Below are 70,039 nucleotides of genomic sequence, written 5' to 3' on the forward strand. Positions count from 1 at the left end.
CCTGAGGAAGCATTTAAAAAGTCTGGTGGGGACTATAGGAAAGCCTGGCACTTAGGAAAACCACAAGAAAGGGATTCAGAACTAAAAAAAGGAAGATGAATAGGACGGAGGTGTGGAGAGTGTTAGAGAGAGATCCGAAGGTGAGCTGCGGCCCAAAGAGCCCTGCAACTGTGCTGGAAAAAGGTGTGTAGGTGTGCAGCAGATAAGGACTCTGGGGAGAACACTGAAGAAAGGAAGAGGGAACTTTGGAATCAGAAGGCTGAAGGAGGAGAGTTCCAAGAGGGTAGAAAGAGACAATTGGGATGCAAGGTGGCTCACACTTATAATCCCAGCACTTCGAAAGGCCAAGGCAGGTGGATGGTTTGAGCTCAGGAGTTCACGACCAGTGTGAGTGACATGGTGAAATCTCGTGTCTCTACCAAAAATACAAAAATTAGCCGGGCGTGGTGGCGCCGCCTGTGGTCCCTGCTACTTGGGAGGCTGAGGCGGAGGATAGCTTGAGCCTGGAAGGTCGAGGCTGCAGTGACAGAGTGAGACCTCGTCTCCAAAGGAAAAAAAAAAAAAAGAAAGGAAAGAAAGATACAATGGAAGATATGCTAATAAGGGAGGGAGGAGAAAACACAGCTGGAGGGGTTGCTGGAAACTGGGAAATCAGGCAGGCCTGGGGCTTAGAAAAGCCTGGAGAAGCCCTGGGAGCTGGTTAGGGGCCACCACTCTCATCTTTCCCATGGTGTGCCAGGGCTGTGGGTCCCCCTGAAAAGAGAGGCAGAACAAACAGTTGGGTCGGACAGCCTCTACCTCCTTACCCTCCAGAAAGGGCCTGAGATGAGGGATGGGCCCTCCAACCGGATTAGTGGGGGTTGCACTCCTTCCTACGAGGACTTGACCAGATAAAGGGGGAAACAAGCTACTGTCAGAGGCTCTGATTGCGACAGCATAAAAAAGGCACTACTTCATCTAGGTGAGAAATTTGACAAAAGTACCTCTCCATGGAGTAAGCTGCAGCTCTCCCTGTATAGGAGCCCTCAAATACATCTTAGTCACTACTCCTTCACGTTAGGAGTTAAGACCAGCTTTCTAGGAAAACCATGTTGCATCTTCCAACAGTAATTACTTCCGAAACAGTAATTTTACCACACGACTCAAGGGGAAAACTTTTTTTTTAAATTTATTTATAAAGGAGATGGGGGTCTCGTTATGTTGACCAGGCTGGTCTTGAACTCCTGACCTCAAGTGATCTGCCCGCCTCGGCCTCCCAAAGTGCTGAAATTAGAGGCATGAGCCACCGCGCCAGGCCAAGGGGAGAACACTTTTTTTTTTTTTTTTTCCTGAGACGGAATCTCACTCTGTCGCCCAGGCTGGAGTGCAGTGGCGAGATCTCGGCTCACTGCAAACTCCACCTCCAGGGTTCAAGCGATTCTCGTGGTTCAACCTCCGGAGTAGCTGGGATTACAAGCGTGCGCCACCGCGCCCGGCTAATTTTTGTATTTTTAGTAGAGACAGGGTTTCACCATGTTGGCCTGGGTGGTCTCGAACGCCTGACCTCAGGTGATCTGCCCGCCTCGGCCTCCCAAAGTGCTGGGATTACAGGCGTTAGCCACCGCGCCCGGCCAGAAAACACTTTTTAACACGAAATCGAATACGGATAAACGTGGTGTCATTTGAAAACTCAAATACATTTTACAAAACAAAAGTTGGGGTGGCTCATTGAGACAGGGCCGCCGGCTGTGCCCAAGTTCGGGTTTGCTCCTCCTTGCCACGGGGGTAGGTTCTGCAGCACCTAGGTGGAAAGGCCGCGGCTTTTACGGCGGGGTAGGCGAGGGTCGCCCGAGTCGTCGCAGGCTCCGACTGGGTCTGGAGGGTCGGCTGCTTCGGTCTGCCCTGGAGAGGTTTTCAGCTTCGGCGCGAGGCACTTGGGCAGGACCCCCGGGCTGCGCCCTCCTCCGCCCGCGCCCCGTGGGGCTGGAAGTGGGAATGTGCCCACCCTGGCTGGGACCGGGGGCCGCACAGCAGTTGGGGGTGGGTAGGAGTGAGGGGGCAGGGACACCGCCGCTCGGAGCCCGGGACCCCGCGGCATCCAGTGCATCTGTGTCGGTCCCAGTGGGAGACCTCCCACCCCGAAAAGAGACCGAAGTGGCGGGAGGAGCCCGCACCCGCCTCCCCACGTCGGGGGCTTCTCTAGCGCAAGGTGACGGGCGTGGACGCGGCTGCGGGTCCGGGGGCGGAGGGCTGGGGTCCGGGCTCCCGCGCCGGGGCGAAGGGGCAGCCGCAGCGCAGAGGCCCGCCCTGCCTTCCTCTCCCGTCCACGCCCAGCCTCCCGGCCCTTGGGCTGCTCGCGGCCTTTCTTTCCCGGCTGGGCTCGGGCTCAGCTCGACTGGGCTCGGCGGGCGGCGGCGGCGGCGGGCGGAGGAGGGAGGGCGAGGGCGAGGGCGAGGGCGAGGGCGAGGGCGGGCGCGGGCCGGCGGGCGGGCGGAAGAGGGAGGAGAGGCGCGGGGAGCCAGGCCTCGGGGCCTCGGAGCAGCCACCCGAGCAGACGGAGCACACAGAGCAGCGGCCCCGGCCCCGCCAGCGCTGCCGCCGAGTGAGTCGGGGCCCTTGCCCGGCGCCGGGGCCCCCGCCAGGCGCCCGAGCTCTGCGCGGGGGTGGGAAGGGGCTGCGGAAAAGTTCGGAGCCTCGGGGGCCGCTTTGTCGCGGGGCCGCGGAGGGGCCGGGCTGGGAAGGCCGCGGGGCCGGGGCGGGGTGGGGGCGGTGCTGGCGGGGGGCGCTGCGGGCGCTCATGGCGGCGGCCGGGGAAGGCGGGCGCAGCGCCTCAAGGGAGCGGCCGGGTCCGGCGGGCCTGGCGCCGCGGTGTCCGCGGCACCACCGCCCTGAGCCGCAGAAGCTCTCCCGGGCAACAGGTAGGGCGGAAGGTGGGGACGCGGGGGCTGCGGGCGACGGGGCCGAGCCGCGGGCGCCCCTTTGTTGGGGAGTGGAGGAGCTTGGTGACCATTGGCGCGAGAGCCTCCACCCTGGCAGCGGCCCGCGGGGTTGCCCTGGCCTGCACGCGTCCTGTGGCTCGGGTGGTGGGAGAGGGGAGGACCCTGCCCGGTTTTCTTCCTACCGGCCCACCGTGCTCATCTCGCAGGCGAGGTCAGAGCTTCCATGTGCTTAGCGAGAAACAGGAAGGAGCGGCCCGGAGCGCCTGCCCCGGCCCGGTAGGGCTAAGGCATACCGTTATGAGGTGTGGATGGCTGGCAAGGGAGCTCCTGGTGGAACTGGCTTTCAGGGCCGTAGCTTGTTAATCACTAGAGGCCCGTGGCAAGTGGGTTGACTGCAGGTGTAGAGCACTCATCTTTAGCCTGCAGTTGGAGTCTCTCCCTCCCTAAGCCTAGCTCCTGGCATCAAAACCTGGTTTCAGTCACCTGAGTTGCCAGGCCCAGGTTCAGGGGGTTCTGAGGATCGTGGCGAATGCAGTGAGCCCCTGTTCCTGGAGAACTGAGTCCGAGCAGGCCTCCAGCAGGCAGTCACCCCCATATCTGTGATGGGGCAGGGGTGGGTGGCGGTTGCTGCCGCATACCGGAGTCGGGGTGACCGCACCTGGGTGTGAGTGGCTGCACATGTAAAGGGGCTCCTAAGGGTAAGGACTTGCCTGCAGCCCTGTCCCGGAGGACCTGGCCCTGACCGTACCGTGATTTGCACAGTCTGTTCCAGCGAGAGATCCTTTTCTCCCCTGGTCCCCCACTCCCCTCACTGGGGCCTCTGGCCAGATTTTACCCTGGGAGGAAGGGCCTTTTTCCCCTGTCACTGGCCACAGGCTGGCTGATCCCTCACTGTGTCCTTCAACACCGCCCCAGCTGTCTCTCACGGCCTCTCCCTGCCCCTGGGGCCGTAGTCTCATGCAGTGTTTGGGTCTGTGGAGGCCTTTGGTGGGACTTTCCAGACAAGCTGTAGGCCAGATGAGGCTGAGGACTACTGTTCTGACTGCCTCTCACCCACCTCTTTTTTACAATCTGGCTTATTTTGAGGTGCATCCTGCAGCCTGGAGGGATAACACACCTCTCCTTGGCTCCATCCATGGCTTGTAGACTTCTAGTTCATGACCTGCTGCTGTTGCCTGAAAGTTTTTAACAAGGAAGACTATTCAGGACTTCTTCAGTGGAAGCAGGGAGCGGGTGGGACCTTTGTCACTCCTCCCTTGTCAACAACTCCTTTCTATTTGCCTCAGTTATTCCTCCAAACTATGAGAGCCAGTCAGACTGACCACCTGGAGTCTGAGAGAATTCCTTCCTCTCAGGCCCAAACTTCTGCCCTCTCAGCCCTTTGGATCTACAAACTCCCATGGGGACCCTCTGCTCCTTTCTTCCACCTAGAGGGGTCTTGTGGGGGTGTCAGAGTTGGGGCAAAGGTTGGGGCTGGACAGAGTCCTGCTCAAGTTCCTGCTAATCCAATGCCAGTTAAATCCTTGCTCTTCTGGCCCCTTTCCAGCCTGTGCCTCAGAAAGTGGCACCTGTGCCTCCAAGGCAGGTGTGTGTGAGAGAGAGCGTAGACAGATACCATGTCTCTTCACGTGTATGGGGGAGTGAAGTCTGGGTGGAAAAGTGTTTGTAGATGTGATTTTCTCCACAAGAAGTCAAGTAACTGCCCTGAAGGCCCAGGGGGCCTGGAAAAACAGGGTTGTCTCCTTACCCTGTGTACACTTCACCTTTTCTTGCCCCAGCCTCTTGTTTATGGGGTCTTGCTTGGATCCGTGTGCTGGTGCTAAGAGGCCTCCCCAGTACTGCCACAGGGACCCAACTCTTTGGTTCTGTGGGGATGTGTAAGTGAGGCCGGCCAGGCCCCAGCTGTCCTCCCCTCCCCTCATGTTGAGTCAGAGGTCCTGACCCTGCTGAATCTGGGGCCTCCCTGCTGGGGAGATGGGGGTAGTGCCTCTCTGCCAATGGAGGTGCAGGACCACCAGGGAGGGCTGTGGTCATGGGAAGCCTGCAACCTCGATGTAAAAGCCCCCATTAATCTGCATTTCCCAAGTCTTCCACTCTCCCTGCTTGGAGTGGAAGAGGACAGGCGCGCTATCTCATCTTGGGGATGAGGAAGTTGCACTGCCCAGGTGTCTGTCCTTGACCATGCTCTAGTGCCTACTTTGCCTGCCCCCCACCCCCTGCTTTGCAGGCATGAGGCATTCCTGGGCCCCAGGAGTCCAGCAGGGGCTCCACCCTCCCTCTGCGACTCCAGCCGCCTGACTGGAGAAACATCCCTGCCAGTTTTCACAGACCTGGCTGGGGATGGGATCTGAAGTCTAGGACTTCCGGGGCAACATGGTACCTTTGGCTTTACATTTCCCTGGAGAAGTTGGGCTCCAAGAGACAGCAGTCAGGTGACTGGGTCAGGCTGATTTCTCGCTTCCAATCAGGCTGAGCAAAAAAGTGGGAAGAGGGGGCCATGTGCACACATCAAGGTGTTCCGCATTGTCCCTTCTCTGTGCATTTTCTACCCTTGTCCCTTCTTTATTCAATTTTCTACAACTTTTTTCTAGGAAAAAAGTGTGTGTTTGTGTGGGGAAAGTTCCACTGTGGATAATTACATTTAATTTTGTTCAGTTCAGAAGGCTTCCTTCCATCTGTTTAATTAAATATTTATTCTGGCTGAGGTGGAGGGGGCAGGGGCAGTGTCTGGAATGTGTGTGTGATTTAGGGGAGGAGGGGAGAAGGTGGAGCTGAAGCTCCTTTACTGGCAGTGCTGACCTCTGATTTCATCCGAGAGAGCAGTGACCAGGAGTGGGGACAAGGGGGTAAAGTCCTTGAGCTGGAATACTGACCCGTGACGGGCTGAGGGATTTCGCAAGGGCTTCTGTGATGGGTGGGGGTGGAGCGGGAGCTGTCAGAGCAGCAGCAGGACCAGCCCAGCCCAGCTGTGGTCTCAGGCCCTGTCTTCAGTCATTGGCACCAACTAGTCTCCAGGTCACTGTGGATAACAATCTCACCACTCTCTTTTCTTCCTGTCTTTGCTTTCACTTTCTGGGCCAGCCTAAATCCCACCGCCTCATCTCCTTCCCAGGAGGAGAACAAGGGGTGGGGAGCCTGGAGAAGACTGTCATGGTCATCCTGCTGCGGCTTCTTGCTGAGTCCTAGGATTGCCAGGTGTTGTGCTGGACCCAGCATCCCTGGCTCTTCTGGACCATCTTGCCGTTCCTCTCAGCTCCAAGCAGCTGCTCTTCCCTCATGAGCCACACACAGACTGTTCCCTCCCTCCTCTGGGTATCCAAGTGGTCACTCCCACCATGTTGTTCCTCTTTCAGTTGGGGGAGGAGGTTTACATAGTGGCTCTTTCCTAGACTGAGAGGGTATGGGTCTTCCCCTGCAGACTAGGATTCTGTTTTCTGGATGAGCATTTATACGAAATAGCTCTGACCAGGCACGGTGGCTCATGCCTGTAATCCCAGCACTTTGGGAGGCCAAGGCCGGCAGGTTGCTTGAGCCCAGGAGTTCAAGACCAGTCTGGGCAACATGGCAAAACCCTGTTTCTACCAAAAAAAAAAAAATTTTCAAAAATTAGTCAGATGTGCGTGCTACTCAGTAGTGCATGCTACTCATAGCCCCAGCCACTCGGGAGGCTGAGGCAGGAGGGGAGGATGGCTTGAACCTGGGAGGTGGAAGTTGCAGTGAGCTGTGATTGTACCACTGCACTCCAGCTTGGGTGACAAAGGAAGACCCTGTCTCAAAAGAAAATAAAAGAATAGCTCTTAATTCCGTTAGATGTATTGGTGGGCTCTCTTGGTTCCCTGCCCCACAATCCCTGACTCTTTGCAGCCCTACCTTCACTTTTCTTTCTGAAGAGTTATACATAGGGTCCTTCTGCCTTATGTGCAGGGACTAGATGGCTTGGCATGGAGTGTCATCCTTGTGTGCAGTAGTTCGATGTCCAGTGATTGTGGAGCTCAGCATCATTTGGGGACATAATTTTGCTTTACCTTGGCTTTTTTTTTTTTTTTTTTTTTTGGACGGAGTCTCACTCTGTTACCAAGGCTGGAGTGCAGTGGCAAGAGCACGGCTCACTGCAACCTTCACCTCCCAGGCTCAAGTGATCCTCCCACCTCAGCCTCCTGAGTAGCTGGGATTACAGGCATGTGCCACCACACCCAGCTAATTTTTGTATTTTTCGTAGAGATGGGGTTTCACCGTGTTGCCCAGGCTGGTCTCAAACTCCTGAGCTCAAGTGATCAGCCTGCCTGGGTCTCCCAAAGTGCTGGGATTACAGGCGTGAGCCACTGCCCAGCCTACCGTGTCTCTTAATTTTTCTTTAGGGACCTGCTACTCAGATGGGTTGTAGGTTGTAGGGAAGAGGAAGAAGGGTTTGCCTCAGCCCTGCAATGTTTTGGGGCACCCCCCGGAAGCTTTCAGCTGAGTTGGCTTGGAGGCTCGAGGAAGTGGCCAGAGTGTGGGGGGATAAGGGAGGGACTTTACTCAGATTGTTGGCTACAGCTTCTAGGGCCAGGTCCTGCCTGTCTTCCAGGTTAAGACAGCAAAATGACAAGACCCCCAAGGTTCTTCCCCCACCCCCCGAAATCAGAGGTTGTAAGGACCCCAAGTTTCTTAATTCCAGGGAATCACGTCTGCAGGTTGCTGTAGACAATAAATGCTTTTTTTTTTTTTTTTTGAGACGGCGTCTCGCTCTGTCACCTAGGCTGGAGTGCAATGGCGCGATTTCGGCTCACTGCAACCTCTGCCTCCTGGGTTCAAGCATTCTCCTGCCTCAGCCTCCCAAGTAGCTGGGACTATAGGCGCCTGCCACCACACTCAGCTAGTTTTTTGTATTTTTAGTAGAGATGGGGTTTCGCCATGTTGGCCAGACTGGTCTCAAACTCCTGACCTCGTGATCTGCCAGCCTCAGCCTCCCAAAGTGCTGGGACCACAGGCGTGAGCCACCACGCCTGGCCTAACAGTAAATGTTAAAACTGGAAAGCCACCATATTACAGATGAGGAAACTGATTTGCCCAAGGCTACATAGCCAGGATAGGGATCTAGAGTTCGACTCTCTGCCCCCTTCTCCTTTTGATACATCCTGAAAACTTTCATTCATCTGTCTCTTCCTCCATAGCTACTCCCTCTTGATGCCCTCCCCTTTGCCCCTCACTCAGGATGCTCCAGACCTTGTATGATTACTTCTGGTGGGAACGTCTGTGGCTGCCTGTGAACTTGACCTGGGCCGATCTAGAAGACCGAGATGGACGTGTCTACGCCAAAGCCTCAGATCTCTATATCACGCTGCCCCTGGCCTTGCTCTTCCTCATCGTCCGATACTTCTTTGAGCTGTAAGCATGCCAACCTACCCTCATGCCTTCCCCTGTTGCCAGTTGCAGTTTCTTGGACTTCAAGTTTGTTCCTTGCTGTTTAATTAGCCCTAGACCCTGATGTTCTGGCTGCTCAGGTTCCTGCCCACTGTGCACCCCCTCCCCTGAAGGCACCATTGTCTTCCTGAAGGCTCAGCACCCCCAGGCCCTTTCCATCAATGGTTATTTGTTCTCACTCTCCACCCGCCACCCGCCTGGCCACTAGTGAACACACAGGCAGCTTTGTCAGCTGTGGGCAGCCCTGGAGGCTAGAGAAAAGGGGGTTGCCAGGAAGCTGGGGAAACTGAGGCCAGGGTAAAGTTGCCTTAGCTTGCAGCCCTTTCCCTTCCCAGCAAGCTAGATACCTTACTCATATCCCTTCCCCAGGTACGTGGCTACACCACTGGCTGCCCTCTTGAACATAAAGGAGAAAACTCGGCTGCGGGCACCTCCCAACGCCACCTTGGAACATTTCTACCTGACCAGTGGCAAGCAGCCCAAGCAGGTATGAGCCGCATGCTGCTCTGGCTCTGGGAATCACTGAGTTTGGTGGTGGGGGGACAGGGTTTGAATGTTAGCTCTGGCAGGTGAAGAGATGGGGAAGCAGTGGTGCTGACTGAGGTTGTTACTGGGAAAGGGTGGGGGTGCTGCTGAGTTCTGAAGGTAAACATAACAATGGGCTTCTTCACTGTGCCCAGGTGGAGGTAGAGCTTTTGTCCCGGCAGAGTGGGCTCTCTGGCCGCCAGGTAGAGCGTTGGTTCCGCCGCCGCCGCAACCAGGACCGGCCCAGTCTCCTCAAGAAGTTCCGAGAAGCCAGGTGGGGGAGGCTGGGGCAGGAGAAGCTGGGTGACAAGGAATATCCTGCTGTGTCTTGCTGGGAGGGATAGGCGGTGGCTATACGCAGGGAGATGTGAGAAGGTGAATTCAGTTATTAATGGTATCTTGTGAGGATAACTGCAGGTATTTGGGGGCTGTTGGGGGACTGTGCTATCCTCTGACCTAGCCATTTCTGCTTCCTCTGCCAGCTGGAGATTCACATTTTACCTGATTGCCTTCATTGCCGGCATGGCCGTCATTGTGGATGTGAGTGGGGATTACTGGGAGGTGGGAGTAGGTTCTCTGGCAAGGTCAGGTGAGGCCATGGAATTTGGGTTCCTCCTCTTTTAACTTCTCACCATCTCTCTGCAGAAACCCTGGTTCTATGACATGAAGAAAGTTTGGGAAGGATATCCCATACAGGTATGAGTCCTGCTTCCTCATGTGGGGGTGGACTAAGACACACCCTAGTGAAGAGACAGTTTGTGGAATCCATGGCAGAGGGATTAGAGTGATGGAATGAAGAACCTCAGGGGCTAGAGGGTTTGTGGAGTGGGGACACCCTTGGGGCTGGTTGCTCTTACCTCTCTCTCCTCTCCCAGAGCACTATCCCTTCTCAGTATTGGTACTACATGATTGAACTTTCCTTCTACTGGTCCCTGCTCTTCAGCATTGCCTCTGATGTCAAGCGAAAGGTGGGTGAAGGGGTTGTGCAATTAAGCCTCAGAGCCAAAATGAGGCCCTGGGATGAACACCCTCTCCTTTGACTTCTGGGTACTCTGAATGGAGCCGTTGGTATATGGGGAACTAAATGCAAGGGGGAAGAAGGCATAGTGAGAGCTGGGGAATAAAAAAAGGCCCTGGGGCCTGCATCATCTCTGCAGGATTTCAAGGAACAGATCATCCACCATGTGGCCACCATCATCCTCATCAGCTTTTCCTGGTTTGCCAATTACATCCGAGCTGGGACTCTAATCATGGCTCTGCATGACTCTTCCGATTACCTGCTGGAGGTCAGGCTTCCTCAAACCTAGAGACCCCGGTGCAGGTTCTTCTGTCCCTTTGGCTTTCTTTGGGAGGGAGGTGTGGGGTGGGAATTTGGAGGGTGACATTCCTGGGACCAAGGAGGAGGGCACAGAGTCAGTGCTCTTAAGTGGGGTGTACATATGAATGTACTCGAGGGAGTCAGGAGCCCATGATGATGGATAGGGGCTCTCTATGCAGTCAGCCAAGATGTTTAACTATGCGGGATGGAAGAACACCTGCAACAACATCTTCATCGTCTTCGCCATTGTTTTCATCATCACCCGACTGGTCATCCTGCCCTTCTGGTGAGTAGGCAGCCAGGTTACACTCCTGTTCTGAAGAAATCAGGAGCCTTGCCCTTCTTCCCCTCCTGTATCTCCCCAGTGTCTTACCTGCTCTTGTCCACGTTCTCTCTCTCCTTGAATCCTCAGGATCCTGCATTGCACCCTGGTGTACCCACTGGAGCTCTATCCTGCCTTCTTTGGCTATTACTTCTTCAATTCCATGATGGGAGTTCTACAGCTGCTGCATATCTTCTGGGCCTACCTCATTTTGCGCATGGCCCACAAGTTCATAACTGGAAAGGTGAAGCCCTGTCCCCATTGTGTAGGCCTTACTACTCTCTGCAACTTCCTGAACTCCCATCTTGCCAGCAACTCTCTAAAAAACTATTGTGGAGCCCTGGGTATAACAGGAACAAGCCCTCAGAGAGAAGCAGTACTTAGGGGTTTGAGGATCTCATGTAATAACCCTTCTTGTCCGTTTTCCACAGCTGGTAGAAGATGAACGCAGTGACCGGGAAGAAACAGAGAGCTCAGAGGGGGAAGAGGCTGCAGCTGGGGGAGGAGCAAAGAGCCGGCCCCTAGCCAATGGCCACCCCATCCTCAATAACAACCATCGTAAGAATGACTGAACCATTATTCCAGCTGCCTCCCAGATTAATGCATAAAGCCAAGGAACTACCCCCCTCCCCGCACTATAGGGTCACTTTAAGCTCTGGGGAAAAAGGAGAAAGCGAGAGGAGAGTTCTCTGCATCCTCCTTCCTTGCTTGTCACCCAGTTGCCTTTAAACCAAATTCTAACCAGCCTATCCCCAGGTAGGGGGACGTTGGTTATATTCTGTTAGAGGGGGATGGTCGTATTTTCTTCCCTATCCTCCAAGTCATCCTTTCTACTGCTTTTGAGGCCCTCCCTCAGCTCTCTGTGGGTAGGGGTTACAATTCACATTCCTTATTCTGAGAATTTGGCCCTAGCTGTTTGCCTTTGACTTCCTGACCTCCAGAGCCAGGGTTGTGCCTTATTGTCCCATCTGTGGGCCTCATTCTGCCAAAGCTGGACCAAGGCTCACCTTTCTAAGCTCCCTAACTTGGGCCAGAAACCAAAGCTGAGCTGACTTTTAACTTTTTCCCTCTATGACACAAATGAATTGAGGGTAGGAGGGTGCACATAACCCTTACCCTACCTCTGCCAAAAAGTGGGGGCTGTACTGGGGACTGCTCAGATGATCTTTCTTAGTGCTACTTCTTTCAGCTGTCCCTATAGCCACAGGTCTAAGATCTGACTGCCTCCTCCTTTCTCTGGCCTCTTCCCCTTCCCTCTTCTCTTCAGCTAGGCTAGCTGGTTTGGAGTAGAATGGCAACTAATTCTAATTTTTATTTATTAAATATTTGGGGTTTTGGTTTTAAAGCCAGAATTATGGCTAGCACCTAGCATTTCAGCAGAGGGACCATTTTAGACCAAAATGTACTGTTAATGGGTTTTTTTTAAAATTAAAAGATTAAATAAATATTAAATAAAACATGGCAATAAGTGTCAGACTATTAGGAATGGAGAAGGGGGATCAACTAAATAAACGAAGAGAGTCTTTCTTATGCCTTCCTTGCAGTTATGTAATATTTTCTTTTTTAAATTTCACATGCATGTAATTTCAGCACTTTGGGGGGCCAAGGAGGGTGGACCACTAGAGGTCAGGAGTTTGAGACCAGCCTGGCCAACATGGCGAAACCTCATCTCTACTAAAACTACAAACATTTAGCTGGGCGTGGTGGCAGGCGCCTGTAATCCCAGCTACTTAGGAGGCTGAGGCAGGAGAATCACTTGAACCCGGGAGGCAGAGGCTGTAGTGAGTCGAGATTGCGCCATTGCACTCCAGCCTCGGTGACAGAGCGAGAACTCTATCTAAAAAAATTCACATGCAAGAAGCAAAGATAGACAAGGTAGAAGATTAATGACAGCAGCCCACAGGGGAGGATGGGGATAATACCTCACTGAAAGATCCAGAATTGGGAGTATCGGGCTGAGAGAGAGAAACGAAATCACAATCTTAGTTTTATCATATTGTTAAAGGACTTTCAAGAAATAATACAAACTGGAGATAGATAGTAGATACACAGGCTCCATTCTAAGAACAAAGTCTGTTAGAAGCAGGAACACTTGGACAAATACGGGATGGGAGGGATGTCAGGCCTAGGTTAGAGTGGTGATCTCTCCCCACCCTTTAGGGCCTTTGGAGGTGGAGAAGGGATCCTGCCTGCTAGCACCACATTGGAAGGGATCATCTGGTCCAGAACCCCCATTTCTATCTACTAGGAGCTGGGGGGAGTAGCCCAGAGACTTCGGGTCAGGGTTCAACAATCAGGAAGACCCAGTTCCTGAGGAAACGACAGTTCAAGAAGGGTTGGGAAGAAGGCTGTCCTCTAAAGAAGACGGCCTCTGCATTCAATGGCCCCACAGCAACAGAGCAGCTCCTTGCCTTCCACACTGCCCACCTCGTAGTTGTAGTCCCAAGTAAGTTCTGTCCCGGCCCGGATTCTTCTGAAGAGGAAGAAAAGATGGTGTGTGGCGAAGACAGCAGATAACCCAGGCACTTGGGGTTACTGAATATGTAGGTGGAGTTGGATCATGAATAGAAGAGGGGCCCTTAGAACTTCAGTGGTCCTTGCCCCTCCCCAGTCATCCCCTTTCCTGACTCCTTACTTGCTGGCAAAGAAGGCCACCCAGGGGAAGCGAAGATCATGGGTATCCACGAAGACATTCTGGACAAACAGGTTGGGGCTGCAACTGTGCTGTAGGTTTAAGGACAGGATCAAATAAGAACCAGGGAAACCGAACCTGGCTTTGCAGGCAGAGAGAGTTGGAAGAAAAATGATGCCATCTGACCCTCCCCATTATAACAGATGCTTTGAAAGAAAGCTACCTCTTTAAGATCCTTTGAGATCAAGAGTTTATAACAAGAAAAGGTGGGCTTATAGAGTATGTTAAATCTGAGGACCATGGGATAATCCAGCATCTAGAGGTGGGGAGAGGGGTCTCACGTTGAGGTAGCGGCCCAGGTTGCCTTCAAGCTTGGCATCGATGATGTAGCAAGACTCCTCGCCATCGTAAAATTGGCGTGTGTTCTTACGAACAGGTGCGCTCTCCCCCTTGTCCACAGAGGCCATGTTGGTTGATTTAATTGCAATCCCATGGGTTGACTTAAGAGCAAAGCCTCGGGTTGATTTTACTGCCACTTGACGCTTCATTGGACCTGGACAGGAGGGAGAATGGGGTCAGGACCCATCCCGACTCATGAATGGACATTCTACCCCTATTTCTCTCCCAACATTGCAGCTGAGAAACACCAATAAGCTGGAACTCAAAGATCCTAAGTAGTAGTTTTTTTTTTCAAGCATAATTAGATCTGCTAGACAAAGAAGCTGAGGGGAAAGAGTAGCAAACTGGAAATGAGAGAGGATGTGTCAAACAATAGTTTAGCTCGGAGTCAGAAAGCCCTCCCAGAGATGCTCCAATTCTTAGGATCTGAATTTTTACCCGCTACTTCTTTAGCTTCCTTAAAAAATGCTCTATCCCATGTTTCCTACTATTTCTTCCCACCATTCCCAAAATTTTTCCAGGCTACCAGTCATGTTCTTCTTGTCCTCAAAGTCATCCCCTTCAGAGCCAGAGGAGATGGTCTGGATATCATCACTGTCAACCGCTGTAGCCGAAGTCTGACCAGCAGTGGGCTTTCGGCTGGTCCCACTTTCCCCCTCACTTTCTGTGCTGCTGGACAGTGTCAGGACATCCTGGGGAAGCAGGAGGGTAAGAAGTAAGAGAAGTAAATGGGAAGAGCTCCTTTAAGTCCTTGCTGTTACCCATGGTTTAGCAGGAAGGGGCGGTAGCAAGAGGAAGATTAGATGCTGGATGAAAGAAAATAAGACAGGAAGTCAAGGCTAAAGAAGTAGAAGACCTAACAGTAATTATAGTGAAGGACTTGATGAGGTGACAATGGCCCATTTTCCTTTATTAGACTCTGAATAAGCTTGAGGTGACTTACATCAGGGTTGGACTGAGCAGAAGCCATGAGTCTCCGGCTTTGATGCATACTAGTCTTACTAGGTGGGCGGCGAAGTCCTTCAGGCTTCACAGGAGAAGGATTGTAACCGTAATTTCGAGAGCTTTCAGTAACTCTAATGGGAGGGGAAGGAATGAGGCCAACAGGTTACTGGCTGTTTCTTAGGCTTCTAGCCTAGGTTTGAAAGAATGCAGATTTGGAGTCAGGTCAAAAAGACAGGCACTGGGCCGGACACGGTAGCTCATGGCTGTAATCCCAGCACTTTGGGAGCATCACTTGAGCCCAGGAGTTCAAGGCCAGTCTGGGAAACATGGTGAAACCCCGTGTCTACAAAAAATAGAAAAACTAGCCAGGCATGGTGGTGCACACCTGTAGTCCCAGCTACTAGGGAGGCTGAGGTGGGAGACTCTCTTGAGCCTGGGACGGGGAAGTTGCAATGAGCTGAGATTACGCCACTGCACTCCAGCCTGGGTGACAAAGCAAGACTGTCTCAAAACAAAACAAAAAAGGCACTTACACTGACAGCTTGTTTCGGTCCTCAGGGTCCTGGAAAAGAACAAGTGAAGGGTTAAATGCTTTCACAGCCTAAGGTAACAAGTCCAATAATCAGACTTCAAATGACCTCCAAAGATAACATCAGCCAGTGACAGGTACACATTCTAAAATGGGGTGGGTAAACCACTCTGCAACTTGACAGAAATCCTCACTACACTCCCTGGCTGGAGCCTTTAAGCCTTCTCAGTGATGGGGCTTAATGCTCACGGGAAAACACCACGAGCAGGATTACATCAACCAGGGACAATTTCACCATCTGTAACGTGGAAAGCATCATCATCATCAAAGAGATACTTAAAATCAATTCTTGTTTCTCTACTTTAGTAGAAGGAAACAATGATGTGAATAACTTGAAACAGCATTTAACATTAAAAAATCACTTATAAATCTTTCATTTTGGAATTAATCAGATACTTGTCCACCCTCTACCACCAGGCGCGTAGATTTTAAAATAATTTTTTTTTTTTTTTTTTGAGACAGAGTCTTGTTCTGTTGCCCAGGCTGGAGTGCAGTGGTGCAATCTCGGCTCACTGCACCTCCACCCTCCAGGTTCAAGCGATTCTCCTGCCTCAGCCTCCCAAGCAGCTGGAAATACAGGCATGCGCCACCACACCTGGCTAATTTTTGTATTTTTCAGTAGAGACGGGGTTTCACCATGTTGGCCAGGATGGTCTCCAACTCCTGAACTTCAAGTTATCCACCTGCCTCGGCCTCCCAAAGTGTTGGGATTACAGGCGTTAGCCACTATGCCCGGCCAATAATTTGGTTCTTTAAACAAACACTAGGAATGTGCTAGTTAGGGGGAGAGAGAACGAGGTGGCCACAGAAACATCCATCAAGTAGAATAATCTAAATGCAAAGACTCATGGTGAGACTGCATTAAGTTTGTTACTGCACCGAAGTTAAAGCCATAGCTCTCAGAGTGTTCTGCCACTGCTTACCTCTTTCTTGGACTGTTTGATGTCTCCCTCATCCTTGATGCCTAGTCCTGAGGTGGAGGCCTTCTCAGCCTCCATTCGGCTTCCCCCAGCCCGGCCCTCCCCACCTTCATTAGTCTTGAAGGATGAATGGCTATCAGAGTCAGCAAAACCACCTTCACTGACACTATTGCAGCTCAACCATGAGGCCACCTTGTTCTTGGGTGTCTCTTCGGAGGAAGGTGGATTGCAGCCACCTACAGGGATTGAGGGAGGAACAGGAATATGTGGGGGTCCAAGATCTGGGGGGTGGGAGTCTTTGGAAGTTGTCTCAGAGAGTCCATTCTCTTTCTGGCCCCGGGTCTGCCTCCGGGTAGCATAGCTCCGCCACACTGAACTGGTGCTGAAGTCCTCATCCTTACAGAAGTTATCATCTGAGCTATCATCATTGGACTCTTCAGGGTCCTCTGTACCGCTGTTGCCATCTTCCTGGTCCTTCAAGTCTACACCACTGCTGTCAGAGGAACAGGGGGCATCACTCTCATATCCTTCTTTGAAGTTCTCCACGCTCTCGATATGGTCCAGATTTGCAAAGTACTCATCACCCATTTCCAGACCCTCCTTGTCTGCAAAGTCATCTGTCAGGATTTTACCTGAGAAGGAAGAGAATTAAAGGCCTTCTAGGGTTATGGATACCTATTAGTTTTTTTTTTTTTTTTTTTTTTTTCAGATGGAGTCTTGCTCTGTCACCCAGGCTGGAGTGCAGTGGCACGATCTTAGCTCACTGCAACCTCTGCCCCCCGGGTTCAAGTGATTCTCCTGCCTTAGCTTCCTGAGTAGATGGGACTACAGGTGCACGCCACCACGTCTGGCTAATTTTTTTTGTATTCTAAGTAGAGACGGGGTTTCACCATGTTGGCCAGGTTGGTCTTGAACTCCTGACCTCAGGTGATCTGCCCGCCTCAACCTCCCACAGTGTTGGGATTACAGGTGTTAGCCACCGCACCTGGCCACGGAGACCTATTAGAAAGAATAAGGGTCATTCCATCAATACCCACTCTACCAGCATATAGAGTCAAAAAGCCTCCATTCTGGTCTCTCATTTCTGTTTTTGTTTTTGAGACAGAGTTTCGGTTTTGTCACCTAGGCTGGAGTGCAGTGGCATGATCTCAGCTCACTGCAACCTCTGCCTCAAGGGTTCAAGCGATTCTCCTGCCTCAGCCTCCCAAGTAGCTGGGATTACAGGCATCCACCACCACACCTGGCTAATTTTTGTATTTTTAGTAGAGACGGGGTTTCAACCATGTTGGCCAGGCTGGTCTCCAACTCCTGACCTCAGGTGATCCACCTACTTCCTCCTCCCAAAGTTTTGGGATTACAGGCATGAGCCACCATGCCCGGCCCAGTGTTTCTCTTTGATAATACCTCCCTTTGTATCTTAACTATGAAAGTATGGAGAACTTACTGTCATTTTAAATCTTGCCCTGTCTTTCCATTTCTTCTACTTTATTGAAACAGAGTACTGGGCTATGCTAAAAGATCTCTGGGTGGAGTGACGTGGGAGAAAATGATACACTGGACTCTATAATCATGTCTGTCCTCTGAAACATCACCATGTCCAAAATTTCTTTTTTTTTTGAGACGGAGTCTCGCTCTGTGGCCCAGGCTGGAGTGCAGTGGCGCAATCTTGGCTCACTGCAAGCTCCGCCTCCTGGGTTCACACCATTCTCCCGCCTCAGCCTCCCGAGTAGCTGGGACTACAGGTGCCCGCCACCACGCCCGGCTAATTTTTTTTATTTTTAGTAGAGACGGGGTTTCACCGTTTTAGCCCGGATGGTCTCGATCTCCTGACCTCGTGATCCGCCCGCCTCGGCCTCCCAAAGTGCTGGGATTACAGTCGTGAGCCACCGCGCCCGGCCACCATGTCCAAAATTTCATCCCTTTTCATTCTCTTATTTGTGAAACACTTGTGTCCCTCTCCGGTTTAGCTAGACAGGTACATCACTCATCACATTCTTTGTAGAAGTCCTTGGCCTCCTCTTACTCCAGTTCACATGTCAAGCACTTTCTTCTTATGTTCAATTTGTCTCTGGTTCAATTCCCTACCATGTCCCAATCTCAGGAAACGACCCTTATATTTTATCACCAACCTGCATAAATACAGACAAAAGAGCCTTTGGCAATGTCATCCAAGCAGCGGATACCCCAGCCCTTGTTCTGTGTCTTGAATAGCTGTAGCCGAACTTGTAGTCCATGTTGCACCAACCGGTTTGTGCACATGTTTGGGTCACATTTGCAGCGTTTGTTACACTCATATACCCTGGGAGGAGGTTAGAATAAAATCAATCACGGTATGATCACTAGAGCACAAAAAAGTCCATAAAACTATTATAATTCTTAAGCTATCATCATTTATAATGTGTTGTGGATAAAGATTAAAAATTAGGTAATGATCTAAGTGAGTGGATCTATTGAACTATCTATGCTCTTTGATTCATTTGGAAATATAACCCAAGGAAAAAATTTAGAGGGTGGAGAAAGATTTATAAAGATGTCTATAGCAAGACAGCTCATAAAAGTGAATGCTAGAGTGCCTAACACCTGGAGAAAAGCTAAGCAAACTATAATGGGAATACAGATTACAGAGCCATTAAAATAAGCACTATATGGACTGTCAATTCGTAAAAGTAGATGCACAAAATAAAGACATGAGAAATTCCAGGTGAGGTTTCTTACTAACAGCAGCAAAAAAAAAAATAATAATAATAATAAAAAAATAAATGTGAGAAAAACAGAGGCCAACATAACACATACGAAAGGGAACAGAGATAGGAGGAACTGTGACTAATGTTCATGGTAAAGTTGATTTTCCTTCTTTCATTCAGTAAACATTTATTAAACACCAAGAGCTCTACTAAACACTGGAAACATAACAATGAAAAAGGTTGTGCTGGGTGCGGTGGCTCATGCCTGTAATCCCAGCACTTTGGGAGGCCAAGGTGGGTGGATCACGAGGTAGGGAGATTGAGACCATCCTGGCTAACACAGTAAAACCCCGTCTCTAATAAAAATTAAAAAGTTAGCCGGGTGTGGTGGCATGCGTCTGTAGTCCCAGCTACTTGGCAGGCTGAGGTAGGAGAATTCCTTGAACCCAGGAGGTGGAGGTTGCAGTGAGCCAAAATCGCACCACTGCACTCCAATCTGGGTGACAGGGTGAGACTCTGTCTAAAAAAAAAAAAAAAAAAAAAGAAAAGAAAAGAAAAAGAAAAAAGGTCATAATTTCTACCCTCAGGGAGCTTTTTTTTTTTTTTTGAGACAGAGTTTTGCTCTCATTGCCCAGGCTGGAGTGCAATGGCGCAATCTCAGCTCACAACCTCCACCTCCTGTGTTCAAGTGATTCTCCTGCCTCAGCCTCCCAAGTAGCTGAGATTACAGGCATGCGCCACCATGCCTTGCTAATTTTGTATTTTTAGTAGAGATGGAGTTTCTCCACGTTGATCAGGCTGGTCTCAAATTCCCGACCTCATGTGATTCGCCTGCCTTGGCAAACCAAAGTGCTGGGATTACAGGTGTGAGCCACTGTGCCCGGCCCAGGGGAGCTCATATTCTATCTAATTTAAGAATTTGGGCCAGGCGCAGTGGCTCATGCCTGTAATCCCAGCTACTTAGGAGGCTGAGGTGAGAAGATCACTTGAGCCCAGGAGTTCGAGGTTGCAGTGAGCTATGATCACACCACTGCGCTCCAGCCTGAATGACAAAGCAAGTCCACCCCATCTCTGAAAAAGAAAAAAATTTTAATTATTTTTAAACAACCATTAAAGGCAATCAGAGGGATCTAGCACATACCAACATTAAAGGAAGATAACACAGTTATACTAAGAAAACTAATTGTTTCAGGTAACAATGTTTTTGCTCTATTTGCTTTGCCCAGTGTTAGAATTTTACTTATTTTCTTGGTATGTAAAATCAATGGGAGAAATTTACTTTTGGAAATATATCAACGGCTCAGTTAGTTAGTTCATGATTTTAGTCATATCCTCTCTCCAGATAAAGATGGTAAGAGCAGCTTCTAGTTACTAAGCATATACTTTTGTGTTTGGCATTGTGTGAATGCCTTATATATACATTTTCATATTCTATCCTTAAAGCTGCCCTAATACAGGTGGTGTTTTTCCTTTTTGAGACACAGTCTCACTTGGTCGCCCAACCTCCACTTCCTGGGTTCAAGCGATTCTCCTGCCTCAGCCTCCCGAGTAGCTGGGATTATAGGTGCATGCCGTCATACCCAGCTAATTTTTGTATTGGAGACAGGGTTTTACCATGTTGGCCAGGCTCATCTTGAACTCCTGACCTCAGGTGATCCACCTGCTTTGGCCTCCCTTTTTTTTTTTTTTTTTTGAGTCATGGTCTTGCCCTGTCACCCAGACTATAGTGCAGCGGCACAAACACAGCTCACTGCAGCCTTGACCTCCTGGGCTCAAGTGATCCTCCTGCCTCAGTCTCCTAAGTAGCTGGGACCACAGCTGCATGCCACCATGCCCAGCTAATTTTTAAAACTTTTTTTGTAGAGACAAGGTCTCATCACATTGCCCAGGCAAGTCTGGAACTACTGAACCCAAGCCATCCTCCCACCATGGCCTCCCAAAGTGCTGGGATTACAGGTGTGAGCCACCATGTCTAGCTTTGTTATTTCTGATGTCGATAATCCCAGCACTTTGGGAGCAAGACTCCATAGCAAAAAAAAAGAGATTATTTCCCTGGTGGTCTAGTGGGTAGGGGAAAATAAAAGATTATTGAAATGTAATATACACAGAGGAAAGTACACATAAGTCTACAGATCAATGAATTTTACAAACTTAGCATACCACGTAACCTGCACCAGATCAAGAAACAACTTCGTTAGGTCCCTTAAAACCCCACTGGGGACATGGGGGTGTTTATGTTAATATCCTCTGTTTACAGCTGATCAAAAAAGATCAGCTCAGCAGGGGCAGGGCTGGAATTTGAACTCAGGTGTCATCATTACCACACGAAACCTTTACAGTAGCTATACTGAGTATCATTCATTCATTCCACAAAATTTAAGTGGTTACTTTTTTTTTTTTTGAGGCGGAGTCTCCCTCTGTCGCCTAGGCCGGAGTGCAGCGGTGGGATCTTGGCTCACGGCAACCTCCACCTCGCGGGTTCAAGCGATTCTCCTGCCTCAGCCTCTGGAGTAGCTGGGATTACAGGCGCCTGCCACTGCACATGGCTAATTTTTGTATCTTTAGTAGAGACGGGGTTTCAACATCTTGGCCAGGCTGATCTCGAATTCCTGACCTTGTAATAATCCACCTGCCTCGGCCTCCCAAAGTGCTGGGATTACAGGCGTGAGCCACCGCGCCTGGCTTTTTTTTTTTTTTTTTGGTGAGACGAAGTCTCGTTCTGTTGCCCAGGCTGGAGTGCAATGGTGCAATCTTGGCTCACTGCAACCTGTGCCTCCCGAGTTCAACCAATTCTCCCATCTCAGCCTCCTGAGTAGCTGGCACTACAGGCATGCGCCACCAGGCCTGGCTAATTTTTTATACTTTATTAGTAGAGACAGGGTTTCACCATGTTGGCTAGGCTGGTCTCGAACTCCTGACCTCAAGTGATCTGCCTGCCTTGGCCTCCCAAAGTGCTGGGATTACAGGCATCAGCCACTGCACCTGGCCTAAGTGATTACTATGTGCCAGGCATTGGGTAAACTGGTGATACAATGGTTAGCAAGACAGACAAAAAGAGATAAGATCCTTGCCCTCATGAAGGAGCTTATAATGCAAAAGAAGAAAAACAAGTCAACAAAAGTTGTCATAAATGCTATAAAGAACACAAACATGGTGCTCAATGAGAGAATTAAGGGAGTAAAATGACCTAGTTTTAAAGTGGTCAGGGAAGGTCTCTCTGAGGAAGTGACTTTACAGCTGAAAGCTCAAGGTTAAAGAAGATAGCCACACAAAGAAAAGTGGAAGGATGCCAAGAAGAAGGCACAGCATGTGCAAGTCTCCAGAGGCAGGCTGGAAAACACTGGTTGAACTGGATCCAGGAACTGAAAAACATCAGTGTGGTTGGAATGACTTTGGAGGGAGATAGGAAAGGGCCAGATATATAACCTAAGGTTAAGAGTCAGAATAAAATCCAAACAGCAGAGGGACTATATTATAGAGTTAAGCAGGGGAGTGATATATTATTTGTGATTATTTGAAAATATTTTTATGAAACATTTCAAACATGTAAAAAAGATATCATGAACACTCATGTACCACCCAGCATTATCAAATCTAAACACTATTGTTAGATTCAAAATTCTGTTAATAATTAAAACATACATGATGCAGCAATGCAACTAAACAACTGTCTATTCCTTTGTTTAGTTTTTCAATGTAATCAGTACAAATTCATCCTATGATCTCCCCAGTAGTCTCGATCTCCTCTGAATGTATTCAGGCACCTCAGGTTTTCTGTTAAACCAATTTTCCTGAAGAAGTCGCTCCTACAGCATCTGACCTGCTCTTGCAGTGGCTCTTCTCTATGCCTAGTACACAGCTGTCAGCCTGGAAGCCTCTTTCACTGCACTGTCACCTGTCTTCCACTTTCCTGCCTTTCCCTCTCATTTTTGCAAATATTTCCAGAAACTTTCTGAGAAGGGGAATGATGAAAAACTCTGAGTTACTGCATGTCTAAAAAAATGTCTTTAGCCTACCGTAACACCAAATTGATAGTTTGCCCGAGTTTAAAATTCCAAGTTGGAAATAATTTTCCCTTAGAATTCTGAACAGATTATTCAATTGCTATCTAGCTTCTAGTGTTACTTTCAGGGAAGGCTGAAGTCATTTCAAGTCTATTTTTTAATGTGTTCTATTTCTCTTCTCTAGAAGCTTTTAGGATTTTTTTTTTTCCCTTAGTGTTCTGATATTTTATGATAATGTCTCTTAATGGGAACCTACCTTTATCCTTCATTATGCTGGGACCTAATTGGCCCTTTCAATTCAGAAACAAAGATCCTTCAATTATGGGACACTTTCTGAATTATTTCACTGATGCTTTTCTCCTCCCTGTTCTGTTAATTATGTATCTTGATCACTAGGTTTATTAGTTCACGTGTTTATATATACCAGTTTACAATGCTATACCCCACTCTCTTGTTGTCCTCCTCTTGTTTTAGAGATAAGAGTCACGCTCTGTCACCCCAGGCTAGAGTGTAGTCGCGTGATCATAGCTCACTGCAGCCTTGAACTACTGGGCTCAAGTGATCTTTCTGCCTCTGCCTCTCAAGTAGCTGGGACTACACGCATGCACCCACTACGCCCAGCTAATTTTTAAAAAATAATTTAGGTCGGGTGTGGTGGCTCACACCTGTAATCCCAGCACTTTGGGAGGCTGAGGCAGGCGGATCATGAGGTCAGGAGATCGAGACCATCCTGGCTAACACAGTGAAACCCTGTCTCTACTAAAAATACAAAAAGGTAGCCAGGCGTGGTGGTGGGCGCCTGTAGTCCCAGCTTCTCAGGAGGCTGAGGCAGGAGAATGGCGTGAACCCGGGAGGCGGAGCTTGCAGTGAGCTGAGATCACGCCACTGCACTCCAGCCTGGGGGAGAGAGCAAGACTCCGTCTCAAAAAAAAAAAAAATTTTTTTTTAAATTTCTAAATTATTTATTTTTTTGAGACAGTCTTGTTGTGTTGTCCAGGCTGGAGTGCAGTGGTGCAATCTTGGCTTACTGTAACCTCTGCCTCCCAGGTTCAAGTGATTCTCTTGCCTCAGCCTCCCAAATAGCTGAGATTGCAGGCGTGCACAATCACGCCTGGCTAATTTTTGTATTTTTAGTACAGATGGGGTTTCACCATGTTGGCCAGGCTGGTTTTGAACTCCTGGCCTCAGGTGATCCACCCACCTTGGCCTCCCAAAGTGTTGGGATTATAGGCGTGAGCCACCGCGCCCGGCCAACAATTTTTTTTTTTTTTTTTGAGATGGAATTTTGCTCTTCTTACCCAGGCTGGAGTGCAATGGTGTGGTCTTGGCTCACTGCAACCTCCGCCTCCTGGGTTCAAGTGATTCTCCTGTCTCAGCCTCCCAAGTAGCTGGGATTACAGGTGCTCGCCACCATCCCTGGCTAGTTTTTGTATTTTTAGTAGAGATGGGGTTTCACCATATTGGCCAGGCTGGTCTTGAACTCCTGACCTCAAGCAATCTGCCCGCCTCGGCCTCGCAAAGTGCTGGGATTACAGGCGTGAGCCACCACGCCCAGTCCCAACAATTTTTTTTTTAGACACAGGGTCTTACTATGTTGCCCAGTCTGGTCTCAAACTCCAGGCCTCAAGTAATCTTTCGGCCTCACCCTCCTCAGTAGCTGTCCTCAACCTCATGCTGGTTCCACCTCCTCTGCTCAACCTTTAAATGTTGGGGCACCCAGGGCTTACCCCTAAGCCGCCTTCTCTATTATCAACATTGTCTCCAGGTGAACTCATTCAGGCTTTAAATATTCCTATGCTGATGATTCCTAAATTTTTATATCCCACTCTCTCCAGAAATCCCAGTGTCTTCTTGACATTTCTACTTGGATTGCCTGACAGGCATTTCAAACTTTTTTTTGTTTGTTTTGTTTTGTTTTTGAGACTGAATTTCGCTCTTGTTGCCCAGGCTGGAGTGCAATGGCGCGATCTTGGCTCACCACAACCTCCACCTCCCAGATTTAAGCGATTCTCCTGCCTCAGCCTCCCGAGTAGCTGAGATTACAGGAATGCGCCACCATGCCCGGTTAATTTTTTTTTTGTATTTTTAGTAGAGACGGGGTTTCTCCATGTTGGTCAGGCTGGTCTCGAACTCCCGACTTCAGGTGATCCGCCCGCCTCGGCCTCCCAAAGTGCTGGGATTACAGGCGTGAGCCACCGCGCCTGGCGGCATTTCAAACTTAACATGGCCAAAACAAAAACTGAATTTCACTCAAACCTACTACTCCTTTGGTCTTCCATGTCAGTAAAAAGCACCAACAACCACTTAGATGCTCAAGCCAAAAATTCAGGAATTGTCCTTGATTCTACTCTTTCCCGCCACTCCACAATCTATCCAATTCTGTAGCTCTACCTATTAATGCATCCCAAATCTGTCCTTCTTACCTCTACTGTCACCTCCATTCTATTGCAAGTCATAGCTGCAACCATGTCTCTCTCTGCTATACTCCTATAATGATCTCCTAATTGGTCTTCCAAAATCTACTTTTGTCATCCTAAGACCTATGATCTACAAAGAAGCCAGAGTAATCTGAAAAAGGCAGGTCACATCACTTGGCTGCTTAAAATCCTCTAAGAACACCATGAATTTGATTCTTTCTTTCTTTTTTTTTTTTTTTTTAAGGCAGAGTCTCACTCTTGTCACCCAGGGTGAAGTGCAGTGGCACTATCTTGGCTCACTGCAACCTCCCCCTCCTGGGTTCAGGCGATTCTCCTGCCTCAGCCTCCCCAGTAGCTGGAACTGCAGGCGCCTGCCACCACCTCCGGCTAATTTTTGTATTTTTAGTAGAGACAGGGTTTCACCATGTTGGCCAGGCTGGTCTCAAACTCCTAACCTCAGGTGATCCACCCACCTCGGCCTCCGAAAGTGCTGGGATTACAGGTGTGAGCCACTGCGCTAGCCTGATTCTAACTTTTTTCATTCTGGTTTACAAAGCCCTATGTAATCAGGTCCCTGCCTACTTCTCCTCTCTGAACACATTTCACTTACAAGTGTAAATCACAATCTGTTAAGACATTCATTTAGCTATGAAATTAAGATAATCTTTTTTTTGCAACAGAAAATTGCCAGATACTATTCAATCATCCTATGTCTTCATTTCAAGGAAAGTCCAAGAAAAAAATGTGTTTTGGAAGTCACGAAATAAGATCTAATTAATAAAATGCCTCATCTGGTATTCTATTTTTGGTTCCAATTTTTAGATTTCTGATGATTTCTATAAGCACAGAAAAACAAGAACATGCTCCTCAGGCTCTCTGAGGTATTGTGCCATTCCTTGACCACTTACCCTGTGGGTAGACACTCTTCTAGTCTCTTGTACTGGTAGCCAGAGTTAGGGTTGATTTGGCCTCCTGGGGTACAGGCTGTAGCCTGGATAGTTAGTTGATGGCAGGCACACTTGGACCTATATGACAGAGGGAAATAAAGGAAAGGAGCGGGGGAATCAGAGAACAAAAATAACACAATACACATGTACCCAAGGTTGCTCAGTGTGGCCACGTCAGACTCCAGCCTCCCTACCTCATAGCTTTCATGGAGGCCTTATAGCAGGAGTTCCAGGTGAGGGAAGAGGTAAAGGAAGATGGGGAAAGCAGTACAGATACAAGGCAAAGGAAGAGGTGAAAAGGACACCATAACAAAGTTGGAAGCAGGGGCAGCAATTACCCCCACCAACTCACTTGTCCCGACACCCATCCTTGCAGTCACAGCCAACCAGAAATTCAGGGCCTGTGTTAATGAAAACACCCTTGCCCGGGATACGTTCCTTGCTGTAGGCCACCTGGGGTGGAGGGGTTGTGTCAATCTCATTGACACAGGATAGGGGAACATCTTCCTTCCCATAAGTGATGTCCAAAATATAGTAAAAAGGCTTATAGGGCTGAAACTTTCGGTCCACAAGAACATATGGATCCAAACAGAACATCTCCAGGAAGAGGAAGTCACAGCCAGTCTCGAAAAGGTAGCGTTCAATCTCCTGCATTGTCCGAAGGCAGAGACCACAAGGTGTCTTATAGATAACATGAAAGCCCATCTTGCGGTTAACTCGACGCCGGGCTGTCATCCGCCGGAAGTCATATAGTAATGGGACCAGCAGAGGGTTCTTGCCCCGGTACTGCTCATTCCTCATAGGTCTGACTCGAGACAGACAGGTATAGCTGCAGACATGAGGTAAGTAGAAAAGCTTCTCCATGGGAGCACGGTAGGAGGGCTCTGCTGGGGCCCGCTCCAGCATGCCATGGAAGGCTGGGGGTGCTGGAGGGGCTGGGAGTGCTGAAGGCGCTGGGGCAGAGGCTGTGGAGCCTAAAGGTGATCTGCAAATGAGATGCAAGCGATCAGATCAGAAGGCAACAGGACCTCTGTTGTATAATTAACCCTCCAGGTAGCTAAGCCATTTCTCTCATCTTTCAAACAGCTGTGCTCCTGAAGCTAAAGACGATTCAAGAAAGATCTTCCCTTGCCCTACCAAACCTGGACAATGAAACTCCCTGGTTACTCTTCACTGACTGATAACATCTCTATTTCTCTTTTTTTTTTTGAGTTTCGCTCTTTTTGCCCAGGCTGGAGTACAATGGCATGATCTCGGCTCACCACAACCTCCGCCTCCTGGGTTCAAGCGATTCTCTTGCCTCAGCCTCCTGAGTAGCTGGGATTACAGGCATGCGCCACCACGCCTGGCTAATTTTGTATTTTTTAGTAGAGACAGGGTTTCTCCATGTTGGCCAGGCTGGTCTGGAACTCCCGACCTCAGGTAATCTGCCCACCTCGGCCTCCCGAAGTGCTGGGATTACAGGCGTGAGCCGCCGCACCCAGCCTAACATCTCTATTTCAACAGTATACCTTTTCCTAAAATGTATTTGCCTGTGAATTATGGAAGTAGAGTCCAGTCTTCTACCAATGTTTTTTTTGTCTGCTGTGTGTTCTAGAAATGTCCTTACTAACTCCCAGGATTCAAAGAAAGAGGCTGTGGTGTTTCCTTTCTATTTTAGCAATGATGGCAACATGTTCAACAAGAAGTTTTAACAAATGGCTTTCTGATGATACCATATTTCCAAGCACCCAGTTTCCAATTCAATTATTCTTACTTTCTATTTCTTAGAAACTTCTATGGGTAAAGCTTCCTTTTCAAGTCCAAACTCTTCACCATCATAACCTTAAACTAAGCCCTTCAGAGCCAAGGAACCTTCCCCTACACAGTGGCCACTCATTGCTATCCTGCCTACAGAGAGCCTCAGATTTTCTCACCTATACATCTGGTTGATCCCAGGTTTCCCACCAGAGACATTTTCACTGAGTGCAGGAGATGTAGGGGAGGAATGACCAGAGCCCACAGATCCTGGTCGAAAGGACGTGCTCTTTTTGGCTACCTGCTTCCGTGACTGGGCAAGCTGGCTTTCCAAGCTTCTAGGAGATTAGAGAAGAGGGCATATAGTAAGGGATGTGGAAAATATAATATGAAATAAACTGAAGAAAAAAGAAAGAATAACACTCACTCACTGTCACCTGCTTGGGGGGATAGAGGTGGAGCAGGTGGGAAAGGTGGGGCAGGTGGAGCTGTAGGCTGTGGGAGTTCCACTGGCTTGAACTGGGTTCCAGTACCGGTCAGATCCTGTGTGTATTGGACAACAGGGCCTTTGCTCCTCACAGCACCTATAGGAAAAAGGAAATTGAGCACTGAGAAGATGATAGCTATGATGCTTATATTCAGTCACACATCTGATCCTTAACTTATACAATATAAAAAGGCAGCAATGGCTGGGCGCGGTGGCTCATGCCTGTAATCCCAGCAGTTTGGGAGGCCGAAGTGGGCAGGTTGCTTGAGGTCATGAGTTTGAGACCAGCCTGGCCAACATGGTGAAACCCCATCTCTACTAAAAATACAAAAATTAGATGGGCATGGTGGTGCATCTGTAATTCCAGCTGCTCGGAAGGCGCAGGACAATCACTTGAAACCAGGAGGTGGAGGTTGCAGTGAGCTGAGATCACATCACCACCCCAGCCTGGGCAACAGAACAAGACTTCGTCTCAAAAAAAACAGCAATGGACACATTTTGAGTAAGTGTTTAGACTCTCAGTTCCCATTATTGACTGGCATGGATGCTGGCATACGTTTTGACTTAGATAATACTTTTTCTTTTATTAAAGTGAAAGCAAGTTTATTAAGAAAGTAAAGGAATAAAAGAGTAACGGTCGGGCACGGTGGCTCATGCCTTTAATCCCAGTACTAAAAATACAAAAATTAGCTGGGCGTGGTTGCAGGCGCCTGTAACCCCAGTTACTCGGGAGGCTGAGGCAGGAGAATTGCTGGAACCCGGGAGATGGAGGTTGCAGTGAGCTGAGATGGTGCCACTGCACTCCAGCCTGGGCAAAAGAACCAGACTCCATCTCAAAAAAAAAAAAAAAAAAAAATTGCTACTCCGTCAACAGAGTAGCCTCTTTTTTTTTTCTTTTTATAGTTAGTTTTCCACTTTGTTACTCAGGCTGAAGTGCAGCGGTGTGACCTTAACTCATTGTAACCTTGAAATCCTGGGCTTCAAGCAATCCTCCTGCCTCAGCCTCGAGTAGCTAAGGCTACAGGTGCACACCACCACACTCAGCTTTTTTTTTTTTTTTTTTTTTAAGAGATAGAGTCTTTCTGTGTTGCCCAGACTGATCTCCAACTCCTGGCCTCAAGTGATACTCCCACCTCAGCCTCCCAAAGTGCTGAGACTACAGACATGAGCCACCATGCTGGGCCTTAGATAAGACTTTATATTGTATCTTCCTATCTCAGACAATTTAATTTACCTAATTATTGTTATACTTTGGGGGAATATTTTCAGAAATATATTCTTTAACCAACTAATTTTGGCAGGAAAAATCAACCAGAAAGTATGACAGTAATATTAAAAAAGAAAACCAAATCTGTTGTTTGTTTGTTTCTGAGACAGGGTCTCGTTCTGTCACCCAGGCTGGACTGCAGTGGCACGATCTAGCTCACTGCAACCTCGACCTCCTGGCTTCAATTGATCCTCTCACCTCAACTTCTTGAGCAGCTTGGACTACAGCTTAATGCCACTGTACCCAGCTAATTTTTGTGTTTTTTGTAGAAACGGGGTTTCACCATATTGCCCAGGCTGGTCTTGAATTCCTGAGCTCAAGCAAACCACCTATCTGTCCCAGCCTCCTAAAGTGTTGGGATTATAGGTGTGAGCCACTGTGCCTGGCCAGGTCTGGGTTTTAAAGAAAACTGACTACACGCTGGATGTGGTAGCTCATGCTTGTAATCCTAGCACTTTGGGCAGCCGAGGCAGGTAGACAGCTTGAGCCTAGGAGTTCAAGACCAGCCTGGGTAACATATCAAGCCCCTGGGTCTATTAAAAAAAAAAAAAAAACTAACCATAGATAACACACAAAACTGACAATTCTCATGTGGACCACAGAGGGTAACTACTATCACCCTAACCTAAAGCCAACTGTTTCGTATTTTTATGTGGTTGTTTAGAACAAATTAGAGCCACAGCATGTGGAAGCAGCAGCATAAATTGATCACCGTGATTGGAAACAACTCAGGGCACATATCCTGTTTCCAATGAGTATGCAGTGCAATCGTGCTAATCAAAGGATAGCCATTGTATATAATCTCCTTTGCTGGTTGGCCTGTTTCTTCCTTCCTCCAGGTATCTTTCAGGACATACCCATATTTGGACGTGTCCTGAGCTGTCCTTGCTTCTTCTCCAGTGCAGAGGCTGAGGATGTTTTCATACTGAACATGGGCTCCAGCCGTGTAGAGCCTCGATAGATCCACTCACATCTTTTGTCATCCTGGGGAATTGAGAGAAAAGAATGAAGGGAAATAGCTTAAAGGCTAGAATCTATCCTGTCCTGTGTAGAGGATATATACCATGTGTCACCTCTGGGAAACCTCTCTGATGAGCCTTAAATTCCTTATCTAAGCTAAGCACAGTGGCTCACAACTGTAGCTAGTAATCCCAGCACTTTGGGAGGCTGAGGCAGGTGGATCACCTGAGGTCAGGAGTCAAGACCAGCCTGACCAACATGGAGAAACCCCGTCTCTACTAAAAATACAAAATTAGCCAGGTGTGGTGGCGCATGCCTGTAATCCCAGCTACTTGGGAGGCTGAAGCAGGAGAACTGCTTGAACCAGGGAGGCAGAGGTTGTGGTGAGCCGAGATTGCGCCATTGTACTCCAGCCTGGGCAACAAGAGCGAAACTCCATCCCAGAAAAAAATGAAAATTCCTTATCTACTTAATAAAGTATGTGCCAGGCTTCATGATGGGTATCAGAAACACAACAGTGAAAAATATATACTCCTTGTTTAAGGAATTACAGGAGCAACAGATATCTATACTGAGTATAAGAGGCATGACAGCAGGGCACAATAGCTCACACCTACAATCCTGGTATGTTGAGAGGATGAGGCAGACAGACTGCTTGAGCTCAAGAGTTCGAGACCAGTCTGGGCAACATGGCGAAACCTGTCTCTACTAAAAAATACAAAAATCAGCAAGGTGTGGTGGCATGCACTTGTAGTCACAGCTACTTGGGAGGCTGATGTGGGAGGACCACTTGAACCCTGGAGGTTGAGGCTGCAGTGAGCCGTGATTGCACCACTGCACTCCAGCCTGGGTGGCAGAGTCAGACTGTCTCAAAAAACAAAACAAAACAAAACAACACACCAAACAAAAAGTATGATAAGGATCATAAGGCCTTAGAAGTAACGGGCTGAGGTAACACCAAGAAGAAATATAATTTCTAATTTCTTCTGGCTACTCTGGGCACACTGCCTATCAGGTAGCCTTGTTCTGCAAGCAGCGGTATTAAAAAATGTTTTTAAAACTTTTAAAAATAAGAAATATGATTCTAAGAAGGGAGAGAGAAGGGAGAAAAGGATGAGTACAAAATATCTAAGAGTTAAACTGAGCCTTGAAAGATAATCAGGACTCCTTGATCCCTCTTCTTCGTCCCACTATCCTACTAAAACCTTAACTCTGGAAAAATGGAATTGGCTGCCCTTTCTGTACCTACACACAATATGAATACTCCTAAAGAAAAAAAATAAATAAATCAAAACCATGCAGATTAGTATCATAATTCAGATAATTTATTTTCAACAATGACCTGCAGAGGAACAACGAAAAGGACAAAGTAAAATTTGACCAAAAACAGTGAGAACACATACGAGGATAAGAAAGAGGAAGGCTATGGAACAGCCATAAAACCATCCTCATTACTGCTTCTTAAGTTCCCCCCCACCAATCTCTGCCTCCAAAATTCGAGGGAAGAACAGTACCAGGAAGAGGATCCTGACTAGGCTGCCATCCACCTCCTCAACTCGGGACTTCCACCACGTGCCTTCCCACTCAGTCTTGATAAGCTGGCCACTCTTGAGCAGTACCATGGGGCGGTTGGGGTAGGCAGTGACATATTCCTCTATGAAGTCACGGCAGGAGATGTCTTCTATGTCCTCCCAAGTCTTTTTCACTGTTTCAAGGAAGAGGTAGAACTGAGAGGGCAGGTAGGGCATGTCTTGATAGGGAAAAGGCTGGCCAGGAGACATTTGATACTTTTTAAGTTGAAAAGGAGAGAAAAAGTAAAATCAGAACCTCAAGGGAAGCAAAGCCAAGACCACCTAAGTAATAAAGCTAATGTACAAACTGCACATACTTACAAATCAAGTAAATACTAAATAAGTAATGTACAATATAGGCAATTCACTGTTTTTATACAAACGGATATTTCTCCTCTGGAAAATTCAAGTGGAAATTCTTGCTCACTTGTTGATAAGTCTAGTGGTAAATTTAAAAAGATCAGGTGGCATCATGAAATGAAAAAAATTAGTCCTTCCTTCTCATTCTCTATCAGGTTTTTAAGAGACTCAGAATGTGTTTACTGTCATGTTATGTGTAAACAGAAGTGTTAGTTGATTCTTCTGCAGTTAAAAATGATTGTTTCCATAGGAGTCTGCTCCCAAGCCAGGATAACAAATATAGAGGACACTATGATGTTCCATCTAACACAGCTTCTGTGGAAAGCATGCAGACTACACATTTATACAAATGTTAGGTGCAGTACGACACTAGGAAAGAAGTAACACCTTTTCCAACCTAACTCACTTAGAAATGAAACTGAAGCACATCTATAACGTGAGCAGTCTACTCAAGGCCATTCATGATCTTCTAGTGTCTCACTCTTTGGCTACAAAGACCCAGTCCCAGAGATGAACAATAAAACTGTATCTCTTTTGGGAGCAAACTGACCTTTGGGAGCAAAAGACATCAACCAAACTTAAGCTCTTTGAGACTGAAATACCAAAAACACTAGGGCTTTTCAACTGGATGTCCTAAGAAGAAATATAAGGTAGAGGAGGAGAAAACTGAGCTAAGGAATAAGGGAGAAACACTCACGTGGCCGGCAAATGGGATACAGTTCCGACTGTGTGACATAGGAAGCATAGCCATCATCAAAGAAAATGAGAAACCTGTAAAAGAAGAGTGACAGTAGAAAGATCTGGGGGTTATGATATTTAACATGATCCACAGAATTATTTTATGATAGCTTCTACTTCTCTGGATCACAACACGATGCACTCCAGGGAAGACATTCCAGTCTACTACTTTATTCCTGTTTTTCTTTCTTCTCAACTTGAGAGTTAGGAGTTCTCCCTTAATTTAACCAATACCTCCCTACTTTTTAAAAAAACACATATACATATAAATGTTTTTGAGACGGAGTCTCCTTCTGTCACCCAGGCTGGGGTGCAGTGGTGCAATCTCGGCTCATGGCAACCACTGCCTCCCAGGTTCAAGCAATTCTCCTGCCTCAGCCTCTCAAGTAGCTGGGATTACAGGCATGCGCCACCACACCCAGCTAATTTTTGTATTTTTAGTAGAGACAGGGTTTCACCAGTTGGCCAAGCTGGTCTCGAACTCCTGACCTCAAGTGATCCACTTGCCTTGGCCTCCCAAATTGCTAAGATTACAGGCATGAGACACTGGGCCCAGCCAAAAAACATACATTCTTTTTCCTCTATCAGATTCCTATGCTGCTAATAACCATTTAGTCTCCATTTCTTTCTTCTGTGTGAATCCTATTCCCCTGACCATTAATCAATCCTCATTATTCTCTTCCTAGTTTTCTCTTTGAGGAAAGAAAAGGAAAAAAAACAGGAGGAGAAAGAGGAAGAAAGAATCACCCACATGACTCCTGTGGTAAAGAAAGAGTAAGGGTTTCAGTCCACTAGGGACTAAGAAGACAAAAGCTAATTGTGGTATCTGGTCTATGGCACGAACAGGGCAGGTGCTGTGCTCCCAGCCTCTACCCCTTTACAGTCCTCTGTCCAGGTACCTGAGCTTGTTTTTGACGTTTGGTGTCTCAGCTACAATGCCAGCATAGAGCCAGACCTGATTCCCATCTTTGTATTTGGCGACCACCCGACTGCCCACATACAGCTTGTCAGCAGGAGGGTGGTAATCATAGGCAATATGGTTCCCCGACAGTAGACTCTTTCCTTTGTTGTCAAATTTCACCTTGTATTTCTTCCCTGGCCCTGAGTAAAAGGGAAAGATAAATCCTTTTAAAAACTGCCAGTTTCTGTATAAATCCAGGCTGCTACGTGAGAGACAAATGGGAAGGTTATGGGGAAAAGAAACAATCAGCAGTGGAGGGTGCAGGTTGCCTTTCAGGAGTGGTTCCTCCAAGTTTGCACATACCAACTGTCTGGATGGCAATAAGGGTGCCTTTGTGCCAAGTCTTAGTTCTCTTCTTGCCCAGAATTCGCATGCTGACTATCAGGTCACCATCTTTGCTTAGTTCTCCAGACATCTGACTCAAGGTTCCTACAGAAGAAGCAAAAGTTATTCTAAAGAGTTATGACATAGATTTGGTAGAGAACGGAAAGGTAAAGAGGGTAGTATGGTAATTAGGGAAAGTGGGGTAATTTTTTTTTTTTTTTGAGATGGAGTCTCGTTCTGTTGCCCAGGCTGGAGTGCAGCGGCATGATCTCGGCTCACTGCAACCTTCACCTCCCGAGTTCAAGCAATTCTCCTGCCTCAGGCTCCTGGGTAGCTGAGATTACAGGCGTGCGCCACCACGCCTGGCTAATTTTTGTATTTTTAATAGAGACAGTTTCACCATGTTGGTCAGGCTGGTGTCGAACTCCTGACCTTGTGATCCGCCCATCTTGGCCTCCCGAAGTGCTGGGATTACAGGCATGAGCCACCGTGCCTGGCCCATCTGGAGAATTTTTAAACTTTTTTTGTAGTAGAGGTGGGGTTTCACTATGTTGCCGAGGCTGGTCTTTAATGCTGGACCTCAAGTGATCCTCCTGCCTCAGCCTCCCAAAGCTGCTGGAATTACAGATGTGAGCCACCACACCTGGCCTCAAACCTTTTTGTAACAAGAGTCTGAGTGATTCTCTTCTCCCTAATCTCCACCTGAAGTAGTCATGAGGATGGAAACAGCCCACATGTAGGACACTAAAGAGGTACTGAGATAAAACCATCACAGACTGGAAAAATCACCATCAATGTAATTGGGATTTCATAACTACTAAGGATAATGAGTCTGGCATGTCACAAACAATTAGCAGACATGAGACTTAAGATGAAATCTCTCTAAGAATTCACCTCCCATCTGTACCCAGGTATTTCTTGACCCTAACCTTTATGCAGATCCTGGGAACTGCTCTTCTTGTTGACAGCATCCATGAACTTCTGAACATCTTGAGCTGACTTTCTTAAGGCAGCCATAGCTTCACGGAGCTGTAGAAAAGTGGATGAGGAAAACAAGTTTTGAAACAGTAGCATGGGTTACAAATAACTTCAGAATAAGAAACAACTTGTATTTCACAAAACAAAACGAGTGAGTTATGTTTGCAAGCTTATGGTTACTTTATCCGGCAAAGCTGCCCTTACTTTTTTTTTTTTTTTTTGATATGGAGTTTAGCTATTGTTGCCCAGGCTGGAGTGCAATGGCACGATCTCGGCTCACCATACTCTCCACTTCCCGGGTTCAAGCGATTCTCCTGCCTCAGCCTCCCGAGTAGCTGGAATTACAAGCATGAGCCACCATGCCCGGCTAATTTTTTTTTTTTTTTTTTGAGATGGAGTCTGGCTCCGTTGCCCAGCCTGGAGTGCAGTGGCGTGATCTAGGCTCACTGCAACCTCTGCCTCTCAGGTTCAAGCGATTCACCTGCCTCAACCTCCAAAGCAGCTGGGACTACAGGCACGTGCTACCACGCCCAGCTAATTTTTGTATTTGTAGTAGAGACAGGGTTTCACTATGTTGGCCAGGCTGGTCTCGAACTCCTGACCTCGTGTTCCACCCGCCTCAGCCTCCCAAAGTCCTGGGATTACAGGCGTGAGCCACTGTGCCCAGCCTAATTTTGTATTTTTAGTAGAGACGGGGTTTCTCCATGGTTAGGCTGCTCTCGAACTGCCGACCTAAGGTGATCCACCTGCCTCAGCCTCCGAAGTGCTGGGATTACAGGCATGAGCCACCACGCCTAGCCTCTTTTTTTTTTTTTTTTTTTTTTCTGAGACAGTCTTGCTCTGTCCCCGAGGCTAGAGTGTGGTGGTGCGATCTCGGCTCATTGCAACCTCTGCCTCCTGGGTTCCACTGATTCTCCTGTCTCAGCCTCCCAAGTAGCTGGGATTACAGGCATGCACTACCATGCCCAGCTAATTTTTGTATTTTTTTAGTAGAGACGGGGTTTCGCCATTTTGGCCAGGCTGGTCTCGAACTCCTGACCTCAGGTGATCCACCCACCTGGAGCTCCCAAAGTGCTGGGATTACAGGCATGAGCCAATGTGCCCAGCCCAAAGCTGCCCTTGCTTAGAAACCTAGTTCAAAAATCAACGTTTCAATGTTAGAAAGCTTTTCTTGATTAATTTACCTAGCAGACACTGCTAAATTCTACTTTCATACAACACTCCTTTCTAGTGAAAGCATTTCTTGCTAACCTCTTTTTGAATTCTTACAACATCAATCAGAGGACTGCAACGTAAAGGGCTGATCACAGGGTGAATGATTAGATACTGACAGCTAAACTGATTAAATGGTTAGGCCAAAAATTCTCCTATTTTCATATTCTTATCTCTCACCCTTCCCTTACCATCCTAACTTACCTTCTGGTCTTTTGGAGTTCTGCTCCCAGCATCACCTATGGACGAGAAGAACTCTAATGAGTGTAAGAGACTTACACAGAGGAACTCCTGAGAAATTAAGAACTTACTCAAAAGCATTATTATGGGAGCATTATCAATAATAACTGAAAATAATCTTGATATAGGTATATACACAAATATAAAGTACTCAAAAGGGTCTGGAAAGACACAAAGTAAATGGCCAGGTGTGGTGGCTCACACCTGTAATCCCTGCTGCCTGGAAGGCTTTGGTGGGAGTACTGACTGAGGCCAGTTCAAGACTAGCCTGGGCAACATAACAAGAGCCTGTCTCTTAAAAAAAAAAATTAGGCCAGGTGCGGTGGCTCACGCCTGTAATCCTAGCACTTTGGAAGGCCAAGGTGGGCGGATCACCTGAGGTCAGGAGTTTGAGATCAGCCTGGTCAACATGGTGAAACCCCGTTTCTACTAAAAATACAAAAATTAGATGGGCATGGTGGCACGTGCCTGTAATTCCAGCTACTGGGGAAGCTGAGGCAGAACTGCTGGAATCCGGGAGGCAGAGGCTGCAATGAGCTGAGACTGTGCCACTGCACTCCAGCCTGGTTGACAGAATGAGACTCTGGCTCAAAAAACAACAATAATAAAAAATAAAAATGTATAGTTCAAGCCTGAGCAACACAGCAAAACCCTGTCTTTACAAAAAAAAAAAAAAAAAAAAAAAAAAGGCCGGGTGCAGTGGCTCACACCTGTACTCCCAGCGCTTTGGGAGGCCGAGGTGGGCGGATCACCTAATGTCAGGAGTTCCAGACCAGCCTGGCCAACATGGTGAAACCAAACCCCTTCTCTATTAAAAACACAAAAATTAGCCAGGCGTGGTAGCAGGCACCTGTAATCCCAGCTACATGGCTTCATGAGAAGCTGAGGCAAGAAAATCGCTTGAACCAAGGAGGCGGAGGTTGCAGTGAGCCAAGACTACACCACTGCACTCCAGCCTGGGTGACAGAGTAAGACCCCGTCTCAAAAAAAAAAAGTAGGATAAAAATAAAATGTATAGGCCGATGGTGGTGGCTCACGCCTATAATCCCAGCACTTTGGCAGGTCGAGGTGGACAGATCACCTGAGGTCAGGAGTTCCAGACCAGCCTGGCCAACATGGTGAAACCCCATCTCTACTAAAAATACAAAAATTAGGCCGGGCGCGGTGGCTCACGTCTGTAATCCCTGCACTTTGGGAGGCCGACGCGGGCAGATCACGAGGTCAGGAGATCGAGACCATCCTGGCTAAAACGGTGAAACCCCGTCTCTACTAAAAATACAAAAAATTAGCCGGGCGTAGTGGCAGGCGTCTGTAGACCCAGCTACTCGGGAGGCTGAGACAGGAGAATGGCGTGAACCCGGGAGGCGGAGCTTGCAGTGAGCCCAGATCGTGCCACTGCACTCCAGCCTGGGCGACAGAGGGAGACTCCGTCTCAAAAAAAAAAAAAAAAAAAAAAAAAAAAAATACAAAAATTAGCTGGGCATGGTGGCGCGTGCCTGTTATCCCAGCTACTCGGGAGGCTGAGGCAGGAGAATCACTTGAACCAGGACCCGGGAGGCAGAGGTTGCAGTGAGCTGAGATCGTGCCACTACACTCCAGCCTGGGCTACAGAGGAAGACTCTGTCTCAAAAAACAAGAAAAAATAAGTGTAATTCAGTGGTTTTTGGTAATTCAACTATCATCACTATTGAATTCTGGAGTGATGAAAAATTTCATCACTCCAAAAATTTCCTCATACCTATAGCAGTCATTTCTCATTCCTCCCTCCCCCAAACTCTGGCAATCACAGATTTATTTTCTGTCTCTATGGATTTGCCTATTCTGAACATCTCATATAAAGAGAATCATGTAATATGCGGTTCCTCAAACAAGGTTCATCTATGTTGTACCATGTATCAGTACTTCATTCCTTTTTTTTTTTTCAAGATGGAATCTTGCTCTGTCGCCAGGCTGGAGTGCAGTAGTGTGATCTCAGCTCACTGCAACCTCCACCTCCTGGGTTCAAGTGATTCTTCTGGCTCAGTCTCATGAGTAGCTGGGATTACAGGCACGCCACCACACCCAGCTAAATTTTGTATTTTTAGTAGAGACAGCCATATTGGCCAGGCTGGTCTCCAACTCCTGACTTCGTGATCCACCCACCTCAGCCTCCCAAAGTGCTAGGATTACAGGCATGAGCCACCATGCCTGGCCCCTTCGTTCCTTTTTATGGCTGAGTAATATTTTATAGCAGTGAATACATGGGTGTATGTGTATACCATATTTGGTTTATCCATTCATCAATTGATGAACATTTGGGCTGTTTCTACTTTTGCCTATTATGAATAATGCTGATATGAACATTCATTTATCAGTTTTTACATCAACATATGTTCTCATTTCTCTTGGGTATATGGCCAGGAGTGGGTGGGTTATGGTAATTCTATGTTTAACCTTCTGAGGAACCAAAAGACTATTCAAGTGGCTATAGCATTTTATATTTCCATAAGCAATTCCATAAGCAAACCTCATAAACTTATGAGGTTTTCAATTGCTCCATATCCTCGTCAACATTTGTTATTGTCTTTTTAAAGAGACAAGTTCTCATTATGTTGCCCAGGCTGGCCTTGAAGTCCTGAGTTTAAATGATCCACCTGCCTCAACCTCCTGAGTAGCCAGGACCGTAAGCAAAAGCCAACACCTGACTCTAATCATTTTTAAGTGTACAATTTGGTGGTATTAAGTATATTTATATTGTTGTGCAACCATAACCACCATCCATTTCCAGAACTCTTTTCATCTTGCAAAACTGAAACTCTGTACCTATTAAACACTCCCCATTTTCCCCTCCCTCCAGCCCCTGGCGGCCGGCCACCATTGAATGCTAGATATCTCATCTAAGTGAAATCATTTGTCTTTTTGTGACTGGCTTATTTCACTTAGCATAATGTCCTCAACGTTCACCTATGTTTGTCTTCTTTTTTTTTTCTTTTTTTTTAGTGGCTGCATAATAATCCCTTGGGTGGTAATACTATATATATATACATACATATACATATATTTTTTCTTTGAGACAGATTCTTACTCTGTCATCCAGGCTGGGGTGCAGTGGCCCAATCTTGGCTCACGGCAACCTCCGCCTCCCGGGTTTAAGCAATTCTCGTGCTGCTGCCTCCCCAGTAGCTGGGATTACAGGCACCCACCACCATATCCAGCTAATTTTTGTATTTTTAGTAGAGAGAGGATTTCGCCATACTGGCCAGGCTGGTCTCGAACTCCTGACCTCAGGCGATCCACCCGCCTCGGCCTCCCAAAGTGCTGAGATTACAGGTGTGAGCCACTGTGAGCAACCTACAAATTTTTTTTAAAAAATCAGGCAGGCATGGTGGCACATGCCTGTAGTCTCAGCTACTTGGGAGGCTGAAGTCACAGTGAGCTATGATAGCACTACTATGCTCCAGCCTGGATTACAGAGTGAGATACTGTCTAAAAAAAAAATATCAAATAAAGTTGAGGTTTCTATATCCTAAGAACTAGTGACTCTCTTACAGTATATACACTAAAAAGAATCCTGCACATGTGCATCAGGAGACGTGTACAAGAATATTTGCAGTAGTGTTATCTGTAATCTCAAAAAATGTAACTCAATGTCCACAATCAGGAAAACTGATAAACTGTGGCATATTCATACAATGGAATACCATACTGCAAAAAGCAAATAAGCTAATCATCATGCATCAACACAATGTTGAAGAAGTCAAAGCCAAGGGAGACGTCAGAACTAAATGTAATGCTGAATGCATTCACCTCACTAGCTAAACTATTCCAAAAAATAGAAATAAAAAAGTCAATACTTAGAAGCCAAGCTAAAAAATTAAAAGTTAAAATAAAAAAACCGAACAGAGGCCTGGCAAGGTGGCTCACGCCTGTAATCCCAGCACTTTGGGAGGCCGAGACAGGAGGATTACGAGGTCAGGAGATCGAGACCATCCTGGCTAACATGGTGAAACCCCATCTCTACTAAAAAATAGAAAAAAATTAGCCTGGCGTGCTGGCGGGCACCTGTAGTCCCAGCTACTCGGGAGGCTGAGGTAGGAGAATGGTGTGAACCCGGGAGGCGGAGCCTGCAGTGAGCCGAGATTGTGCCACTGCACTCCAGCCTGGGCGACACAGCAAGACTCCATCTCAAAAAAAAAAAAAAAAAAAAAAATATATATACACACACACACACACACACACACACACACACACACACACACACACAAATACTTAATCAACAAGAGAATCTCAAGAGAAACTGAAACTATGAAATAAGGAACCAAACAGAAATTCCAGAGTTGAAAATGCAAAAACTGAAATGAAATACACATTAGAGGGGCTAGGTGGCAGATTCACAACAGGAGTCAATGAACTAGAATATATAGATACCCATATAGAGAAATTATCCAATCCAAAGCACAGAGAGAAAATTGAAGAAAAATGAACAAAGCTTCAGAGACTTGTGAAATGATGTCAGGCATTCCACCATATATGTAATGGAAATCCCAGAAAGCAGGGAGAGACAAAAGGGAACAGGAAAAAAAAATGAAGAAATAATAGATCAAATACTTCCAAATTTGGTGAAAAACTTGAATCTACATACCCAAGAAGTTAAATGAACCTCAAGTAGGATTAAGAAAGAACTTGGATACATCCCAGTCAAACTAACATCAGAAGATAAAAAGAAAACCTTAAAAGCAGCAAGACAAAACTGACTCATATACATGGTACAAAAATAATTTCATCTGACTTTCCATCAAAAATAAAAGAGGCCAAAGGGCACAGGGATGGCGTATTCAAAGTGCTGAAAGAAAACTCTGTCAATCAAGAATTCTATATCCCAGGTAGGGCCGAGCACAGTGGCTCACGCCTGTAATCCCAGTACTTTGGGAGGCCAAGGTGTGTGGATCACCTGAGGCCAGGAGTTTGAGACCAGCCTGAATAACTTGATGAAACCCTGTCTCTACTAAAAATACAAAATTAGCTGGGCGTGGTGGTGCACGCCTGTAGTCCCAACTACTTGGGAGGCTGAGGCAGGAGAATTGCTTGAACCTGGAGGGCGGAGGATGCAGTGAGCTGAGATCTCACCACTGCACTCCAGCTTGGGCAACAAGAGTAAAGCTCCGTCTCAAAAAAAAAAAAAAATTCTATATCCCAGGTAAACGAAGATTGAGAGAATCCACTGTCAGCAGAACTGTACTGCAAGAAATATTAAAGGAAACCGTCTGGCTGGAAAAACATGACACTGGATGATAACTCAGATTCACAGGAAGGAATGAAGAGCAACAGAAGTGATAAACATCTGGGTAAATACATATTTTTCTTTTCTTCCCTTATCTTCTTTAAACATGAGACTGCTTAAAGCAGTAATTATAACACTAAATTATTGGCTTTAAACGTGTAGCTATAATATATTTGACAATAGTATCACATAGGAACAGAGCGAAAGTAGAAGTACGCTGGTGCAAAGTGGCTATATATATATATATATATATATATATATATATATTTTTTTTTTTTTTTTTTTGAGATTGGAGTCTTGCTCTGTCACCCAGGCTGGAGTGCAGTGGTGCGATCTTGGCTCACTGCAAGCTCCGCTTCCCAGGTTCACGCCATTCTCCTGCCTCAGCCTCCCAAGTAGCTGGGACTAGAGGCGTCCGCCACTACGCTCGGCTAATTTTTTTGTATTTTTAGTAGAGACGGGGTTTCACTGTGTTAGCCAGGATGGTCTCGATCTCCTGACCTCGTGATCCGCCCATCTCGGCCTCCCAAAGTGCTGGGATTACAGGCATGAGCCACCACGCCCAGCCAAAGTGGCTGTATTTTTACCAGAATTAAGTATTAATTTGTAATAGATTATGATTAGGTACAGATGCAACCCCTTTTATGAAAGCTAAAAAAAAGAAAAATCAGGGGCCAGGTGTGGTGGCTCACTCTTGTAATCCCAGCACTTTGGGAAGCCGAAGCAGGTGGATCACCTGAGGTCGGGAGCTTGAGACCAATCTGACCAACATGGAGAAACCCTGTCTCTACTAAAAATACAAAATTAGCCAGGCATGGTGGTGCATGCCTGTAATCCCAGCTACTTGGGAGGCTAAGACAGGAGAATCGCTTGAACCCGGGAGGCGGAGGTTGCAGTGAGCAGAGATCCTGCCATTGCACTCCAGCCTAGACAACAAGAGTGAAAACTCCATCTCACAAAAAAAAAAAAAAAGAAGAAAAAGAAAAATCAGAAGAATGACAGTCGTTTTCTGAAATGTTTGTTTGACTCAAAGAAGGCAATAAAGAAGAAACAGGGCTAGGCATGGTGGCTCATGCCTGTAATTCCAGCACTTTGGGAAGCTTAGGTGGACAGATCACCCGAGGTCAGAAGTGAGACAAGACTGGCCAACACAGAGAAACCCTGTCTCTGCTAAAAGTACAAAAATTAGCTGGGCGTGATGGCGTGTGCCTGTGATCCCAGCTACTTGGGAAGCTGAGACAGGAGAATTGCTTGAACGCAGGAGGCAAAGGTTGCAGTGAGCAGAAGTTGCAGTGAGAAGAAGTTGCAGTGAGATCATGCCACTGCACTTCAGCCAGGGCAATGGAGCAAGACTACCTCAAAAAAAAAAAAAAAAAAAAGACAAAACAGGCCAGGCATGGTAGCTAAGGCCTATAATCCCAGAACCTTGGGAGGCCAAGGCAGGAGGATTGCCTGAGCTCAGGAGTTCAAGACCAGCCTGGGCAACATAGACCTTATCTCTACTACAAAAAAAAAAAAGTTATCTGGGCGTGGTGGCATGCACTTTTAGTTCCAGCTACTCAGGAGGCTGACGTAGGAGGATCACTTGAGCCCAGGAGGTTGAGGCTGCAGTGAACTATGATCATACCATCACACTCCAGCCTGGGCAACAGAGTGAGACCTTGTCAATCAATCAATTCATTCATTCATTCATTCATTCATTCAAAAAGACTAAAATTATACAAAGTATATTCTCTGAACACAATAAAATTAATTAAAAATTAACAACAGAAAGAAATTTTAAAAATCCCCAAATATTTAGAAATCAACCACAAGGAAAATTAAAAATGATGCCAAGTTTAATGAAGCTGAAAACACAACATAAAAAAATGTATGATATCCTGAGAGTGACATTGTATGGAAAAAAATTTATGAGATGCAGCAAAGCAATGCTTATGGGGAAATCAATAGCTTTAGAGCTTATATTAGAAAGGAAGAAAGGTCTAAAATCAATCATGTAAGCTTCCACTTTGAGAGGCTAGAAAAAGAAGAACAAATCAAACCCAGTAAGTAAACGGAAGAAAATAAACATCACACTGGAAATATATTTAATGTGATATCCTGGATTGGATCATAGAACAGAAAAAGTGCAGAAGCTGAATAAAGCCTGAAGTTTATATAAAAGTAACATACCAATGTTTGCTTCTTAGTTTTTTTTTTTTTTTTTTTTTTAAGACGGAGTCTCGCTATGTCACCCAGGCTGGAGTGCAGTGGCGTGATCTTGGCTCACTGCAGACTCCACCCTCCGGGGTTCACGCCATTCTCCTCCCTCAGCCTCCTGCGTAGCTGGGACTACAGGCACCTGCCACCTCGCCCGGCTAATTTTTTGTATTTTTAGTAGAGACGGGGTTTCACCATATTAGCCAGGATGGTCTCGATCTCCTGACCTCACAATCCGCCCGCCTCGGCCTCCCAAATGCTGGGATTACAGGTGTGAGCCACCGCGCCCGGCCTGCTTAGTTTTGACATATGTACTAGATGAGGGATATATAGGAACTTTATTACTTTTTCAATTTTCCTATAAATCTAAAATTATTCCAAAATAAAAGATTTTAAAAATCCACAAAGAAAAGTCCAAGCCAAAATGGCCTCCGCACTGAAATTATCAAACTTTTTAGGAAGAAATATCATTCCATACAAACTCAGAGGAGGGAACACTTCTCAACTCATTTATAAGGCCTATATTACCCTGCTACCAAAGCCAAACAAGGACACCACAACAGAACTATAAACCAATAGCCCTCATGAAATAGATGTAAAAAAATTTTTTTTTTTTTTTTTTAAATGAGAGAAGGGGTTTCACCATGTTGCCCAGGCTAGTCTTGAACTCCTGGGCTCAAGCAATCTGCCCAACTCGGCCTCCCAAGGTGCTGGGATTACAGGCATGAGTCACAGCATCTGGCCAAGATCTTTTTTTTTTAAATCAGCAAATCCAATCCAGCAACATATAAAAAGAATTATACATCAAGACCAAGGCTGGTTTACTCCAGGAAGGCAAGGTTGGTTTAACATCTAAAAAAACAACTACTGTAATACATTCTTAATGTGATAAAAGACAAAAGGAACATAGGAGAATGATACAGAAAAAGCTGACAAAATCCAAAATCCAATTAGGCTATGATAAAATCTCTCAAACAAGGATTAGAAGGGGATTCCTTTAATTTAATAAATGACATCTATAGAAAACCTACTGCTAATATAGTTAATGGTTAAACACCAAATGCTTTCATATCAACATCAGGAAGAAGAAAAGGATGTCTGTTTTTTTTTTTTTTTTTTTTTTTTTTTTTGGTGAGACGGAGTCTCGCTCTGTTGCCCAGGCTGGAGTGCAGTAGTGCAGTTTCTGCTCACTGCAAGCTCCACCTCCCGGGTTCACACCATTCTCCTGCTTCAGCCTCCCAAGTAGCTGGGACTACAGGTGCCCGCCACCACGCCCAGCTAATCTTTTGTATTTTTAGTAGAGACCAGGTTTCACCATGTTAGCCAGGATGGCCTCGATCTCCTGACCTCATGATCTGCCTGCCTCGGCCTCCCAAAGTGCTGGGATTACAGGTGTGAGCCACCACGCCTGGCCAGGATGTCTGTTCTTAAAACCTTTTTTTTTTTTTTTTGAAGACAAGAGTCTTGCTTTGTCACCCAGGCTGGAGTGCAGTGGCATCATCACAGCTCACTGCAGCCTCAACTTCCTGTGCTTAAGAGATCCTTCCACCTCAGCCTCCCAAGTAGCTGGGATTACTGGGGTGCACCACCATGCCTGGCTAATTTTTTTATTTTTAGTAGAGATTAGGTCTTGCTATGTTGGCCAGGTTGGTCTCAAATTCCTGGGATCAGGGGATCCTCCTACCTCAACCTTCCAAAGTGCTGGGATTACAGGTATGAGCCACTGTGCCTGGCCTGCTCTTAAAACTTATTCAACACTGTACTGAAGGTTTTAGTGAGTACAATAAGAAAAGAAAAAGAAAAGATATCCCGGGTAGAAAGGAAGAAGTAAAACAGACTTTATTTGCATGAATTAGTTTTAGAAAATCCTAAAGAATTGGCTGGGTGCAGTGGCTCATGCCTGTAATCCCAGCACTTTGGGAGACCAAGGCAGGTGGATCACAAGGTCAGGAGTTCAAGACCAGCCTGGCCAAGACGATGAAACCCCGTCTCTACTAAAAATACAAAAACTAGCTGGGTGTGGTGGTGGGGCAGGGGGGTTGCCTGTAATCCCAGCTAGTTGGGAGGTTGAGGCAGAGAACTGCTTGAACCCGGGAGGCAGAGGTTGCAGTGAGCTGAGATTGCGCCACTGCACTCCAGCCTGGGCGACAGAGCGAGACTCTGTCTCAAAAAAAAAAAAAAAAAAAGAAAAAGAAAAAAGAAAATCCTAAGGAATCAACAAAAAGCTTCTAGAACTATGTGAGTTTAATGATTTAATGAGGTTGCATGCTACATGATCAATACACAAAAACCAACTGTATTTTTTATATCCTAATAACAGAACATACACTTACTATAAGTCCTGGCAATTCCACTCTTTGATGGAATACCCCAAAATTGGGGTTACACAGAATGAGGAAAGCAAAGTAATGCAATCAGGGTGTAGCACATAGGGAACATCTATGATACTAACAATGTTGCATTTTTTTCTTTAATAGCCAACTCAGGCAGTTTGAAATATGGAGTCAGTGACAATGGTTTCTTCTCTCTTCTATTATCTTCTATTTGCTCATCTTCCAGTGTTTCAACTTCAGTCCTGAGACTCTCCTATCCAAAGCTCATCCCTTACCTGAATCAATACTGAGGACATCATCATCTTCATCAGGAATCTCAATTATTTCTGTAGGCCGGGAAGATTCGTCCTCAGAGCTACTGTCCCGGTATTGTAGTCCCAGCTTGGAGTAGAAGTCCTTCACCAAAGACTCACAATTAGTCACTGCCCTAATATTGGAACACATGCAGAAAAGGTCAAAGCCAGCAGAAGAATTAAGATATAGAATCCATTACAATGTATATATATTTAAGTATAGACAGTCCTCAATTTAAATGGGCCACATTCCAAAGTGTCTCTGTTTAGAATTTAGAATGCTTTTTCTATAGAAAAATGTTTTAAATGGTGGTTTAGCTTCCAGAGTAGTTCCTCAAAAATCCAAAGTAAGCCCAAAGTACAGTACTTTCAACCTTACCTCATTATTTACCTTGCTGTTATCTGAAAATGCATCCTGGCTGGGAGTGGTGGCTCACACCTGTAATCCCAGCAATTTGGGAGGCTGAGGCAGGTGGATCACTTGAGGTCAGGAATTTGACCTCCCCAGCCTGGCTGACATAGTAAAACCCCATCTCTACTAAAAATACAAAAATTAGCCAGGTGTGGTGGCACACGCCTGTAGTCCCAGCTACTCCGGAGGCTGAGACAGGAGAGCTGCTTGAACTCGGGAGGCAGAGGCTGCACTGAGCCGAGATCACGCCACTGTACTCCAGCTTGGGTGAGACAGAGCAAGTCTCTGTCTAAAAAAAAAAAAAAAAAAACATGAAAAACTGCTCATTATCAGTGGCCATCAGAGAAATGCAAATCAAAACCACAATGAGATACCATCTCACACCAGTTAGAATAGCGATCATTAAAAAGTCAGGAAACAACAGATGCTGGAGAGGATGTAGAGAAATAGGAACACTTTTACACAGTTGGTGGGACTGTAAACTAGTTCAACCATTGTGGAAGACGGTGTGGCGATTCCTCAAGGATCTAGAACTAGAAGTACCATTTGACCCAGCGATCCTATTACTGGGTATATACCCAAAGGATTATAAATCATGCTGCTATAAGGACACATGCACACATTTATTGCGACACTATCCACAATAGCAAAGACTTGGAACCAACCCAAATGTCCATCAATGATAGACTGGATTAAGAAAATGTGGCATATATACACCATGGAATACTATGCAGCCATAAAAAAGGATGAGTTCATGTCTTTTGTAGGGACATGGATGAAGCTGGAAACCATCATTCTGAGCAAACTATCACAAGGACAGAAAACCAAACACCGCATGTTCTCATTCATAGGTGGGAACTGAACAATGAGAACACCTGGACACAGGATGGGGAACATCACATACTGGGGCCTGTCGTGGGGTTGGGGGAAAGGGGGAGGGATAGCATTAGGAGATATACCTAATGTAAGTGACACCAACATGGCACATGTATACATATGTAATAAACCTGCACGTTGTGCACATGTACCCTAGAACTTGAAGTATAATAAATTAAAAAAAAGTATTCTAACTGACAACTAGAGCGCCAGAAACAAATCTTTTGGGGGTGTGGGAACTTATTAATGCTTCGGAGTTACATAAGACAGAAATTCTTTACAATCCTCACTCCCTGGATGATCTTACTAGGGAAATGAAGCAATTGTTCTAAGATAGAGCACAGGAGGAAGAAGGGGAAAGGACTTAAGACTTGGACTCCCTTACTGCTGATCATGTATTAGCTGCTGACAGATGAAAATTATATTTACGGCTGATTGTAAGGTCAGATTTTTGACCATAAACTTTGAGGAAGAGTAAGGTTCTAAACATCTGTACTTCATAAAGTATAAAATTCTTGGTACACAGCCTGGCCAACATGGTGAAACCCTGTCTCTACTAAAAATATAAAAAATTAGCTGGGCGTGGTGGCAGATGCCTGCAATCCCAGCTACTCGGGAGGGTGAGGTGGGAGAATCACTTGAACCCGAGAGGTGGAGGTTGCAGTGAGCCAGGATCACTCCACTGCACTCCAGCCTGGGTGACAGAGTGAGACTCCGTCTCAAAACGTAAAATAAAATGCTTGGTTCAATGTCATGAACAATTATTCTCTAAAAATACCTCCCAATGGAGAGATTTCCTTCTATTTTCCATGGAGTTCTCACCTGGATGCATCATCAAAGAGCTGGTCAACGTGAGCCACCTCAGATTCTTTCTGTATTACCCATGTTTCTAACTCTGCTAGCTGCTTCTTGCGTTGCTGTACACAATCCATCTTCTCCAGTTCCTCATCGATGAAATGCCGAAGTTCCTCCATAGAGATACCCAGTTCCTCAACCACTGCCTGTTGCAGCTCTGCCATCTCTTCAGACTCCACTGTAGCTGTTGCTGCGTCCAAACCAATGCACCCAGGAAGGGAAGACATGCTTTTGTCCTCTGCATGGAACAGAAAACAAATTAAACTGGAGTCCTTATAACTACAATCAATAGAGAATTTCAGTTCCCTAATAAAACTAATTCCTACTCTGCTGCCTGTTATGCTATTCAAATATTCCATGTTCTCCCTCCCCATTCTCCAGAATCTGATGCTGAGATTTTTAAGAGTTCTTATCTTCTGCTATACACTAACACGCCTGAAAAAGATTTAAAAGTTTGAGAGGACATGGAGAACATTCATTAAGCAGTAGAGAGCTACTGAAAATAATGTTTTGGGCTGGCAAAGTGGCTTACACCTGTAATCTCAGCACTTTTAGAGGCCAAGGCAGGAGGGTCACTTGAGGGCAGGAGTTCAAGATCAGCCTGGGCAACATGGCAAGACTCATCTTTACAAAAAAAATACAAAAATTAGCCAGGTGTGGTGGTGCATGCCTTTAGTTCCAACTACTCAGGAGGCTGAGGTGGGAGGATCGCTTGAGCCCAGGAGAAGCTGCTATAGTGAGCTACGTTTGCGCCATGCATTCCAGCTTGGGTGACAAAGTGAGACCCTGTCTCAAAACAAACCAAACTTTAAAAATAATGCTTTGGGATACTGAAGAGAACCAATCTAGAAGATATTTTTGTGGTCTATATGTGTTCCTTAACTAATGTGATAAATCTTTGTATGCTATACCTAATTTGAACAAAACCCCTATCTTGGGATGGAGTTGATTTGTAACTCACTAATTCAGTGTTTTCTCTTTCATTACTTGTTCCCCTTACATTACTTTGCTTCCATGTGGATTTTACTTTTTAAAAAGTCTATGATATTCAAGCACACAAAAGCTTGCAGCAAAAAGGTTTCCCCCAAAGTACAGAGAAGTAAAGCAACCTGGGAATAAAACGTGGGTACCTAATATCCACAATCCAAATACTTCACACATTCGTGTGAACTGCTTTTTTAATCAAACGGTTAAAGCAAATCTGATTTTCAGCGCCTCCATTTTCCTTTGCCCACACACCAGCACACCCTCGTGCTACCCATTCTAGGGGTGCGTCCTACCCATTCGCAAACCCAGTTCAGCCCCGCCCCCGTTCGCCTCTGGAGAAGACTTCCTTCCCATCCTCGACCGACCCCCTCCCACAAACAAAACATCCCAGATAAGCCTCTGGTCACCAAGTAACTCAATTAACAGTATTCCCCGCACCTCCCGTCTTCCAGCTTTAAGGGCTCTTTTTCACCAACCAGACCCCAGACTCACAACTCAGGGGTCGGCCTCGACGGAAAAGAGCGAAAGCGAAGGGATAAGGGAGGAGGGGGAGGGGAGGAAGCGTGAAAGAGGGAAGGGGAAGCAAAAGAAACGCCCGGAAGCAAACCTTCAGTGCCGTTCCGGTCACCGCGACGGTAGCCTGACGGGGTCAAATCCAAAGCCGCGGGGCGCCCCTCAGAGGCGACGAAAACTAAGGTAACTACGCATGCGTTAAGGCAGAGCCTTCCAGGGACACACGTGAGAAGCGACTGGCAGGGCAGAGTGGGCGTGGCCAGTATAATACCGAGTCTCCGCCTCTCCTACCACCCTCGACTAGTGGCCACATTACTATATTCATTGTGTAAAGACTTAGGGAAACACTCATAGGTTCAGAGCTTTATTCTCTGAGTTTTACTTGAGTTTGTTTTGTTACATAAGTGATACAAATTGTAAAGGCTATCAAGATGTATTAAGAAAAACGTGATAATGTTCTCTCTTGCCCCATCACCACTCCACTCCTTTCAGGTAATACGGCTTAATTTTCCAGTCTTGTATGTACAAGTTTCTGTATATAGATTTTTGTTGTTTTCATTTAACATGTGGACATTACCTGAAGCCAATAAAAAAGGTAAAACTTGTATTTTTGGCCGGGCGCGGTGGCTCACGCCTGTAATCCCAGCACTTTGGGAGGCCGAGGTGGGCGGATCACGAGGTCAGGAGATGGAGATCATCCTGGCTAACAAGGTGAAACCCCGTCTCTACTTACTAAAAAAAAAAAAAAAAAAAAAAGCCGGGCGTGGTGGCGGGCGCCTGTAGTCCCAGCTACTCGGGAGGCTGAGGCAGGAGAATGGCATGAACCCGGGACGCGGAGCTTGCGGTGAGCTGAGACCGCGCCACTGCACTCCAGCCTGGGCGACAGAGCGAGACTCCGTCTCAAAAACAAACAAACAAAAAAACCAAAAAACCCAATAACTTGTATTTTTGACACCTGAATAGTTTAGATTGTTTAGATTGTTTTCTGTTCTCAGCTCCGACAAATAGCGCAACAATAAAAATAAACATCCTTTTGAAGTAGTACTTTTATTTCTGTAGAAAAGATTCCCCAGGCCGGGCGCTTTGTGTCCGAGGCAGGAGGATTGCTAGAGCCCAGGAGTTCCAGACCAGCCTGGGCAACATGGCGAAACGCCATCTCGACTGAAAATACAAGATTAAAAAAAAAGAAAAGCCAGGCGTGGCGCCTGTGGTCCCAGCAACTCCGCAGCTGAGGCGGCGGGAGGATCGCTTGAGCCCCGGTGGCAGAGGCTTCAGTGAGAGGAGATCGCGCCACTGCACTCCAGCCTGAGTGACCTAGCGAGACTCCGTCTCAAAAACAAAACAAAACAAAAAACAAAAAGAAAATATTTCCCAAAATGGAATTTGAGTAAAATAATATGCGCTTTTTTCCCTTTTTTTTTTTCTTGAGATGGCGTCTCGTTCTATCACCCAGGCTGGAGTGCAATGGAGCGATCTTGGCTCACTGCAACCTCCACTTCCCGGGTTCAAGCGATTCTCCTGGCTCAGCCTCTTGAGTAGCTGGGACTACAGGCGCGTGCCACCACGCCCGCCTAATTTTTTATATTTTTAGTAGAGACGGGGTTTCACCGTGTTAGCCAGGCTGGCCTTGTCACACCTCGGCCTCCCAAAGTGCTGGGATTACAGGTGTGAGCCACTGCGCCGAGCCTTCCTTTTTTTGTTGTTTTGTTTTTTTTGTTTTTGAGACTTAGTTTCGCTCTTGTCACCCAAGCTGGAGTGCAATGATGCGATCTCGGCTCACTGCAACCTCCACCTCCCGGATTCAAGCAGTTCTCCTGCCTCAGCCTCCCGAGTAGCTGGGATTACAGGCCCCTGCCACCACATCCAGCTAGTTTTTGTATTTTTAGTAGAGACGGGGTTTCGCCATGTTGGCCGGGCTGGTCTCAAACTTCTGATCTCAAGTGATCCATCCGCCTCACCTCCCAGAGTGCTAGGATTACTTACAGGCGTGAGCCACTGCGCCTGGCCCTTTCTTTCTTTTTCTTTTCTTTTCTTTTCTTTTTTTTTTTCCTGAGACAGAGTCTCACTCTGTCGCCCAGGCTGGACTGCAGTGGCATGATCTTGGCTCACTGCAACCTCCACGTCCCGGGTTCAAGCAATTCTCCTGCCTCAGCCTCCCGAGTAATTGGGACTACAGGTGCGTGCCACCTGGCCTGGCTAATTTTTTGTATTTTTAGTAGAGACGGGGTTTCACTGCGTTAGCCAGGATGGTCTCAATTTCCTGACCTCGTGATCTGCTCACCTTGGCCTCAAAGTGTTGGGATTACAGGCGTGAGCCACCTCGCCAGACCTTTTTTTTTTTTTTTTTTTTTTTTTTTTGAGACGGAGTCTTGCTCTGTTGCCCAGGCTGGACTGCAGTGGCGTGATCTCGGCTCACTGCAAGCTCCGCCTCCCGGGTTCACGCCATTCTCCTGCCTCAGCCTCCCGAGTAGCTGGGACTACAGGCGCCCACCACCACGCCCGGCTAATTTTTTGTATTTTTAGTAGAGACGGGGGTTCACCGTGTTAGCCAAGATGGTCTCGATCTCCTGACCTCCTGATCCTCCCGCCTCGGCCTCCCAAAGTGCTGGGATTACAGGCTGCATGAGCCACTGTGCCGGGCCTATCCTTTCTTTGCACACAGACTCAAAGGAAATTAGATCATAATCTGAAGGTTGTTGAGTGATCTCAGAATCAAAACTAAAGAACTTTTCAGGGATTAAAAGCTCAAAGGTTGCAGACACCAGGAAAGTAATGTAAAGGAGCTAAGTGGGGCAAGTGAGGACTGTGGCCACTTGGGTAGTCCATATCTCACCTACAGGGAGCAGTCGTTACTTAGCTTCAGCTAATTTTTGTCATGTGCAATACAGTATTATTAGATATTCCCATTTTTCAAGTGAACTTAAAAATCTATATTTTGTATGAAAGTGTGTTTTAAATGTTGGCAACTCATTCAAAAATTTTGTAAATTCAGCGATACTCTTTCTGTTTTTTTTAGAGACAGTGTCTTGTTCTGTCACCCAGGCTCCCAGGCTACAGTGTAGTGGCATAATCCTAGCTCATTATAACCTTGAATTCCTGGGCTCAAGGGATCCTCCTGCCTAAGCCTCCTGAAAGGCACATGCCACTAGAGATGGGGCCTTAGGGTCTTGCTATATTGCCCAGCCTGGTCTCAAACTCTTAGCCTCAAGCGATTCTCTCTCCTCAGCCTCATAAAGTGCTGGGATTACAGCCGTGAGCCACCATGCCAAGCCTGCAATATTATTATTATTATTATTTTTTGAGATGGAGTCTTGCTCTGTCGCAGTGGCACGATCTTGGCTCACTGCAAAATCCACCTCCCAGGTTCAAGTGATTCTCCTGCCTCAGACTCCCGAGTAGCTGGGATTACAGGTGCCTGCCACCACACCTGGCTAATTTTTGTATTTTTAGTAGAGATGGCATTCACCATGTTGGCCAGGCTGGTCTCAAACTCCTAACCTCAGGGATCCGCCCACCTTGGCTTCCCAAAGTGCTGGGATTACAGGCGTTAGCCACCGCTGCCCAGCCCTGCAATAGATATATATTACAGGTGTGAGCCATGGCACCCAGCCGGTCCTGCGATATTCTTTAAATCAACAGTTCAACTTCTAGGACTTTAAGTGACATACTTTGTTTGTTTGTTTGTTTTGAGACGGAGTCTCACTCTTTTGCCCAGGCTGGAGTGCAGTGGTGCGAGTGGAGTGCAGTGGAGCCACTGTGCCTGGCTTTTACATACTTTTGAATTTGCATACTTTTGAAATGATTTAAGTGCTAAATTATTTTCTTCAGCATAATTATTTGAAATAGCAAAATATTTGAAAATAATGTAAATTTCTATTGGCAGGCATTGGTTAAATTATGGCACACTCAAACAATAGAATACTCTTTAACTGTGTTTTAAAAAAATGCTAGGCCGGGCTCACGCCTGTAATCCCAGCACTTCAGGAGGCCGAAGCGGGCAGATCACGAGGTCAGGAGATCAAGACCATCCTGGCTAACGTGGTGAAACTCTGTCTCTACTAAAAATACAAAAAAATTAGTTGGGCATGGTGGCGGGCGTCTATAGTACCAGCTACTCGGGAGGCTGAGGCAGGAGAATGGCGTGAACCCGAGAGGCAGAGCTTGCAGTGAGCTGAGATTGCGCCACTGCACTCCAGGCTGGGCGACAGAGCGAGACTCCATCTAAAAAAAAAAAAAAGCTAAGGAGGCGGTGTGTGTATTGATGTGGAATGATCTTCAAAATACAATATTAAATAAAAATTGGTGCAGAACATGGTATAGAGTGCAGCATCATTTGTGTAACTAATGGTAATAATATGTTTTTTTCTCACATATACATAAAATATCCCTGGAAGGATACACAAGAAATTTTTAACGTTGGGCTGGGTGCAGTGGTTCACACCTGTAGTCCCAGAACTTTGGGAGGCTGAGGTGGGTGGATTATTTGAGGTCAGGAGTTCAAGACCAGCCTGGCCAACATGATGAAACCCCATCTCTACTAAAAATACAAAAATTAGCTGGGCGTGGTGGTGGGCGCTTGTAGTCCCAGCTACTTGGGAGGCTGAGACAGGAAAATTGCTTGAACCTTGGAGGCTGAGGTTGCAGTGAGCTGACATCACACCACTGCACTCCAGCCTGGGTGGCAGAGTGAGACTCCGTCTCAAAAAAAAAAAAAAAAAGAAATTGTTAACATTGGTTGTTTGTGAAGAGAGAACAGAAGGTTGAAGAGGAGTAAGAATTTTCACAGTACACCATTTTGTACCTTTTGAAATTTGGCCCAGCACTTTGGGAGGCTGAGGCAGGTGCATCACCTGAGGACAGGAGTTCCAGACCAGCGTGGCCAACATGGTAAAACCCCGTTTCTACTAAAAATACAAAAAATGAGCCAGGCATGGTGGCAGGTGCCTGTAATCCCAGCTACTAGGAGGCTGAGGCAGGAGAATCACTTGAACCCGGGAGGCAGTGGTTGCAGTGAGCCGAGGTTGCGCCATTATACTCCAGCTTGGGCGACAGAGCAAGACTCCAACTCAAAAAAAAAAAAAAAAGAAACAAAAAAAGAAATTTGAAACATGAAAATGGATAGCCTATTCAAAAAGGTTAGATTAAAAATAAAAAGGAAATGAAAATATTTGGAAAGATATATGTATATATATATATGCACAAGTGGACTTTATAGCAATTACCTTTGGAAAGAAGGAATGGGAAACAAGGCAGTAATGGAATAACTTTTTGCCTTTTTTTTTTTTTTTGAAATGGAGTCTTACTCTGTCACCAGTGGGGTGATCTCGGCTCACTGCAAGCTCCACCTCCAGGTTCACGCCATTCTCCTGCCTCACCCTCCCGAGTAGCTGGGACTACAGGCACCCGCCACCACGCCCAACCAATTTTTTGTATTTTTAGTAGAGACGGGGTTTCACCATGTTAGCCAGGATGGTCTCAATCTCCTGACCTCATGATCTCCCCACTTCAGCCTCCCAAAGTGCTGGGATTACAGGCATGAGCCACCGCGGCTGGCCTTTTTTTTTTTTTTTTTTTTTTTGAGACAGTCTGGCTCTGTCGCCAGGCTGGAGTGCTCTGGTGTGATCTCTCGGCTCACTGCAACCTCCGCCTTCCAGGTTCAAGCGATTCTCCTGCCTCAGCCTCCTGAGTAGATGGGACTATAGGTGCGCGCCACCACGCCTGGCTAGTTTTTGTATTTTTTAGTAGAGATGGAGTTTCATCGTGTTAGCCAGTATGGTCTTGATCTCCTGACCGTGTGATCCACCCGCCTCGGCCTCCCAAAATGCTGGGATTACAGGCATGAGCCACCATGCCCGGACCTACTTTTTGCCTTTTTATCCTTAGGTAATGTTTGAAAAAATTGTTTTACAATATGCATGTATTACCTTTATAATAATAATTTTAAAAATGTTGATTCAAAACACAAATGTAGAACCCCAACACCCACCAGACACACACACATTAGTAGTGGGAGGGTCCTGGCCCAATGTAACTTCTCTGCAGACCAACTGGACCTGTAAATTGTCAGTTTGAGGTGGGTGGAAGGAGTGATTAAGAACATCAGGTTAACGGAGATCATGTGATCAATAAGACCAAACAAACTGAAGGTCCATGGGCTGCAACTCCCTGAATCCCCGTACCAAAGACTATCTGGCCACCCAGGCTGGATGGAGTGCAGTTGCATGAGCACAGCTCACTGCAACCTCCATCTTCCAGGCCTAAGCAATCCTCCCACCTCAGTCTCCCAAGCAGCTAGGATTACAGGCACGTGTCACCATGCCCAGCTAATTTTTTATTTTTTAGTAGAGATGAGATCTCACTATATTGCCCAGGCTGGTCTCAAACTCCTGAGCTCAAGCGATCCTCCCACCTCAGCCTCCCAAACTCCTGAGATTATAGGCGTGGGCCACCACACCCAGCCTCCCCTTTCTCTTGAACAGTATTTGTACTGGCTCCATGTGGATTTGCTTTAGATTGTTCATCTTTTTCTGCTTCCACAGATGATCCACTTCTTCCAACTGATGCATCTTTTCTTAGATAGGTTACTGGAGAAAGTCAGATAATTGTCAAACCTGTGATTCTCTGGTGACTGCATATTGATGCTCTCATTAATCATGTGTTAGTCATGCAGTTTATGTTAAGAAGTGGTGGAGAGGTTAATCTCTGAGTTCCTGGAGGGAACACACTGCAGTCCTCAAGTGCTGACATCAACCCTTTATGTATGTATGTATGTATGTATGTATGTATGTATGTATGTATGTATTTGAGATGGAGTCTTGCTCTGTTGCCCAGCCTGGAGTGCAGTGTCGTGATCTTGGATCACTGCAACCTCTGCCCCCGCGTTCAAGCGATTCTCCTGCCTCAGCCTCCCAAGTAGCTGGGATTACAGCCACGTGCCACCATGCCCAGCTAATTTTTTATTTTTAGTAGAGACAGGGTTTCACCATGTTGGGCCAGGCTGGTCTCGAACTCCTGACCTCAGGTAATCCACCCACCTCGGCCTCCCAAAGTGCTGGGATTACAGGTGTGAGCCACTGCACCCAGGCTTTATTTTTATTTTACTTTTCCACACAACACCAACATAGCTGACATCAATCCTAATCTGCTTTTCACCTGATCTGCACCTTGCCCTGAGTTTCTTTTCATCAAATCAAATCATATATCTCTCTTGTCCCCCTCCCCACATCCTCCCTTTACCTCCCTGCCAGCTTAACCAATACAATACAGTACCTTGTTCTGGTGCAGGCAAAGTCTAGTATCTTCCGCTTTGATTCCCCTGTCTCCATTTTCCCTGGAGGCTTACTCAAGCTAAGGAAGGGGGCAGTCCCACATCCAGGAGTCAGAAACAGAGACCAATGATCAGGTCTCTGCTAACAGTGCATGGCTAGAGTTGTGTCTCTATACCATATGGTATTGCTGTTAAAACCCAGTCCAGCTTGGTCCCATGGATACATGTCTCCACTGAAGTGACTGCTTGCTGGTCCAAGTCACTGCATAAGCTTCCAAGTGATGCCCTCCCAGTTAGATTCCAACGTTATGGCTCTCAGTTCATACTCATATGCTAGGTTACTGTTGACTAGAATATTAGGCCATCGTGGCTGGATGTGAGGGCTTTGATTCTCCGTCAACTGCTGTACTAAAACCAATCCTCTTCAGCCAAACCCACATTGAGTCTTTTTCAGCAATTTAGGTGCTCCCTTTCTTTCTAGTGAATTCTCTTAAAAGCTTCCCTGCCAGTTGGCTCATAAACCACACCACTCTATCAAAGTCCCCTAACTTCAGACTTTGGAGAGTAGGGGCTAGGATTTTCTTCCCTTTGCTCTTAAAAGATCCCTGGGGGCTGGGCGCAGTGGCTCACGCCTATAATCCCAGCACTTTGGGAGGCCGAGGTGGGTGGATCACTTGACGTCAGGAGTTCGAGACCAGCTTGGCCAACATGGTGGAACCCTGTCTCTACTAAAAATACAAAAATTAGCCAGGCATGGTGGCGGGTGCCTGTAATTCCAGCTACTCTGGAGGCTGATGCAGGAGAATTGCTTGAACCCAGGAGGCAGAGGTTGCAGTCAGCCGGAATCACATCACTGCCCTCCAGCCTGGGCAACAGAGTAAAACCCTGTCTCAAAAAGAAAAAAAGATCGCTGGGATGATGATCAGAATCATGACCATCATCTGCATCATCATATATTATGTATTAATTTCCTATGACTGCCATAACAAGTTACCACACTGCATGCCTTAAAACAACAGAAATTTATTTTCTCACAGTTCTGAAGGCCGGAAGTCCAAAATCAAGGTGTTAGTAAGACCATACTGGTACCAGAATCTCTACGGAAGTCATTGGATTTAAGACTCACCTAGATAATTCAGGATGAATTTATCTTTTTTTTTTTTTTGAGACGGAGTCTCGCTCTGTCGCCCAGGCTGGAGTGCAGTGGCGCAATCTCCGCTCACTGCAAGCTCCGCCTCCCGGGTTCACGCCATTCTCCTGCCTCAGCCTCTCCGAGTAGCTGGGACTACAGGCGCCCGCCACCACGCCCGGCTAATTTTTTTGTATTTTTAGTACAGACAGGGTTTCACCGTGGTCTCGATCTCCTGACCTCGTGATCCGCCCGCCTCGGCCTCCCAAAGTGCTGGAATTACAAGCGTGAGCCACCGCGCCTGGCCTGGAGGATGAATTTATCTTGAGATTCTTAATTATATTTGCAAAGACCATTTTTCCAAATAAGGTCACATTCCAGGGGTTAGGACATGGATATATCTTTTCTGGGGCCCTCATTCAAACCTCTACATATTATTTTATAGATGAGGAAATTTGGGATTAGAGAGATTAAGGAATTCACCCACAGCAAATTAGTCCCCTTCTACCAGAGTTCTGCCCACTTAAGAACAGCAGATTTTATAAAACTTCACACACTAAAACAATCTGGTTACACTCTTCTTATAGGACATTTGGTTTCTGCTGAGCCTACATTTGCATAACTAAAGGGATCATTCAAGTCTGCCACCTCTAGGTGAGCTTCTAGTTTCTGGTGGACCTTACCAAGCATGATGACATTATGTTACATTACATCATAAAATTATGGCCCACTGTCCCATCCTAAGCACCTTAGGCACTGAAGAATTAAAATCCATGACCTCATTCTAGCCAATAAATTCAACCTCTGTCTCACTTTAGTAGCCATTTCCCTGAACAGGAACAATACAAACTGGCTTATGTTTCATCTCATTGTGGAATGCAAGAATGAGAAGGCTGAGAAACAGGGAGGTGAAATAATATAAAGTGTGTGTAACAGATTTCAAATCTCTTGCTTGGGGGAGTCTACCAGGTTTTATTATACTTCAGCTCAGAGATGGTTCTGTGGTTGTGGAGCTGGCCTTGTAGGGATTCTTCACCAGCTTGGCACACCGAAAAATCATCACTATTAGGAACAGAAACAGAAGAACAACAAAGGCAATGGCAAAGCCTTTGTCCACATCAACACCGCTGGACAGGCTTGAATCTTCCATGGGGACTTGCACCTCATTACTGTTGTCCAGCTCCAGCTACTTCCTCAGGTATAGCTTCAGATTTGTCATATTCCTAGACAAAGGAGGATAAAACAGGCTTATTGGTTTGTGTGTGTATGTGTTTTCTTAATAACACTGTGAAAAACCAAAAAGGGACCAAGGCTGAAAAAATATCAGCAAGATTTACTTAAGAAGCAGTTACAAAACTGATAAAGTTAATATAGATGACTGACAAGATACACACATACACACAAGTATAAAATATCCTAAGAATTACTCCAAGGCAGAACGTGAGCAAATGTATATAACCTAGAAATCAGATGGGCCTGCCTTGTCCCCTAAGATCCAGGTAAAACTGTCTTAAACATCTGATTTCTGTGTTAAGTCAAAATCCTCCTCTAAGATTACTTCAAATTCCAGGAGTACTTATTGTACCTAGTTGTTGTATAACTCACTGGCTATGAACATGAAATTGTTTTATTTTTTCTGATCACTACATTTAATTGTGCTGTCATTCTCATATCTTCATGAAAAATCAGGTATATCCCAGAAGTGATCAATTTCAATTATTAAAACTTACAGGTCGGGCGTGGTGGCTCACGCCTGTAATCCCAGCACTTTGTGAGGCTAAGGCAGGTAGATCACCTGAGGTCAGGAGCTCGAGAACAGCCTGGACAACATGGTGAAACCCTGTCTCTACTAAAAATACAAAAATTAGCCAGGTGTGGTGGCGGGCACCTGTAATCCCAGCTACTCGGGAGGTTGAGGCAGAATTACTTGAACTCAGGAAGCGGAGGTTGCAGTAAGCCGAGACCGAGTCATTGCACTCTAGCCTGCGCAACAGAGTGAGACCCAATCTCAAAAAAAAAAAAAAAAAAAATTTACATAAGGAAAATAGGAAAAAACAAAACAAAACCTTACTCCACCAAGAAAATTCTGAAAAAGAAAAAGTAAGAGGACTCATAATTCCCAATTTCAAAAACTCACTACAAAGCTACAGTAATCAAAACTATGGTACTGGTACAAAGATAGACATACAAATCAATGGAATAGAATTGAGAATCCAGGGCCGGGCACGGTGGCTCACGCCTGTAATCCCAGCGCTTTGGGAGGCCAAGGCAGGAGGATCACTTGAGGTCAGGAGTTCAATACCAGCCTGGCCAACATAATGAAACCCTGTCTCTACTGAAAAAAAAAAAAATGCAAAAATTATGGCCAGGCACGATGGCTCAGGCCTGTAATCCCAGCACTTTGGGAGGCCGAGGCAGGTGGATTACGAGGTCAGGAGATAGAGATCATCCTGGCTAACACGGTAAAACCCTGTCTCCACTAAAAATACAAAAATTAGCTGGGTGTTGTGGTGGGTACCTGTAGTACCAGCTACTCCGGAGACTGAGGCAGGAGAATGGTGTGAACCCGGCTGGCAGAGCTTGCAGTGCGCCAAGATCACGCCACTGCACTCCAGCCTGGGCGACAGAGTGAGACTCCGTCTCAAAAATAAATAAATAAATAAATACGAAACTTAGCCAGGTGTGGTGATGCATGCCTGTAGCCCCAGCTACTTGGGAGGCTGAGGCAGCAGAATCACTTGAAACCGGGAGGCAAAGGTTGCAGTGAGCCAAGAGCATGCTACTGCACTCGAGCCTGGGCGACAGAGCAAGACTCCGTCTCAAAAAAAAAAAAAAAAAAAATTGAGAGTCCAGAAAAAAACCCATGTATCTATGACCAAGTAATTTTTAACTAGGGTACCAAGAACATTCAGTGAGGAAAGAAAACAAATGGTGTTGGGACAACTGGATAGCCACATACAAAAGAATTAAGTTAGACCTTTATTTTGAAATGGACCCAATAGTCCCATAGTTTTTTTTGTTTCAACAGAAATTGACCCTTCTTGCCGGGTGTGGTGGCTCATGCCTATAATACCAGCATTTTGGGAGGCCGAGGAGGGCAGATCACCTGAGGTCAGGAGTTTGAGACCAGCCTGGCCAACATGGCAAAACCCCATGTCTACTAAAAATATAAAAATTAGTTGGGTGTGGTAGCACACACCTGTAATCCCAGCTACTCAGGAGGCTAAGGCAGGAAAATTGCTTGAACCTAGGAGGCAGAGGTTGCAGTGAGCTGAGATCATGCCACTGTACTCCAGCCTGGGCAACAGATGGAGACCCCATCTCAAAAAAAAAAAACAGAAAAAAGAAAAAGAAATTGACCTTCTGGGTCTTAAAGCTTAAAACTTACATTTGTTTTATGTTGAGCTCCTTCTTCAGGAAAGGACCACCAGGCCTCTCAAAAAAAGTATCAAGGAACTGAAACTCAACCAGATCATCCCATCCTGACAATGAAGTGCAAGACCCCTCATTGGTCACAAGTGCTTTCTTGGCCTCCTGAGTTCCTGTTTTCCTACACATTGTTACATTTCTTCCTTGCTATATAAACCTCTAATTTTAGTTGGTCAGGGAGATGAATTTGTGACTGAGTTCCGGTGTCCTCTGCTGCAGCACCTGAGTAAAGCCTTCTTCTTTGGCAATACCTGTCATCTCAGTAGCAGGTATTGATCATCTTTCTGTGTGGTGAGCAGCAGGACCTAGACCGAACTCCGGGTATTTTGGTAACAATTTCACACCACATACAAAGATAAACTTAAAATGGATCAAAGATCTAAATGTAAGGATTGTTAGATATGACAGCAAATTCACGAGCAACAAAAAAGAGAGAAACTGGACTTCATCAAAATTTAAAACTTTTTTCTTTGAGACAGGGTCTCACTTTGTCACCCAGGCTGGAGTGCTATGGTGCCGTCTGGGGTCACTGCAGCCTCGACCTCCTAGGTTAAATTGATCTCCGATCTCAACCTTCCGAGTAGCTGGGACTACAGGTGCTCGTCATCATGCCTGGCTAAGTTTTTTGTTTCTTTGTTTTGGTAGAGATTGAGTTTCACTATGCTGCCCAGGCTGGTCTCAAACTCCTGGGCTCAAGAGATCTGCCCTCCTTAGCCTCCCAAAGTGTTAGGATTGTAGACATGAGCCTGGCCAAGTCTCATGTCTTGGCCAAGACAAGTGCCTGGCCAACACTTTTGTACTTTTTTTTTTTTTTTTTTCTGAGAAGGAGTCTTGCTCTGTCACCCAGGCTGGAGTGCAATGGCGTGATCTTGGCTCACTGCAACCTCTGCCTCCCAGGTTCAAGTGATTCTCCTGCCTCAGCCTCCCGAGTAGCTGGGATTGTAGATGCCCCCACCATGCCCGGCTAATTTTTGTATTTTTAGTAGAGTCGGGTTTCACCATGTTGGCCAGGCTGGTCTTGAACTCCTGACCTCAGGTGATCCGCCTGCCTTGGCCTCCCAAAGTGCTGGGATTACAGGCGTGACCCACTGCGCCCAGCCAACTTTTTTACTTTAAGATTATTATCAAGAAAATGGGCTGGGCACAGTGGCTTATGCCTGACCAGCACTTTGGGAGGATGAGGTGGGAGGATCACTTGAGGTCAGGAGTTTGAGAGCAGCCTGGGTAGTAAGAAGATATCTTGTTTCTTAATTTTTTTTTGTAATTAGCCAGATGTGTGGCATGTGTGTGTGGTCCTAGCTACTGGAGAGGCTAAGGCAGAAGGATCCTTTGAGCCCAGGAGTTCAGGGTTATAGTGAGCTATGATCGCACCACTGTACTCCAACCTGGGTGGCAGAGAGAGACCTGGTAACCAAAGTTACAACGAAACAATGAAAAGACAAACAACTCAATTAAAAATTAGGCAAAGGATCTGAATAGAAATTTCTTTTTCTGCATAAGGAAGATATGCAAATGGCCAATAAACACATTTTTTAAATGGTCAACATAATTAGTCATCAGGGAAATGGAAATCAAAACTTTGAGATACCACTTCACACCCACTAGGATGACTAGAATCAAGTCAGATTAAGTGTTGGCGAGGGTATAAAGTAATTGAAACCCTCATTGACTGTTGGTGGGAATGTAAAGTGGCGAAGTTACTTTGGAAAACAGTCTGGAAGTTCCTAAAATTATTAAACATAAGAGTTACCGGCCAGGTATGGAGGCTCACGCCTATAATCCCAGCACTTTGGGCAGCCAAGGTGGGTGGAGGATCACTTTAGCCCAGGAGTTCAATACCAGCCTGGGCAACATGGCAAACCTTCCTTTCTACAGAAAATACAAAAATTAGCTGGATGTGATGGCACACACCTGTAATCCCAGCTACTTAGAGGGTGGAGGTGGGAGGATCACCTGAGCCTGGGAGGCTGCAGTGAGCTTTGATCACACCACTACACTCCAGCCTGAGTGACAGAGTGCGACACTGTCTAAAAAAAAAAAAAAAAAAAAAAAAGCCACCATATGACCCAGCAATTCCACTCCTATGGCTGTCCCCAGGAGAAATGAAAACATGTGACCATACAAAAACTTATACAAGAATGTTCGTAGCAACGTTATTCATCATAGCCAAAAGGTAGAAACAACCCAAATGTCCATCAGCTTATAAATGGATAAGCAAAGTGTGGTATGTCTACACAGTAGACTATTATTGGCCGTAAAAAGGAAGTACATACTACTTGGATGAACCTTAAAGCATTAAGCTGAGTGAAAGAAACAAGTCACAAACTCCCCCAGCATATTATATAATTCCATTCACATGTAAGTCTAGAACAGAGAAATCTATACAGACAGATTAGTGGTTGCTTAGAGCTGGAGGTGGGGGATGAGGGGTAAAAGTTAAATGATACAGGTTTTCTTTTGGAGGTGATAAAAATGTTCTACAATTGTGGTAATGGTTAAACATTTCTGTGAATGTGCTAAAAACCATTGAATTGTACATTTGAAATGGTTGAATTGTATGTGAATTGTATCTTAATAAAGCTAGTTTTTGTAAAACCTTAGTTCAGTTTTAAATTCCTAATCTTATAGAGGATTCAGAGTTCTATAGCTCTTCTCCCTTTTCAGGCTTCTTCTTCTGCATTGTACAGGATCAGGAAGAAAGGAAGGGGAAAATGTGAAGTGTTTATTTAATGAATCAGCTGTGGCCAACTGTGAGTAGGTGACCTGGTCTTACTCTGGTTAGATCTGATGGTTTCAGAGTGAAGGATGTTTGTAGTTTTTTGAGTAGCGTTTATCTTCATTCTGGACTTTTCTGTCATTGAAGACCCCTTCAAATGGTGCTGCTTATCCTCTATTCTCCCAACCTAAACTCAGGTTGGATATCCCATGGCTTGGTACAGTGGTCTCCTGGCACCTCCCACTGCTCCTGCTCCTTCGGAGACACCTGAAGTCCTTCAAGGGGAGTTGCCAGACTCTGATGGGTTGGGGGGATTGGCCACATTTTCTTCCTAGGCATACTCCACCAAGGTACCTATAAACCCTGCCAGCACAGATTATTCCCGTGGGCCTTCCACTTTCAGAACTCTCTAGCCAAGAAATTGACATGATTTTTTATGTTTGCACAGGTTAAAAACTCACACCATGCTTTACTCCAACCTGACCAGAGTGGGTTGGCAGGTTCTACAGTTTAAAGCATCTATCTAGGGAATGAAATGTTGTTAGTCTCTCCTTGCTGGTGTCACCAATTGTACCAATGTCTCTCTTGGCATGCCCTCATCTTTGGCTTTGGGAGGAAGGGGAAGTACTTTTATCTTTGCTCCTCATTACAAATTTTGTACATCCCATAATGCCAATAATGAGAATTCCCAGTTGCCCTCCCAGTTCATTCTTTTTGTTGTTGTTGTTGTTTTTGAGACAGGGTCTCACTGTCACCCAGGCTGGAGTGCAGTGGCATGGTCATAGCTCAATGCAGCCTCAACCTCCTGGGCTCAAGTGATCCTCCTGCCTCAGCCTCCTGGATAGCTGTGACTACAGGTGCCCACCACCATGCTTGGCTAATTTTTAAATTTTTTGTAGAGACGAGGCCTTACTATGATGCTCAGGCTGGTTTCAAACTCCTGGGCTCAAGCAACCCTTTGCCCACCTCAGCTTCCCAAAGCGCTGGGATTACAGGCATGAGCCACTACACCCAGCCCCAGTTCATCCTTTTTTTTTTTTTTTTTTTTTTTTTTTGAGATAGAGTCTCGCTTTGTCACCCAGGCTGGAGTGCGATGATGCGATCTCGGCTCACTGCAAGCTCCGCCTCCCGGGTTCACGCCATTCTCCTGCCTCAGCCTCCCGAGCAGCTGGGACTACAGGTGCCTGCCACCATGCCCAGCTAGTTTTTGTATTTTTAGTAAAGACGGGGTTTCACCGTGTTAGCCAGGATGGTCTCCATCTCCTGACCTCGTGATCTGCCCGTCTCGGCCTCCCAAAGTGCTGGGATTACAGGCGTGAGCCACTGCGCCTGGCCTCATTCTTTATATATACTGTGGTGGGACAAGGGGTGGGAGTTGGTGGAGATACGATTGACTACGCCTTCTTCTCATGAGATTTGGAAGAGGTTCTGGCTCCAATTGTTGCAGCTTTCTTTAGATTGTAAGTGGTATTGTGCCTTCAATAAGACTTGACCACAATTCTGGGGCAACAGGGTAAGTTGCACTCGTATGTTTTACACTGGGTTTTCATGCCACCCCCTGGACTCCTCCCAGATGTGCAGATGGAATGGGCAGATAAGGCTGGGTGCCATGGCTCACGCCTATAATGCCAGCACTTTGGGAGGCTGAGGTTGGGGGGATCACCTGAGGTCAGGAGTTTGAGACCAGCCTGGCCAACATGGTGAAACCCCGTCTCTATTAAAAATACGAAAACTAGCTGGGCATCGTGGCATGTGCCTGTAGTCTTAGCTACTTGGGAGGCTGATGCAGGAGAATGACTTGAATCCGGGAGGTAGAAGTTGCAGTGAGCCAAAATTGCACCATTGCACTCCAGCCTGGGTAAGAGAATGAGACTCAGCCTAAAAAAAAAAAAAAAAAAAAAAAGAATGGGCAGATTTTGCAAGTTCCTCATGAAGGGTGATTTGTGTGTGTGTGTGGTTTTCTTTTTAATTATCTTAAGTCTTATGATCACACATAATTTTAAAATTTGTGTAAATCTCCTCTACTTTAATCCTTTTAAGTTGGCAGAAGCATCACTCCCAATCAAAAATACATAGCAGTTCTACAGTTTTATATTTCTGAATGGCTGTTTAAAGACAATCCTAAATTATAACTTAGTTTGACAAGCATTCAAGAGTGAAGTTTAACTTGCTACTATTTTAAAAGCATGTGACCTTATAGATCATCTATAAAATGTGAGAAGTGTTAAACAATCTTTGATATTACACATAAAACACACTAAAATGCCTTTCAATAAGTAAAAGGAACCATTTTAAATACAGAGAATTCTAATTAGATTGGCATAGTTAAGGCCAAAAATATAAAGTAGACATTACTACCTTATTTATCTTCAACCCTTGCCTTTATGGACACAAAACACAGGTGAATCTTGCTTGGTTCTGAGACAGTGAAGGAATTTCTCCAGTATTTACATATATTCACGTAACCAGTTATATAAATCTAAATATAAAACCAATCTCCAGTAAGTTTTAAGATGGTACTCACCATCTTTGTGAAAAGTTTAACATTACTAAAAAAGTCTAATCATATCTTTAGAAGAGGTAAACAGTGATAGCATTTACTGAATTGGAATTACTATTAAAATTCAAAAACTGAACATATTCATTTAACCACAAGCCAGTCTTAGTTTTAAATCAGGACTGTCCGACAAAATATTCTGTCAGTCATTCATGATCTGAATTCTGGTGTATAAGCTCTATTAAAGTATGGTACACATAAAAAATTCATGAGACATTTGTTTTGTAATAAATAAGGCAGTGGTCAATTATTACTCATTAATAGCTTTTTTGAGATAAGCTGTCAAGTCGGCCTTTTCTGCCTTCTTTTTAATGCCGGCAAAGACCATTTTTGTTTCAGGGATGTACTTCTTGGGATTTTCCAAATACTCCATCAGTGTATCCTCTCCCCAGATGATGCCTTTGTTCTTATTGGCATCTGTGTAAGAGAATCCAACAGCCTGACCTGTCTTCTGCCTGAAGAGACCATGGAGATTAGGAGATTAGGCCATGGAGAAAAGGGAGGCAGTCTTGTGCTTGCCTCCCTTTTCCACGGTGTGACACTGGGCACACTTCTGAACAAAAATCTTCTTGCCTTTCTCAACATCACCCATATTTAATTCTCTTTTTCATCACTGGTGCAATGTAGGTTACCACTCTGAAGCCGGACATCCCACTCTCTCCGTAAAGGCAATTTTTTTTTTTTTTTTTGAGACGGAGTTTCACACTGTCACCCAGGCTGGAGTGCAATGGCGCAATCTCTGCTCACTGCAACCTCTGCCTCCCAGGTTCAAGCGATTCTCCTGCCTCAGCCTCCCGAGTAGCTGGGATTACAGGCGCCCACCACCATCCCAGCAAATTTTTTGTATTTTTAGTAGAGACGTGGTGTCACTATGTTGGCCAGGCTGGTCTTGAACTCCTGACCTCGTGACCCACCTGCCTCAGCCTCCCAAAGTGCTGGGATTACAGGCGTGAGCCACCACGTCTGGCCAGAGGGTGATTTTTATTTTTATTTTTTATTTTATTTTATTTTTTCATCTCATACTGGTATCTTTTAATTTAAAAAAAAGTTAAAAATCAAAGAGAACATCTGGCCAGGGCTAGGTTAAGACAAACAGGAACACTTCAGAATCCAAGGCAGGGAAAGGCTGTTGGCCTCTCTTAAGAGGACTGCAGGGGTGGGAAGAGGGAGGGACAGATCATGCACAAAAGTACTTATAAAATTGTATACACAACCCCCACCCCTCAATAAAAAGAGAAGAAAAAGCCCCATCACTTAACAGAAGGGTGATTTTTTTTTTTTTTTTTTTTTGAGACGGAGTCTCGCTCTGTCACCCAGGTTGGAGTGCAGTGAGTGGCAGGATCTCGGCTCACTGCAGGCTCCGCCCCCCAGGATTCACGCCATTCTCCTGCCTCAGCCTCCCAAGTAGCTGGGACTACAGGCGCCTGCCACCTCGCCCTGCTAATTTTTTGTATTTTTTAGTAGAGACGGGGTTTCACCGTGTTAGCCAGGATGGTCTTGATCTCCTGACCTCGTGATCTGCCCGTCTCGGCCTCCCAAAGTGCTGGGATTACAGGCGTGAGCCACCGCGCCCGGCAGAAGGGTGATTTTTAATAAAATATGTCATTGTGACAGAATGATCAGATTTTCAAAACAAAACATAAGGATTGGCAGAACAGACACATCAGGTTATTAAAAGGAGACTATTTCTGTTTCAATTACAGCTGTGCTATAAATTTAGGCCAAAATAAAACAATAGATAGCAGGAACCCTATGTTCCAAAGAGGGATCTGATAACCAGGCATTGCAGAGCAAGTAGCTAGACAATTTTTGAAATATTTAGTTCAGTATTCACCTTGAGGGGATAAAAAGGGTTGAGAGTAAAGAGGCAATAGGTTTTCTTGGGGAAAGTTGCTGGAATGTTGATATTTTCCGTCTGTACTCTGTAGGAGAAAGGTGTACAGAGGGAAAATACCAAAGGTGACTGCTTTTCTCTTCAAGCTTGATATATGTTCCCTGCAGTTTATGGGACATAATGGTCTGCTTTTTTGTCATTTTGTCTTGTTTTTATTCCATTTTTAGAGTTTTTGCCCCTACTATTATTGCATTTATTTTATTTTTTTGAGTATGTGAAATATTAACATAGTTACCAGAACTATACAAAAATTACACGCAAAGAAGTATCACCCCCTTCCCGACCATTCTTTCCATTCCATTTCACCCACATCTCATCCTTTCCACCCCATTCCTACCTACCTCCTACAGGTGATGAATCTCATTCATTTCCGTCGGCCAGGCTGGAATGCAGTGGCACCATCTTGGCTTACTGCAACCTCTGTCTCCCGGGCTCCAGCAATTCTCCTGCCTTAGCCTCCC

At 46.2% G+C, this 70,039-nt stretch overlaps 3 protein-coding genes and 1 pseudogene across 10 annotated transcripts; 1 reads left to right on the forward strand and 3 right to left on the reverse strand.

Moving 5' to 3' along the window:
• The first annotated feature begins 2,071 nt into the window (after positions 1-2,071).
• Positions 2,072-12,103, forward strand: CERS2 (ceramide synthase 2). Of its 3 annotated transcripts, none has more exons than XM_058439313.1 (11): positions 2,072-2,188; positions 8,112-8,285; positions 8,691-8,808; positions 9,002-9,120; positions 9,329-9,386; positions 9,492-9,542; positions 9,722-9,814; positions 10,004-10,132; positions 10,344-10,450; positions 10,577-10,730; positions 10,918-12,103. In XM_058439313.1, the coding sequence occupies exons 2-11, from the start codon at positions 8,113-8,115 to the stop codon at positions 11,056-11,058; spliced, it is 1,143 nt and encodes a 380-aa protein (XP_058295296.1). In that variant the 5' UTR covers positions 2,072-2,188; position 8,112; the 3' UTR covers positions 11,059-12,103. The 3 variants fall into 3 exon arrangements, with proteins under 3 accessions (XP_058295296.1, XP_032010634.1, XP_032010635.1); XM_032154743.2 differs by lacking the exon at positions 2,072-2,188 and adding an exon at positions 2,349-2,581; XM_032154744.2 differs by lacking the exon at positions 2,072-2,188 and adding an exon at positions 2,769-2,897.
• Positions 12,104-12,468: 365 nt separating this feature from the next.
• On the reverse strand, positions 12,469-50,766 carry SETDB1 (SET domain bifurcated histone lysine methyltransferase 1). Of its 6 annotated transcripts, none has more exons than XM_058439311.1 (22): positions 50,681-50,766; positions 49,054-49,324; positions 46,926-47,077; positions 36,823-36,857; positions 35,358-35,457; positions 34,408-34,533; positions 34,043-34,244; positions 33,103-33,176; positions 31,989-32,179; positions 30,372-30,498; positions 28,188-28,344; positions 27,940-28,095; positions 26,376-27,008; positions 25,985-26,101; positions 18,101-18,270; positions 15,975-16,603; positions 14,996-15,024; positions 14,461-14,593; positions 14,044-14,209; positions 13,460-13,671; positions 13,122-13,210; positions 12,469-12,959 (listed from the first exon to the last, which is right to left on the reverse strand). In XM_058439311.1, the coding sequence occupies exons 2-22, from the start codon at positions 49,311-49,313 to the stop codon at positions 12,842-12,844; spliced, it is 3,876 nt and encodes a 1,291-aa protein (XP_058295294.1). In that variant the 5' UTR covers positions 49,314-49,324; positions 50,681-50,766; the 3' UTR covers positions 12,469-12,841. The 6 variants fall into 6 exon arrangements, with proteins under 6 accessions (XP_058295294.1, XP_032010637.1, XP_032010638.1 ...); XM_032154746.2 differs by having other exon boundaries at positions 27,940-28,098; XM_032154747.2 differs by lacking the exon at positions 50,681-50,766 and adding an exon at positions 50,566-50,666 and having other exon boundaries at positions 27,940-28,098.
• Positions 50,767-59,964: 9,198 nt separating this feature from the next.
• CTXND2 (cortexin domain containing 2) lies at positions 59,965-60,132 on the reverse strand. Its single transcript, XM_058439815.1, has one exon. It carries the CDS (start codon positions 60,130-60,132, stop codon positions 59,965-59,967), a length of 168 nt encoding a protein of 55 aa, XP_058295798.1.
• A 7,802-nt stretch (positions 60,133-67,934) lies between these two features.
• Positions 67,935-68,276, reverse strand: LOC116469472 (cytochrome c-like; annotated as a pseudogene).
• Positions 68,277-70,039: the final 1,763 nt, after the last annotated feature.

The sequence above is a fragment of the Hylobates moloch genome, unplaced genomic scaffold, assembly GCF_009828535.3.
Source record: "Hylobates moloch isolate HMO894 unplaced genomic scaffold, HMol_V3 SCAFFOLD_5, whole genome shotgun sequence".
NCBI lineage: Eukaryota > Metazoa > Chordata > Mammalia > Primates > Hylobatidae > Hylobates > Hylobates moloch.

Excerpts from the sequence above, each read along its gene's own strand:
- CERS2 (XM_058439313.1), top strand. The coding sequence starts at position 8,113 with ATGCTCCAGACCTTGTATGATTACTTCTGGTGGGAACGTCTGTGGCTG. Across the intron at positions 9,121-9,328 it reads AAGAAGTTCCGAGAAGCCAG|CTGGAGATTCACATTTTACC; the intron begins GTGGGGGAGGCT and ends TTCCTCTGCCAG. Across the intron at positions 9,543-9,721 it reads GGGAAGGATATCCCATACAG|AGCACTATCCCTTCTCAGTA; the intron begins GTATGAGTCCTG and ends CTCCTCTCCCAG.
- SETDB1 (XM_032154746.2), bottom strand. The coding sequence starts at position 49,313 with ATGTCTTCCCTTCCTGGGTGCATTGGTTTGGACGCAGCAACAGCTACA. Across the intron at positions 33,177-34,042 it reads AACGTCAAAAACAAGCTCAG|GTTTCTCATTTTCTTTGATG; the intron begins GTACCTGGACAG and ends CTTCTTTTACAG. Across the intron at positions 32,180-33,102 it reads GTATCCCATTTGCCGGCCAC|TGAAAAAGACTTGGGAGGAC; the intron begins GTGAGTGTTTCT and ends TCCTTGAAACAG.
- CTXND2 (XM_058439815.1), bottom strand. The coding sequence starts at position 60,132 with ATGGAAGATTCAAGCCTGTCCAGCGGTGTTGATGTGGACAAAGGCTTT.